Source organism: Onychostruthus taczanowskii, unplaced genomic scaffold, assembly GCF_017590055.1.
Source record: "Onychostruthus taczanowskii isolate IOZ18803 unplaced genomic scaffold, ASM1759005v1 scaffold115, whole genome shotgun sequence".
Taxonomy (NCBI): domain Eukaryota; kingdom Metazoa; phylum Chordata; class Aves; order Passeriformes; family Passeridae; genus Onychostruthus; species Onychostruthus taczanowskii.
Genome location: NW_024498183.1, coordinates 57,278 through 127,465, shown reverse-complemented (window position 1 = coordinate 127,465; position 70,188 = coordinate 57,278). Strand labels below are relative to the sequence as shown.

At 37.0% G+C, this 70,188-nt stretch overlaps 2 protein-coding genes across 12 annotated transcripts; one reads left to right on the top strand and one right to left on the bottom strand.

The window, feature by feature from the left end:
* Positions 1-15,225: 15,225 nt before the first annotated feature.
* TRIP13 (thyroid hormone receptor interactor 13) lies at positions 15,226-27,625 on the bottom strand. Of its 2 annotated transcripts, XM_041427480.1 has the most exons (14): positions 27,548-27,625; positions 27,191-27,293; positions 25,444-25,609; positions 25,007-25,136; positions 23,688-23,743; positions 21,871-21,961; positions 20,571-20,643; positions 19,575-19,638; positions 19,237-19,323; positions 18,340-18,446; positions 17,539-17,692; positions 17,245-17,357; positions 16,021-16,090; positions 15,278-15,454 (listed from the first exon to the last, which is right to left on the bottom strand). In XM_041427480.1, exons 2-14 carry the CDS (start codon positions 27,280-27,282, stop codon positions 15,359-15,361), a joined length of 1,299 nt encoding a protein of 432 aa, XP_041283414.1. In that variant the 5' UTR covers positions 27,283-27,293; positions 27,548-27,625; the 3' UTR covers positions 15,278-15,358. The 2 variants fall into 2 exon arrangements, with proteins under 2 accessions (XP_041283413.1, XP_041283414.1); XM_041427479.1 differs by lacking the exon at positions 27,548-27,625 and having other exon boundaries at positions 15,226-15,454.
* Positions 27,626-27,627: 2 nt separating this feature from the next.
* BRD9 (bromodomain containing 9) lies at positions 27,628-55,114 on the top strand. 10 transcript variants are annotated; one of them, XM_041427471.1, is made up of 18 exons: positions 27,628-27,835; positions 28,760-28,980; positions 30,639-30,771; positions 32,757-32,817; positions 33,729-33,873; positions 35,773-35,883; positions 36,702-36,814; positions 38,848-38,937; positions 39,792-39,924; positions 42,131-42,206; positions 43,520-43,615; positions 44,364-44,496; positions 45,280-45,391; positions 47,402-47,440; positions 48,499-48,570; positions 49,864-49,966; positions 51,725-51,892; positions 52,647-55,114. In XM_041427471.1, exons 1-18 carry the CDS (start codon positions 27,763-27,765, stop codon positions 52,745-52,747), a joined length of 1,980 nt encoding a protein of 659 aa, XP_041283405.1. In that variant the 5' UTR covers positions 27,628-27,762; the 3' UTR covers positions 52,748-55,114. The 10 variants fall into 10 exon arrangements, with proteins under 10 accessions (XP_041283405.1, XP_041283404.1, XP_041283403.1 ...); XM_041427470.1 differs by having other exon boundaries at positions 36,699-36,814; XM_041427469.1 differs by having other exon boundaries at positions 36,639-36,814.
* The last annotated feature ends 15,074 nt before the right edge of the window (positions 55,115-70,188 follow it).

Sequence of the window (70,188 nt, the reverse complement as noted above, 5' to 3'; positions counted from 1 at the left end):
GGGGGGGGGGAGGTAACCATTATTCCCTTTCAGTGTTTTCTTTTTATCAGTTTTGAATTAACATGCTTCAAGTTTCTGCTTGTGTTTGTGTGATAGGACTAAACAGAACACCTGACAGAAGGCCTGAGATACATCTGAGATATACCTGGCAATGTGGTCCTTCTGCCACACTGTGATACCTCCTGCTCTGGTAGAAATTGGATGTTAGTGTTAATGGTGTCAGCCCCTCCTCAAGACATCAAACATTATTCCGTGCCTATACGGATAAGCTAACCTGTTCATATTGTTGCCTAGTCAAAACCTCTTACAACACTTCTGTTTTTACCGTCCCTGATGGATATGTATAGACCTTCTACTTGAGTTTCAGGGTTTTCTTCTAACTGCTTTACCCAGCTGGAGCAGCCACAAAATGCCGATCTTCCTCAATGACTGTGTAAAACCTACTTTTTTGGTGTACTGGTTACACAAAAGCACCAACAAAAGGAAAGGAAGAGCCTTTTGATTGTAGGCATTGCAAAGAGGAAGTCAAAGAAGGAAAAATATATTTTTGCTCACATTACTTTTACGTCAGTCAGGATCATGTATGAGATGCTGCACTGTGCAGCAATAGGGAAAGAGGAGAGGTATTTATTTTTCTCTTCCAAGACTGAAGGTAATCTCAAACTTTTTAAAAATAAAAAGTTTAAAGTGATATATGTAACAATCAATCAATCAAAACAAGGAAAATTTATTTTCAAAAAAAAAAGAGCTGAAGATAATAGTTGTAAGTGAAACAGGGAGAAGTGGCTCTTAGGTTTTGGATTTTCCAAAAATGAAGAATGGCAGTTATTTGTAATTCTGTTTCTTGGAAGAGAACAAAACAAGACGTACAACAAAAGCAGAAGACTTACTTAACAACCACAAACTGCTAGTTTTTCAGACATTCATACTTCTGTCCTCCATGCCCAGCTTCTAAATTTTCTTGAGTATTACCCAAAAAATTTGAGCAGTATCTATCAACCAGCTACACCTGCAAAGGCAATGATAGCAGTGTGGGAAATGCCCAGACTAGAAGTGGGAACTTAAAAAAAGTAGTTAAGAATTTATTTTGAGACAATTTTGATAGCTGGTAATAAAGCAGCAAAGCAAAAATCTTGGTTGGATTTTTTGGCACACAGGTGAACATGCAAGTTGCAGGAAAAGCTACATTTTTAATTTAAAACTGAGTACATTTGGTGAGGTGTGACCAATATGAAAGTGATAGAGAGTCTATGCAGTTTTATGAAGTCCTTACACTGATCAAGGCTTTGTTTTGGTGACAGAGCTTCTGCTCTGTTGCTGAGGAATTTTCTTTCTTTCATTTAGAAGTGCTACAAACAGCAGGAGAGAGGGCCCTCAGTCAGCTGATTCCTGGCTAGGGCAGCTGCTGCTGTGGAGCAGAGGGATCTTCCAAGCAAAGTTTGTGTTTACAGAGGTGACTTGTCAAAAAACACCTGAAGTTTTGCATTGTTTCATTTTTGTAACCAGCCATGATTTTACCATATATTAAAAAGGGATTTTACAAGCACTTGTTTGCACTGATGAAGAAATTTGCTTTTCCCTGGCTCCAAGAAAGCATAAACAAAGGAGAAATGGAAAAAAACAAGTAAGATTAACAGAAGGTTCTTTTAGCACAGACTCATTTTAGCTTTCCTGAAGCAGTATAATCCAATGCAGATGTTCATTTGCCTCATTCTTGGCAACTGTGTTAGATGAACTTCCTCTCCTCAGTAACATTTTCTCAGGGATTTATTGTCCCTTTGTTAGTCTGCCCTTAAATTGCTCATTCCTTTCATGTGACAGTGAAAACCCAAAATGGTGACAAATCAAGCTAAACACATGAAAGAACTACAAGAAAATAGTAACATTATGTAAAAGTAAATGCAATATTTAAGTGATTTAAGTACCAAGTAAAATGACCTCTGCTTTTGTTTTATCATTTCTGATAGTGAAGATGATAGTGGTAATAAGCCATTTATTAAGTCAAAATAAACCAAATAGTTACATAAGAAAATTAGAGAGATGAAGTGACATGGACAAGGTTTACAGTTAGTAACAAATGTATATAAATGTGCTTTCTCAGAATTTTTTTTCAATAGTCTGAAGCGTTAGGTTCTCAGATAAATTATTTTTACTCATGAGTACGCAGCTTCTGATAATATGAGTGTGGAGGAGAAGGCAGTACTGCCAAGTTCTTTAGCATTCAAGTTGTTCTTTTAGTTGAAAACTTTCCTTTTGCTTTGATGCAAAAACGTTACAGATGGTCAAAGTTTTGAGTGAACCAACAAGTATTAATTGTTCTAAGAGCCTCATTAGGGACCTTCACTCTCACTGTACCAGGAGGTCTAGCAAAGATCAGGGGGTTTCAGTCTCTGGGCTGTGGTGCAGATGTAGCTATTTGTGCTCCTATTCCATTTACTACCTTGATTCCATAAAACCTGTGCTATTTTATCACAATTCTATCTCCACTAGTACTAGCTGAGAATGCGTCAAAGAATTTTAAAAATGCGTATGTCAGGATATTTTAGGGAAATGTCTGCTTTGGGGAAATTCTAGTTTAATCAAGCCCTGATTTTATGCAACTCTAAAAGGAAAACATTTTACATTAAGCAATCTTTATATTACTTTTTTCTTTTTTCCTTGAAAATACTAACTGGAGTTCTGAATCTCAGACTCCTATCTCCTCCTTTAAAAGTGACTGAGAAAAAAATCACAGTGTGACCGTTCTGGGAGTTTAATATAATGAATGTGTGTCAGGGGTTGCCAAATCAAGCCCAAGAGAGGCAGAGGAGCCATTTCCCCAGGTCCTGCCTGTGGTGAGGCTGAGCAAGTATTCCCCAGAACTCACAAACATACACGATATCAGAGTACACCTGGCCAGCCACACAGACCAACATGGAAAGAGCACAAAGCACTCCCAAAGAGCACCATCCTATTCCTTCCTGTGACTGATTAGGATGGAAGCCCACCCTAACATGCAGCCTGTCCAGCTGCTGTCCCTTTCATCCTGTGGTCTTTCAGCTGCCTCTCACATAGGGACATACACATGCAAACAATTCTCTCCGACAGCTGGTCCAGCTCTGCGGCCCTGCCAACAACCAATCCCCAGCCCCACCTTCTGCTCACTCCAGGAGCCAACTCACACACCCTCTGGTCTCTCCAGAATCCAGCTCAGACTTAACAGTCTCCGGTCCGGACCTAGACCTCCAGACACTCTCGTCCTCGCTGATTGACTCCATTAACCAGGAGAGAGGCCTGGCCAGGAAAACAGAAGGACCAGATATCTATTTACACATGACTGGTCCCTTTATTCTGCCTTATGCAGCTATTTTCTCATGACTGTTCCTCCCCAAGCTGTTGATTTTGTCCCACCTACCTCTACCCTTAGTTCTTCCCTTTATTAATCCTAATAATTAGTCCCACACAGCTGTTGGGCAGTGACCTCCTCCACTCCAGCTTAAAGCACATTTCATAAGGAATGGTTAACAGGAGTCAAAGGCTAAAAGTATGAGATGGAGGCAGGCAGTGGCATTACATGGCTGTGGCAGAAATTGAGCTTCCTTTGCAGACTATGTCTGCTCCAGGATTCCTGAACTGACACATAGTTTGAATGTAGCATAAGCAGTGCCTGCAGTCACTCAAACTAAAGTATTTTAAAAGTGTGCTTGCAGCTGTCTCAGTTGCAAGCTCATTACACTGTAGAATATAAACCAGACTTAAACAGGTCAAGGAGTGCCTACATAAAGATGTTTATCATTTTAGGAAAAATAATTTTAAAAAACTTCTGGTGTGGAACTAATGAGAATGCTTGTCTAGAGTAAGACTCATTTGTCATTCCAATATTTATGTGTTCCTCCATGCCTTGGCCCTCAACACTAATAGGACATCCTGAGAGGGATGGATGATGCTCTCCATTATGTAGAAATCACTATAAGTACTTCAGTACTTCCTTTTATTTTTTTTTGTTTGTTTGTTTGTTTGTCTCAGTGTGTGTGCATGTGTGTGCGTGTGTGGTTTTGTTCAGTTGGTTGGTTGGATTGTGGGTTTTTTCTTTTGTTTTTGGCTTGGTTTGGGTTTTTTGGGGGGGCAGGGTTGGGTTGTTTTTTAGTTTTGTTTTGTAGTTGTTGTTTTTTTTAAGAAGAACTCAGATTTCTGAACAATTTCTTACCTCTCATGAAACTGTTGTGCTTCAACAACTAGAAACCCATTCTTGTTTAATGTTGAAAATTTACCATTTCTGATCTGAAAAGGGTGACATAAAAACTTAGAAAATCTGCTCTTAGAAAATCCCATGGCACATTCCAAAAACTGAACCTGCAAACAAATTTGTCATGTTAATCGTAACATCGAAAATATACCAGTTATTAATTGCTGGATGAAAATCTATATTCTTTCTTACCTGGGGGAATGCCAGAGTAATAAATCTGGATCTGTTTTGGATTTTTTAACACTTTTATCTGATGCCTAAAGTATTAACCAAATCTTCAGTCTAATTTCCTGTCAGCGGAAGAGAATTCCCCAAAATATATTTGCAGTACAGGATTTTGTAGCAGTTCTAACTGAACCAAAAATAAACTTTGTATTGCTTATTCCACAATCTGATACCCTTTGGCTGTGACTCCCATCTCATCATTTAAAGTTTTGATTCAAATAACCAAAACCATTCTACATTGACTAAAACTAGTGAGCAAACATTTTCCAGGAAAAGTAAGATCTTCACATACAGTTGCCTTGTTATTTCACTGCACAATGTGAAAGATGATCTCTCAGTGTGAGAGCACTGTGAAAGCAAAAGGATGATCCTAGGGTCAGGACTAGGGCCACTGCTGACTAGCATCAGTGAGAGGTATGGGTAGCCCTCGTGACTTTTCTGTTGTGCACAGGATGGCTGTGGAAGAGATCGTGGCTCCAGTGATACCCCATTTTTTCACCTGTTACACAGGAACAGTACACAGACATGTATGAAACATCTGGTTCATGCCTCAGAAGGAGGTATTGAGAACCCTGGTAAAGTTCTTATTTCATTAAAATAAGAGGAGAAGTTAACTTTACAAAGCCTTTTAAATAAACTTTGTGCTGGCAGAGGAATCACTTGCAGGGGATTAATTTGCTTTCCACTGAAAAAGTGGTTGTGTGCTTTTAGTGAACCTTTTATTTTTGATTAAGGAAAGTAAGCGCAAAAATTTTCATAGCATTTATTGAGCACATACAGGGCCGTATCCTGGGAAAAACCAAGCTAGCACACAGTTTCTGCCTCCTGTATTCCAAAATTTCCTGTCCCCTACCACTGCATATATTAGTTACCTCATTGAGATTTAGCTATAGGCCACCGGGAAAATTTCAACATGTGTAGTTTCTCAAAGACTTAAGCAACTGAAGACTAAGCAAGTCCAGAGTCAGTTGGAGGGTAAGGACAGTAATTCACAGCCAGGGGCAGCAGATAGGCAAGCCTATGACAGTCAGCACTGTTTGGTTTCAGTTGCTCTGAAGCAAAAGCCTTAGGTGAAAGCCAAAGCCTAGAAATGAAGTTTCCATCAGTACAAATCTGTCCATGGTCTTTCATCAATTCTCATGCACATGACTCTTCTGTGAGCTTACTCAACTGGCAAAGAGTTATTCTGTTCATTTCTGCTGTGCAAGTAAGAACATTTGGCTTACAGTATGAAAGCTGAGAACCAGGATCAGGAAGAAGAATTTGCATGGATGTACAGCCAGGGGCAGCAGGAGAATGATGGAAAGACCATTTGGTTGCTTTATTTTGACCAGTTTTGAGCACCACAAGAAGCCCATCATGCCAAAAACTCTGCCCACATATGAGACAAAATGAAGAAAACAACAGAAAACTTATTCCAATTCAAGATTCTTCCAAACTAGTACTTCATCTTGCACTACATATTTACAAATTGAATAAGTACAGTAAATTGAGTGAAGAACTATGGATCATTTATTCAGGTCCAGTAAATCTGTAAATAGTTGGAAAAAGTATTTTTGAAAAATGTGACTGGTCCCATCTTCCCAGGTCTCTGTGGAAGTGTATAGTCTATGACAGAAAAAGGAAAGATCTCTGAAAAATCAAACAGGTTACAGCAGATGGACGCACTCCTATTACAATATGTTCTCCCCAAGATCACTTGGAGGCACAGGAGCAAAGCAGTGCGTGAGACTTGCTTGCCTGCAGATAAACAGAAGGTTTCTTTCACTACAGCTAATGCCTCACATTTTCTTGATATGAATATTAAGGATATAGGAATTTACTGGCTCGTCTGAATAAACACCACATGTGCAGCTGTACTAAATATGTCAGCAGTGCACAGAGTAGAGCAGTTTTGTTCACTCAATACTATGTGTTAGCCATGTATAAAATACACACAGTCACTATACCTGTGTATAACTCAATGCATAATTTATTACAATAGTAATATATTTTATTATGTAACTAAGAATTTAAAAGGTTGATCATATTTAAAAATCATAAATAGGCTTTCACCCTCACGTATACCGTGTATTAGTTATTTGTTCTTACAGGTGTTTGTGATCAGAAAAATCCATCAGTCAGAGTCATTCAGTCAAGAAATACAGTGATAATATCACTGGTGCTTGAGATAAAACAAATGTGATTCTTCTAGACTACCTCTTCCTGGGGATCTACAGAAGCAATATCCTATAGCTGTAGTTAGTATAACATCTACTTGTTCTGTCACTTCACAGTGGCTTGATATACTTTCAGGATATAGACTTTCTGAATTTCCAGAACAAACCTCAATAGGAAAAAAGAAAATATTGTTTCTTAATTCAGTAGCAATCTTTGTATTCTTTATATATGAACACAAATCTTCTTGTAATTTTTTGTAAGAATTAAAAAAATATTTCAAAGAGATTGATGTTGTTGAATAAACTCATTATTATCAATAAATATGTTGATTAAGTTGTTAACAATATCTCTCTACCTTTCTGCTGTCATACTCCAGTCAAACAAAAATTTATTACAAGAAAAGAACAAAAACCAAACTAAATTTTAAGAGCTGGATTTCATCTTGAAATTAGTAGTGGTCAAGTATGGGTTTTCTTTGCATAAGGCAGAAAGGGCATTTTAAAGAGCATTAGAAGGCATTACATCTTCCTTCTGCTTCTGTCCAGGCTTACCCTGGAGGAAAACTCTTTCCTGGACTAAGAAAAAGCTCTATAAGAGCACAAGAGTGCACATTCAAAACACATACACAATTGCTTTGAGACAAGTACTTTTCATGAAGAAATGCAGTCAGAAAACAACACAGAAGTCAGAGTGTGCCTAGAAGTAAGTAAGTAAGTAAGTAAGTTAGTTAGTTAGTTAGTTAGTTAGTTAGGCAGCTCAGGTAGTACAGACACAACATAGTAAGGAAGAGTGAAATAAAGCTCCCTGTTTTTCCTTCATGGGGGTGAGTTCAGAATACATCTCCTTATCTTCTTCATGGGCACAAAATCTGCAGGTGATGAGGGCTCACATTCCATTCCTGTGTGTCCACAGTGTGAAATCTTAGCAGTCTCAGCTTTGTAAGGACCTGTGTATTTGAGAACTAATTGCAAGAAGCTGGTTCAGGATTGCTCTTCTGTAGGTATGGGAGTGAGCAAATGCAGTAGGTAGAGGGGCTAATTACTTCAAATCTGCTTTCTTTGGAGATACTCCATAAGCAATCTGACCTAAATTGGTCCTACCTTGGGCAAGGGATTGGACCAGTTGACATGCAGAAGTCTTTTAGAGTATGAATTCGTGGAAGGGTCTGTGATTCCACAGGGGTGTTTGGAGGGGCAGAAGAAGGTATGGGCCCATTCACCACACTGCCAACATGCAGTCCTGAGGTCCATGAGCAGAGAGAACCTCTGAGCAGGAGACCAATACCAAGTCTGCCTTTTACATGTCCTTCAGAAGATGACAATTGGATCAAGAAACTGTCCTTGTAAAGCCCATCCACAACCATAAATAAACTGATATTTTCTGGGAAGTATATGTTGCATGTTTGGAATGAGATAAACACAGAAACCAGGCTGGGATTGTGACAGGCTGGACTGTAACAGGCATCAGCAGATGAGAAGGGGCACTCACATGAATACTGTTGCAGCACTCTTTAGATAAAGATTAAATAAATAGTTCAAAACTATTTAACAGTCAGTAGTAAGGCCAGGCATAGGCAATTATAAAACTAGGAATGATCCAGCTCAAACATATCAATCACATTATTTGATTTTCTTTTTATAAAAATACTTAGTATTATGTTTAATAAAGCTTGAAAAAAAATAATGTAACAAGCCATGTGCAAATATTCACAGCAAACATATAGTTTTATTTGAGTAAGTCAATGAAAAGTATTTCAAATACTATAAAATGCAAATTAGTTAATCACTTCAGTAAATGCTTGCTGAGCACTCCAGCTTCCCAGTTAACAAATGTGGATGATTAAAAAAGGGAACAGTAGCAGAGGATCTCTATACATCATACTATGCTGTTACAAGTACTTAATGCAAACTAAAGAACAGTGACTGAAGTGATAGAAGAAGAATAAAGCTAATAAAGGGAAGAAAAAAAAGTTGTATTTATTTGACAGGATGAACACTCAAAGATGAAACCTGGATCACCTCCCATTTATGTATCTGACTAATTGGCTTCAGAAGGTTTCAAATCTAGCCAAGGATGTGGAAAAGATTGCACATTAGACAAGGATGCAAGTATTTAAACAATTGCAACAGTTGTAGGGCAGGTTTGCAGGCAAACCTATGTTCATTGGAGATCTAAGTTTTTCAAAATGCAGACACCACACTATGAAGGACATTGAGGTGATATTACTCCATTTAGCTGTAAGGGGCTGGTGCCACCAGGCAGGAGTCAGGACTCTGAGTGGTCTAGGATCACCTTAATGGCACAGAGCCCCTGGATGTGGGGCCTTACCCACAGTCCAGGATGGGGGTTCAATCCTGCTACTGGCTGGATGTGTGGACATGCAGCTGCAGGAAGTTTGTTTCTGGCAGCTTGGGACAGCAGGATTTCCCCCAGAAGGAGAGCCAATAATTGTCTATCTTCTAACATACTCCCAACACAGCCCCCACCCCCCTCCCCCCACCAAAAAAAATTAAGGAAAAAAAAGATAAAAATTCGTGCATTGGTGATTGGTGTCTCTGTTTGTGGTGGTTTTCTGTTTAGTTGTTTTTTTTCTGGTTTTGTTTTGTTTTGGTTTGTTTTGTTTTGTTTTCTGTGTGTTGTTTTTTTTTTCTCCCAAGCCAAAGATTGTTGCTCTTGTCTTCTAATTTCTTTGATCAAAGCCTTAGCAAAAAGTTAATGCTTCAAGAAAAATTCACCAATTCTGTTTCTAATTTTTTTTATATTTAGTGAGAAACCTGTTCATAGTTAGTGTCTTAAGAAAGGACTAAGCCTTTATGTGGATAATGAAATTCAGATTTGGAGCATAAAAACTTTAGGATAACTGAATCTGACTCTTGGTTTCCTTGTCAAAGGAGCCATTGGTCAACATGAATTGTCTTTTCCCTTGAGAGCTAGATTACACTCCTCAAAGGTTCAGTGATTTAGCTGTATGAAAACTTGACAGAACTTACTGTTACATTTTAGAAGTGTTGTATTTAATATTGAATCTAGAAATAATTGAAAATTAGAGTAATTGGCAGCAGGTTAATGCAAAAAAGAGGGCTTTCAGAAAAGCAAATGCTGTTCTAGTTCCCATGGCACCATTCCCAATATTTGTTTTATACTCCTGAGAGAAAAGAGGAAAGCAGAACAAATGTTAAACCTCCCACACAAAATTCTCAAAGTACTATTATAATTCCCCCTAAGGCTCCAGACTTGCTGTCAAATTGCTTTTTCTGTCAAGTTTCCAAATTCTTTTATTAAGAAGGGATAATAATTATAATTATCCAAAGTTTAAGTTGGTGAGTTTTTACTAAAATAGTTAAGCTGCAAATTCTCATTGAAAAACCTTGTGGAGTCATTAATTTAATTTGCACGGTATGATTACCACAATGAGAAAGTCTCATATATATATATATATATATATATATATATATGCTTGTGTAAATGCATGTTTTGCCTAATTATCACCTTCATGGGAAAATTACTGGTTTGTATGAGCAATCTCAGTAATTATTTGTAAAAATGATCTCAGAATTTACTGCTTCAAATTATTCACTTGTGCAGATATTCTCTTCTGCACTTTCCAGTGATGTACAGTACAACTTCTGATGTACTGCCACATCATTTTTCTTATCCATTTGGCTGATTGTGCTTTCCATAATTCCTTGGGCTCAACAAGAACCATCCTAGAATGCTCAAGATTTTTTTTTTTTAAGATTTCTGATCAGCCATGTTTATGACTTTTGGGAGAAGAAATGTTATCAAAGTTCCCTTATCATATTTTATTTGTAAATGCGTTTTCAATACTGCAGTCCTTGGTATTCACAGAAATTAAATTTTAATTTGGCACCCAAGTAGTGATGCCACAGATCTTTAAACACTGAAATAAGACCGTGCAATTTATCTGTTGTATGGCATTGTGAGGAGATACACTGAATTATTGAAGAAACAGAAAGCAACAAAAGCAACACAAGTAAGTTAATAGCTGGAAAGACACCAATAGCTTCTTTGTGCATGTGTGACAATTCTTCTGTTGTCGTTTAGTTAGATTCCATTAGAAACTCAATTCTTCCCTGTACTAAGTTCAAGAGAAGCATCCAGAGCAGCTCAGATGAGATGCTTTACAGAGGATGTGTTAAATAGATGGAACAGCTTCTTAAAGAAAATTTGCTGCAAGAAAACTCTTGTAGGCAGTCAGAGTCTTCAGACCAGTGTCCTTTACAAATCCTAACTTTGGCACCAAATGTTAAGCAGAGAAATATCTCCTGCATCCCTGAGGGACTTAGGCAAAGTACTGAAATACTCCAAACAGGTGCTTTTCAGGACTAGAACCTGTCAAGGTTTTCAGAGTGTTCCCATCACCAACCCTTTATTACTTTAAAGCTATTTGCCAGAAGTCTCTAACCCATAGATAGTATTTTACCAGATTTGGGTGTCTCTAACAGCATTCTATAGACAGCTCTTTGCAATTTGAGGAAGATGAATCCACAGGCTCTATGTGAATAAAATTCACATTCTATCTGAATCCTTCAGCTGAAGGACAACCAGTATTCACTAGTATCTTTGATAGTGCAAGTTAGTTACAGATGAGACAGAGTTTAAAGGCAAGATTATTTAAACTATCCTCCAAAAACTCAACCAACCCCCCAGCTTTATACCAATAAAATATATTTATGAAAATAGTTGCTAGAACTGGAAACAGTTGCAAAAAAGTTAAGCAATAATACATCTTACTAAACAGCTAAATATTTGAGTTAGTTTCAAAGTCTGTTCTACATTTCACTCAGCTAGAAGAGCTGTCAGGACAATCTCAGGGCCGTGAAATCTGGGGCCTACTTTCTTAGACAAACTTGGTCCCCTTAGACACTTTTTTTCCAAGTGGGAAATATCAGCTGGGAATTGTTGCCTTTTTGGTGCACTTCTATTTATGACAGGTCCCAGAAATTGTGTATGTGCAATAAGTATGTCTTAGAATGAGTTTTATCAAAATGTTTAACAAAGTAATTTGATGACTTCCCAGTCCTCTAAAGAAAGGCTGCTCTTCCAGGGTTAGTCTTTACTCTGAAATCAAAAGAAGGACCTAAGCCTCACAGTGATATTCAGAGTCTTCCAATCAGACTGGAGAACCACAGAATAGTTTGGGTTGGAAGGGGCTGCAAAGGTCATTTAGCCCAACTCCCCCAACATGAGCAGTGACAACATTGATTGGCACTTCTCACCATCTTTTATAAGAATTTTTTTATTATTATTTTTCACCCTATTTTATAAGAATATCCTAACCTTTGAAGTATGCAGGGAAATGGATTAATAGTTATTGTAGTCAGTAAGCCTTTAATAGTCTGAAAGACACATAAAGTTCAGAGCTACTGTAGTTGATTTATTTGCATCGATCTGTAATTATAAGCTCAGTTTTACATGAAAATATACCAAACTCCTGTCTCTATGTGATGTCAAGATGTTTGAAAAAATGGGGTTCTGCAGTTTGGTTGATAGCAGATGGTCAAAACCAGACAGCCCTTGTAACAGAGTGGTCTCAAATGGTAGTTTGCTTTGCATTGCTCTCAGTCCTCCCCAGGCTGTGGAGCCCAAATCTTGGTTTGACACCAGGGCCACGTATTTAAGATGATGCTGAGCTCTGTTAGAATGAGAAAGCGCCAGCCCACAGTCCCTCAAGCAGCATTTGCTGGAGTGATCCTAAGCCAGGGTGACATCCAGGAGCGTCATTCTCCAGCCTCTTTTGAATGGAAGCGGAGCTGCGTAGTTTTAGAATGAGGGAGTTCCCTGTGAGCAGTGATTTTTGCTTCATATCTGGATTGCTTAGGAGGCTGAGCACCAGCCTAGTGTTATTTCTCAAAGATTATTAACTGGAGTAAGGCAAATTCCCTATTTAATGATCAATGATTACCTCACATGGATTAATTTGATTATCATTGTCTCTAGCAGCAAAAATCCTTCAAGATATTTCCATGACAGCTCTTCACTTCTTCCCCAGAGCTGGAACTCCAGAGCAAACTACTGTACAAATATTTCTACAGTTCTAATGATTACAACTTACTTCTGTACCATAACAAAAGAAATCTCAGAGAAAGAAAATTTTCTTGGAAAACAGCATCTCTCAGTCTAGCTTGCTGTATATTGCTGAGTGCAATACCAAGCCTCTGTTGATTTCCAAAAGTTTGCTTTAAAATCATCCTGTTGTTCTCAGTGGCCTCAGAGAGGCCTTGCCTCTCCTACCCTGGGCTCTCATCCTTTTCTGAACTGAGAATTAAAAGGTGCAATGCTGCACCAATACAGACTCATGAAAGTAGGATCATTGGAAAATAGTATTTATGCAGGTTTAAAGTTTCAGAGAGTTCGTTAACCTTTAAAATAAATTTTTAAAATCAGAAAAATCACTGTCTTTGCATAATTTCCAGTGAATAAATCAGGCAATAAAATCCTTCTGTCTTCAACCTCCTCTACTCCAATTTTTGAAATCATGTCATAGGATCTGGATCAGAAATGAACAATTTTTGCTGCTTGGAAAAACATTAGTCATGGAAACAGCTCATAAAAATAAGCTGTGCTTAGCTTATTTTCTTAGTCTATATTTGCTTTTTCCAAGAAAAAGAAAAAAAATTTTTCTTTTCTATTTCAGGATTACTTAACTCTTCTAAAATCCCACACTTTAATGTGCTTATGCTGAAAGTCTTTGCATTCAACAGGCTCAATATTTCATCATCTATGCTTATAGTGTTCTAGATCCCAGACATTTTTCTAAACCCACCAGCCAGTGGACGAGATGGAAAAAGTACACTACAAAGTAACTTCTGCTGCAGCACAGAGAACTCACTGCTTTTCATCTTTGGATCAAATTCTGCAAGTTTCCTTTTAGTAGGCAAAACATTTTAAATTCCAGAATTTTTCTGTAAGGCCAAGCAGAGCAATTCTATAGTGCTACATTACATTACAGCTGACTTTACATCTTGAAGAGAGATTTCCACTACAGCAAAGTCTTGCTTATTAGGGCTTTTGAAACTTTCAGTCAGCATTTCCATTCTCACATGACTTGCTAAATCTCAAGGATTCGTTTTTGCCATCTAGTGGTTTTGAACAGAATTAAAAGAAATTTGCTAACGACAAAGTTGAAAATTATTGTTTGTGATAAAAGATGGCAGTTTTAGTTTATGGTTATATTTGAAAAAAATATTTATACCTGGAAAAGAGGACTATTCCCTCCACGTAACCATTAAATGAGCACTGAAAGAAAACAGGATTAATATGTGGCCACTGAGACTTTGTAAAGAACAGCTGAGGTTACTGCATTGGAGTTTGGGATGGAGTAGCACTGACTGCGGGGAGGAGGTTAGGACGCCTCATATCCAACGTGTCTTTTCTTACAGTAATCCTGGAAATTCATAGACAGTCCAAGCAGATCTCTCTTCTGCTGCCCACCTCCCTTCTATTTTTGTGGGGTGGATACAAATAATATTTAACAAGTTATTTCAAAAAGTAGTATAATGAACAGACACTTGGGCTTAACAGAGAGGCTCTTTTTACATACAAATAGATGCCATAATAAAAAATTAATAGAACTCCGCAAGTTCCATTCAAGTTTTTAACCCACAGTGTTAACTGTGGGTTTTAACCCACAGTTTAATAACTGTAACTCAGGATAAAATACTTCTTTTTATGAATGTATAATACAACATTGATTTAAAAGATATAAATAAAGAAGCAATAAAATACTAAAGTATTTCAATACCAACAGCTAGGAGGCATCTCTGAATTCGATACCACCAACTTGAATCTCTCAATTTTTTCTTAAAAAAAACTATTCTGGAAAACTCCCTTAACATTCAGAAATATAGAATGGTTTGGGTTGGGACCTTAAAGATCATCTAATTCCAACTTTCACCACTCCCATGGGCAGGACCCTTCCCATTAGTACAGCTTCTTTAAAGTCCCATTCACCCTGGCCTTAAACACTTCCAGGGATCAAGCATCCACAGTTTCTCTGGGCAACAGTGCCAGGGCCTCACCACCCCACACCAAAAAATTCCTTTCAAATATCTAATCTAAACCAACACTCTTTTAGTTCAAAATTGCTCCCCCTTGTTCTATCACTACACACTCCTGTAAAAAAGTCCCTGCTTCTCTTTTTTATAAAACAAAACCAAAATATATTTGCATTTAAAGATAAAACATTGTAGTTATACTTCTTAGAGAAAACATGATCCACTGTTGTTCACATCCTTTCAAAAACATAAAAAACCCTCCAAATGTTACAAAATACAATTATGTGATCTCCTGATTTTAAACTTTTGAATCTGATGTAATTAAAACCCATAATACTTTATATTAAATTTCAAGATAAAGAAATGTCAGTATGAAAGATCTGGTCTGTCACTGAGCATTTTGAATTCTTCCCAGTTTCATGCCTTTTATTTCAGATGCATGGATAGAAAGTTAGTGATTAAAAACATGGAACAGAAGCCTGCCCACTTTTAGTAATGGCAAAAGATGGAAACTGATTTAAAACAAAAATCTTTTACAATACTTTTATGGACATTTAAAATAAAGGTTTCAAAAAATATGCTGTGAACTTCCTTAGTTGTTTATTAATGAATATTTTGAAAAACCAGATGAGGCATTCCAGGTTTTTAAGGTGCATTTTATTTTATAAATGCATAAAAGTAGCATAACTTGTATAAAAAATATAACAATACAGTCAACTACAAAACAGTATCACACACAGTCTGCAAGATTCTTTTTTTCTTCAAATTGTTTGTCTACTGCAAGGGAAAGGGCCTGAAGAAAAGTTGTCATTGTGACACTGGGGGACTGAAAATAAGAGAACATTTTGTTAGACACACCACAGCAATAGGCAGACATAGTATTTTACATACAAATCACAGTATTTAAAACAGAAATATTTTAATTTCATGTTAGAAAAATTGCAAAATGCTATAAACCAAACTGCAAGTTTATTTAAAATCAGCTAGCACAGCAAAGTCAAAGTCAACCTGTGCAAGTCTTCAGTCACAATACTGTATATTTGCTTAGAAAAAGGTTTGTAACAAATTATTATTCATAAAGTGGTAGAGGTTTGGGTATTTTTTTTCCAGCAAGAAATTATAAGAGCACCAATATTATTAAATGTTCATTTATTTAATTAAAAGTAGAATGCTTTTGGGTAGATCAATCCCACCTGTCTTCTTCAATCCCATTCTAAATTATGGACAGCACATAATTGTTTCAAAGCTGCAGAAACAAGTGCAGTTTAGATTAAAAGGGAGGTTTGGACCAATCTTTCACATCAGGCAGTGTTCAGATGTTTTCCTGCCTGTCTCAAACTCAACCCAAAATATAATGAACAGAATAAACTCACTTGAAGATAATAAACTTACTTGAATATAAAGTGCGTGTGCTAGGAAAGGAAGCTTTCTCAGGACCCGGCCACCAAGACCTTCACTTTTTCTATGGTAAAACAGACAAGTGCTGCTTAAATGCTAAATATCCACTCTTAAAAGGAGGCCTTTCCTTTTTCTGTGTTTCTCCATTAAGTTGCTCTAAAAGAACTTCATATGACAATTCAACAGGTCACCTGCAGCTCTTTTAGCAGAAGCAGGGAGTGAACAGACAAATTCTGCTTGTGGGAGGCTACACAGCATAGTACACAGTACCAACACAGGCACAGCGGCCTGCCAATGTTTACCTCAGGCCCTTCACATTGTTGTGCCAATCTCATGGATTTGGGGGATGTCTACCACAGCGTGGTATGGACACAACCACTTTTGGAAGGACTGGGAAAAAAACTGAATGCTGGACCTTATGGGTACTGCCTGTCTCTTTCTACCTACCATTTACAGTTTTCTTCACCTCATTCACTTCGTATATGTTAGCATCTTCTCCAAGCACTGCTCTGTGTACATAAAATGCAAACCTCTGTGCCTGGAAAAACTCACTCACTTTTACTTCACTCCTCACTGGTTAAGACTGCATACTTCAGGAACAGAAAAAAACCCACACTTTGCAGACTTTATGAATATTATTTTGTTCCATAGGGACCACCACTTTGGAAAAAAAAAAGAGTTTGATATTGTGAATATAATTTTTATTGTTTCAAGAATTGTTATGCTGCAGTGAAAGACCATTTTCTCTACCAGCATACTCAGCAAACCACAACACTGTCTATTTACACTTTACTCCTTTCCCCCTTATTTCTGTCCACTTATATCTCCATGCTAAATACTGATCTAGCAGATGGCAAGGCATTTCAAAACACTTTCTTAGCAGGACCTAAGGCACACGCTATTTCTGCCAAAGTGCATTACAATTCCCATCATCCACTGAAAACTAAGGCTAATCCAGCCAGCAACTTTGTCAAGAAGACTTCAAATGGCAGAGCACAAACCAGAAGCAGTACTAGACCAAACCAGATCTGGGACTAAGAAATGTTAGCAAATGGCAATTGCTTCCACATTTTGTCCCCTGAAGGTTTTTGCACTATCCCAAACAGAAAAAAATTGCGTTGTTTCAGATCTCCAGTTGTTAGGAAGTTTGGCTACTTTTACACTTCATTCCATAATTCAGTATATATGCGTGAAAAAAGTAGAGTTTCAGAATCTTACCTTGAGATTTCTTTCAGTACAAGGCTTAACCTTGACACATTATTTTCTATGAAGCCGATCATCTCAAGTTCTCTGAGTGTCAGAAGCTGCTGTCGAGGATATATTATTTGACACTAGAAACGAGAGTTACACACTGTTGTATGAAAAATAAATGCATTAAAAATTAAATTTTACAGTAAGAGTGGAAATACAGAAAAGGAATGAAATTTATGTATTTTTGTTACTTAGGAAGTATGATTAAAACGCAAAATTTACTAAAATATGGCATTTTACAGTTTTGCTTTCAAGTATTACCTTCATCAGTTCTTCCAGACAAGAAAGATATATTCTAAATATTGCTGCAGTAGATGGAGGTCCAATGTATTGTTTTATGTCAGCCCTGTCTACAAAGGCCATGTCAATTTTCTCTGTAATATTTGAAGTAGTCAGGATAACTACATTGGGATACCTTCAAGACAAAAACAGATTTTTAGGTCACATGTAAAAGATTTGTCTCCTTCTGTGACTGGCAAGTTGATACCTTCCTTCCTATGATTCAAACAATTTTATGCAATAAGCTGTCACATCATTCTTGTCAATCAGGAATTACATTAAATGATCTGAAGGTCTTGGCCAGGTGTCACCAGACTATTTCAATGCATAGTCTCTTTCCTTCAGCTATGCCTCAAGTGTCCACAGTTCCTCTAATTCTATTTCAGAAGTGATATATAGTAACTACCTAGAACCTACTGGCATAGCTTCTGACACACACAAAAAAGATTATGAAAAGAATTACAAATGTGAACCTTTAATCAATGTTTTACATTTCAATTTTGACGTCTGTTCTCCAAGCAGACATCATGATCATCTGTCCTTTTTCTCTCCCTGTCTTTAGGGGAAGCATACTGTCCACAGATTTGATTGTCCACCCAGGTACATGTAAAATATTCTGCTGGATTACTCCTATTTCTTTTCCAGATTAGCATAATGAACAAAGAATAACTATTCACTAATTAATCTGGTTTAGTATTCCAAGTAGGAATTGAAATTTAGCAGGAATAGGAATACTGAAACTGTCAATTACCTTTTGCTGTTGCAATAATATGCAAACAATACCTTTTAATCTGGTCTATTTGTGTCAGTACAGCATTGACCACACGAATAGCATCTGAAGGCTCTGTACCTGCCTTGAAAGCATTGCGGGCTGCTGTGAGGCTTTCCACCTACAAAAAACCAAAACAATCAACCAAAACAACAAAAACAAAATCACCAAACACCAAAAAAACGCAAAAAGATTGCACTTTTGGAATCCTGGCAGCAAACAGGTAACCCATGCAACACACCTTTGGATTCCTGTGCCTGCTGTCTAAAACTTCTTCAAAATCTTTTGTTACCTAGGAATTCCCAGGGAGAAAGGAAGGCATATCAAGGAACCAAGTGTAGTGAGGGAAATTCCTTTTAAGACAGCAGAATGAAGGCTGGTTTGCATTTTAAATTTTGGAGGTGGAAGAATTGGACACCACCAGAATAATGAATAGGCTGGATTTAGAGTGAGCTTCCCCATAGAAACTCCAATATGGCAAAGCTAATAAGGTACATACTTACTAAGTTGCTTCTACATGCAAGTTTGAAGAAAATCTAATGACAATAAATTGAACGATATTCACATTTTTTAGAGCTTTACAAAAAATGTAAATAATATAAATCTGGGCTACTTTGAAGTTTAAAACAATATTCCACTTGTAAACATGTAGCAGCAAGGGAAATTCCACTAAGAAAGGTTTCATTTCATTTTCATCTGGAATTTGCCTGCTAAGTCACACTAAGTTCCTTCCAAACCTCTCAAATCTGCAGCAGTCAAGACTAAAGTTCACTTATCTGCACCATCATATAGCTTACGAAATAGCATAAATGTGTTTTTATTGTTCTTTTTGAATGAGCACTATTGCAGCTCCTTCCCATCAATTTCCTTTCTGCTATATTTTATGTACAACAGTGCTATTGGAATCATACCTCATCAATCAGTACAAATACAAGAGCATCTCTGTCATCAACTAACTCTTGGATCTTCTGGAACATCTTGGTTACAAGCTTGCCACTCTAGAAAGACACCATATGCATATGTTAACTATTTCCTTACCACAAAACTTTCTGGGGCTTATCATATTTAAAGGTGTAAATGCCTGGTTTTAAAACAACTTTCTAATAAAACTTCTCTTTAAACATTTTCAAACATATTAATTGTTGTGAACAATCTTTGGTGCACATATTTAGGAAACAAGCTAAACAGAATAATTACAGTGTAATTTCTAAAATACATAGTTTATTTTATTACGTACATCAATACATACCTCAGAAAACCATTTAGAGAAAAGGCTATGGCTGTTTATCTCAATTAACTGTCCATACCTATACCTAAAGTATGAAGAGAAAAAGAAGTATCAACTCCATTCGAAATAAAAATCAGAGATATCATTAACTTCTGTAAGTCTCATTCCTGACATTCTGACCCTGGAATTCTGTGAATTAGTACTTTAAATTACTCACCTTTCAAAATATAATACATGTTTTACCGATATTATTTTTGTTGCTGGAACGTGCCACATTGCTGAAAATGTAACTAGAATTCTTATATTAAATTGCTATTAGAATTTCTTCATTAGAACAGGGTAAGTAACTCTTTACCACAACAACTGCCTCATTCTTATCTTTGTGTAAGATTTTCTTCAGTATAGCAAAAAGTGACAAAGTATCTCAACCACACATTATACAGCTTGTGATTTTCATACATTCATTTTGGGATAGAGTCAGATCATGCCAATAATTACACATTATTTATGCTACACCTTTTATTTTATATAACTTTTTTTAATATAGATTTGTTAAGTTGCTATGAATTTTTAGGCTATTTCTTATGACTTGTCTGATATACAAACTGACCTCTGCAGATTGCAACATTCAGACAATCCAAGTACAAAAGAAATTAGTTTAAAAAATCACTACCTATTAAAACCAGGCTCTATCAAAGAGTATGGAGATACAAAAACCAAAATACTCCTTGATCCTTTGCCCTTTAATACTTATTGATGTACAAAGTGAGCAAAAATACTGTAATGCCACTGGAATGTCTTTTACACACCTGGGACAAATAATTGCACAATATACAATGCCTTAAAATATCCTAATCAGTCTAGCAGATCAATTTTATCGCTAGCCTGGTGCACTACAAAAAAGAAAACACGTTAGCACTAAGTTACTTGAAATTAAATATGAGATATACTTGGGCTAGTGAAAAAGAACAACTAAGTATAGTAAGCTAAAGTGAAAAATTTCCAAAAAAATATCACCTGTATGACAGTCGAATTGTCAGCTTCTGAGCCAATGCTTTACAGAGAGAAGTTTTTCCAGTTCCAGGAGGGCCTGATTTGAAATCAGATCCATGTATTACACAGAGTCTGCATTAGATTGTTAATGACATCTAACAGATTTTTAACAACTTTATTTCATTACAGCACTAATTGTAGAGTAAAATCACAGCAGATAATGATTATGTACACCAGAGTATTTTGAGAAAATTACTTCTTTGACTACAATCCTAGAGCTAATGCTGGATTTTATATGTATGCAGACACCATAAAGCTAAAACACTCAACAGCAAAGAGTATCACCCCTGCAGGGCTAATCCTCATCAGCATTCTCTATAATCAGTGCTATGCTCAAACTTCTTCCTGAAACATACTCTTCTAACATGGAAAACAGAAACATATCATGATCAGTTTGATCAGCTGTCCACTTCCCCAGAAATTCCTTCCTTGGGGAAACCCAGATCATCTTGGGAACTATACTCTGAGACAAACTTTTTGGATCTGATTTAATATCCCATAGGAGAGCCAGAAAGACTTGTTCCAAAGAGGCAAGTACAAGCACAGTTACCAGAGAATGAGTCTGAAATAAAGTCTTTCAAACAAAAAACAGCTAAACCAGAAGCTTCTAAATTGACAGTTGTAACTTAAGTACAACCAACAAATATTTCCACTATGACCTTTTATTATTGAATACCAGTCTTGATGACAAAATCAATGCAAGATGCACTTTGCAAGAAAATTGATTCAGTTGATGCTAATCTTGTTTGTGGTATAACCTCAACAGTAAGCTAGGACTGACTGAAGATTACAGCTTCACTAAAATAACAGTAACTAAACTAGCAAGAGCTAGTTACAGAGCAACAGAACACAGATTCAACAACACAACACAGATTCCCTTTCCAGTTTCCCCACAGTTTTTAAAAAGCTATAACTAACAAAATATTTAGCACTGCAATAGAAGTTTAACTAATATATGTCTCCTAATATCTTCAGTACCTGCATTATTTTTGCTCATTATGTAAAAACACAACAATATCACTTAAAATTAAGAAATCCACAGTTGTCACTGCACTGTAAATTTTAGAATTTAAATTAATGCAAAACAGAATATGTGAACATTGATTTGACTCTGACATTACGTTTCATCCAAATTTGTACTATTGAGGTGCTGTTTTCATATCACCTCGTTTCACTACACAGGACTGCAGTACAAGTCTTTCCAGAAGGAAAGTATAAACAGACGGCCAATGAATCTACTTGGTTTAAAACAGATCATTTTTACCATGTAGCAAAACAACTCTGTTCCATGATATCAGGTTGCTGTCAACATTTCTGTCGGAAAATAATAATGTTGTCGTCACATAATCAAGTAACTAAATGAAGAGGATAGATAGAAAGACAAAAATTAGAGCCATAACAGCAAATAAAACCACAAATAGACTCAATCTCTAATGATGTCTATTGTGTACTCATATTAACGACAAAAAAAAGAGCTCATCTCTTTTAGGCACAGGCAAATTTATTTCTGCAAAGGATGGGAATTCATTTCTGTCCTGCCCTGCCCTCAAGAATAAGAATAGCATGTACTTGACACAAATGGAGTTCTGGAACTTTTAAAATGAATAAATTAAATGCTTCAAGGAAAGGAAATTGATTTCATTTTTCATTGTCCCACGTACTATGTGTCTATAAAACACAAGATGCCTAAGCACAGAGAATCAAAGACTCAGAATCTGGGTCCTGTTTAGATGTTGCAGAGCTATATATTTGTACAGTTTGTTGTAGTCAGCCCACCAAACAAAGCATTTCCTGTCATATTTATTTCTTTTTTACTGAAGCATTTGTATCAGCTGCTACAAGGAATTCATAGATTAATTCATTCCTCCAAATAACGGAAGTTGCATTTCCTGGAATGCTTGCCTCTAAAAATACTGCAGTTTCATTTTAGAATTATCTAGAATTAGGAAGTAGAGAACTCTTTCAATAAAATCAATATGAACTTCAGGTGTCAATCTATAATGACTTTCACCTATAATAACACCTGATACCACATTATCTTCTGTTGCTCTTACCTGCAACTAGCTTTAGATGCCTGTGTGTTGATGGGACAATACAGTGGTGCTCCTGCAACATCGTATGCTTGAGATGGAGCAATCACACAACAGCAAAACCAACTGAACTTAATCCACATATATGTCAAAATTCTATTGATATTGTGCTATTTTGAAAATTCACTATTTTCACTACTAAAATTCAGCAACTATTCAGAGGCCATAGAACCCAAACATGCTCAGGCATTCTCATGGTTTAAAGAAGGAAGATTTATCACGATTTTACAGTAATAGTAGTAGTAGTACTGGTAGTAGTTCAAATTTTAGCCATTAAAAGCAACCACTTCTTTCTACCCATACACACACTCAACAGTGATCAGCTTGCTGTTATTCAGTAGACTAGCAAGTCTAATTAAATAGTCTTGTCATTTCACAGGTGACTTTGAAAGCTGTTCCATAAATTACACAAATGTGGATGTATTAATTGGTATTTACCTTATAAATTAAGAAGTACAATCACTGGAATGTTTTGCTTTTCTGTATTTGGTTATAAAGACATAAGTGAGAATACTGTATCTATGGTATTACAAATAAGCTAATGAATTAATTATTTGTGTCCAAGAACTTCAGTTAGAAGCTGAATTGAATTATTTGTGTGTTTTATTTGCATCACAATTACTAAATTTCAGATTACAGTACTAGTGTTCTACATGCTCTGGCAGTTATCATCACAACCTCTGATGAATGCACAGGATCTTCAAGCTAGACCCCATGGAAGTGTTTTGTTTCTTTCCAATATCTTGCCAGCATTCAAGTGGCTTTGGTCAAATCACTGATTAAGTATTTGCATGAACAGTAACAGCACTTGCCGACATTACTGCCAAGCTCATTAACTGTTTAGCTGCTGCCAGAAACAAAGTTAAACTTCCATTCCCCTCTGCCCAGCCTGCTCCCATATCTCCATAGGATGCAGCAAACTTCAAACAGGCTTAATTTCAGCTCTTACTTCTCCTCAAGCAAGTTTAATTTTTATTCATTTCCAACTTACATTTGATTTTACTTCAGTGTCATAGACAAGACTTTCCCAAAGGCCATGGAATTCAGCTGCGAAAGCAATATATTATATACCTGTTTAGGATAAATCAATCTGGAAACCTGTAACTCATCATTGCAGCACAAAACAGTTTTCAAATTATGCTCAACTAAAATGAAGAATTAAGAACACATATATGAAAGCAAGTAAAGCATCTGTGGGGGAAAAAAAAAAGACATTTTTCTCAAAATGCAAATATCACTTTCTAACAGACAAATTCAGCAGTTTCCCAGCTTCTATTTCCTTCAATAACTGTGACAAGAAATTGATGTTAATTTCTTAACATGAAATGAAAAATATTGTTCCTTCCACTCTCAGTAGAGGATGAACTTACACTTTACCAAGGGAGCAATGAAAACTTCTGGTAGGAGGATTCTAAGGAAAATTTTATCATTCAACTTTGTTTTGTTTTTTTTTTTTTAACATCAAGATGTAGAGGACCAAAAAAACCATGTAGCTGAATAACGCATAAAAAACTAAAGTTGTCATTTGAGTATCAATCATTCCTAGTTGTTGGCTTCTAACTTTCAGCAAAGAAAAGCAAAAAAGACTGAACAAGTGTAAACCACAAAACTGTGGCAGTACTGTCAGTGTATCAGATTTAATTCTTCCTGAAAACTAATGTAATGGATAATTCGGCGTTTCACAACATGGAAAGAGTAGGAAATGTTTCAAAATTGTCTCTCTGAGCTAAAGCTCACACCTGTGCTTTTCCTTTCAGGCAGAGAATCCAATTTCCCCAAGCACAAGGCAGTAACAGGCAGGTCTGGCTCTATCACAGAGGAAAGCCTGATTTTTCCTCTCCAGAAGACAAGGACTAAATGTCTTTATTTTGTTTGTCTGTTTCATGTATAAGAGCAGTACTGTCATGGGGGCTGGAAGCCAGCAGTGGGCTCTGGAAAATGAATATTTAAAGTGATAAGCTTCTTGTGGGTCTTCAAGTTAAATAAAACTTGGAATGCAACCACCAGTGTTAAAAACTTGCATGCTTCTGCTTATGACTATATGTTTTAGACCACAATACCAGTTATTTCCACACATCCACAAGCATTACAGAAATAAAGGATGTGTTTTGGAATCACCTGCAGCAGTTCAGTCAAAACCACAAAGGAAAATGTCCAAATATATTTGTTGCATAAAGAAACAAGTCAAAACATATTTGTTCTATAGACATTAAATACAAATAGTACCTTTAATACATAACTATAAACACTTTTAGCCTTTGCAATATTTTCTTTATTGCTCTAGAGCTCCCAGAAATGCCACACAGGTACCTGCTGGTAGCAGCCAGTGGTGAGCTGCAGTGATATCCTCATTCTCTTCTTCCAGGTTTTCAGAGGTTGGTCCTTCTTCAGTCAGATGAAAAATATGAAGAGAAAGACTGCTTGTGCTCAGGTCAATCGGCTAGAATTAACATAAAAAGATTTGTTACCTGTCATATTTCTCATTCAAAGCTAGATGAACAAAAGAAAGTTACAGTTCTCAGCTGGCATTTATCTCTGAAGCCTACTACCTCTGTTTCAGACCTTAATAAGCTGTAAAAGAAAGTTAGCCACTTTTTCCTAGTAATACTAGGCAGCCTAAGAAGAGATACTATATCATCAGCCTATAGACCTTGTCTTGCTTCTGCCCTTAGGGTACCACAAGTCCACCTACAACTAGTTCAGGGGCACACAAACAGAGGTGCACAGGTATTCTTGACCAGGAATACCTGTCTGTCCTTCAGTTTTAGCTCTGTGTCCACAATTGCCACAGACTGCACATTGTTGTTAAGGAAAGGGTCGTCAAACTCCGTCCACTTGTAATCACCAAACACAATGTTGTGTCTGTTCAACAGCTTTAAGACACTCATCCTAATATCTTCTTTCTTGGCCACACTAACAAGAAAGAAACATCATTACTTTATGGCATTGACATTTATAAAGCAATTTGAATTAGTGTTGGAAAGCATTATTTCATACATGAGGATTTCATGGAAAACAGCTTCCATCTCACACACACAAAAAAAACTCAACCAACCAACCAACCAAACCCCCAATCCTAAAAAAACAACACACAAAAGAACCCCAAACCCACTCAATCCTCCTCCAACATTCTACAGGAAAAAAGAACCTGTCAGATTCAGTTTGTCTGCAAAAGCAACAAGCTTGATCGCAGTTTTTAATGTGTGCATTAAAAGACATAATCCAAATAATACCATTTGCTCTGCTTGAGGACATAACAGGGGATACTGAAAGAGACAGCTAGAAGATTTCAAGAATGGAAAGCAGTTATGCAATCTGTGTTTCAGCAGGAAACCCAGAAAGACTCAGGGCCAAGCTACAGACTGAATTTGGTAAGCTTAACTTGGAAGCTCCATTATACTTTCAGCACAGTTGAAACATCAGGATGGGGACATAACATGGGGAGAATTCCAGAAGAGACAAAAACTACAGGAAAAGGAACACCATTTGAAGATTCAACTTAATTTTGCAATTTCAATGATCTAGAACCAATGCAAATTCTCAGTTCTCTGTTAAGCCTGGCAAAAATAGCACAGTGTATATTTTACACCCTGATTTTTCTAACACCTCGGACATGTTCTCCCATATCCTTCAGACATCCAAAGTGGTAAGACAAGAACTGGATAAATGGACAGGGAGGGTTGGACTGTCCACCTCAGAGTGCTGGGATTAGTACAAAGATTAAGCTGAGCTGTCAATAACTTGGGTGGGGAAAGGCAGTGTGGTGCCGTTAGCTTTGGGACCAGCACTGTTTTTGCATCCTTGACAATGGGATGTAAAGTGACTGCAACAAGGTTATGGATATCACCAAAGCAGGGAGAACTTGCAGTATTCTGAAAGAATACTTGCAGTATTCTGAACAGGGCTGCTGTTCAGAGGGACCTCTGCAGGTTGGCAATACAGTTTGACTGGAAGCTTTTGACGTTCAGCAAAGGTAAACATGAAATCTTAGCTCTCCATCCACTGCCCAGATAACAAAACAGATCAGAGGCCAACTGGATTACATGCAATTTTGCAGAAAAGGGCCCGTGGGTACTGGTGGACAAGTTGGCAGTAAGTCAAGTGTGCCCCTGGTACAAATGAAGAAAACCTTATTTGAGGCTGTGCTACCAAGACTGCAGATGTTAGGGGAAGCAAGTGTTTATCCACTGGCTTTGTAAGACCACATCTGGAGTACTGTGAGCAGTTGTGAGCACCAACACAAAAGACACAAGGATAAACTGGGGCAAATCCAGAACGTGGCCAACAACCTCAATATGAGACGGCACGACACGACCCACAAGGTGAAACTGAGAGAAGTGCATTTGTTCAATCTTAGGAAGAGACACAGGTGAGGAGACTCCCGGGAGAGCACAGAGAAGGCAGAGCTGGGTCCTGCGGGCTCTCGGAGGCACGCAGAACGAGGCCGAGAGGAAACAAGCACAAATGGCAGAAAGCAACGCTCTGATCAGAGACCTGCTCGACTTCTGGTGAACTTCCACATGGATCTGAACGCTGTCACACACGTTTGGGAGCGCTTGCTTCAAATCTCCAGCAGCGTCTTCCATCTTTCTAGCTCCTAGGAGAAAAGGGATAGCAAAGAGAAGCGACTTCCAGCGACCGCTACACGCCCACGGCACGGATGGCCCTTTCCAGGAGCCCCCTCCAGGTGCACACCGCCACCCGCAAAGACCGAGTACGCGATCGGCACCAGGATCAGAATCGGCACTTCCCTCCCTCAGAAGATGGCGACGACAGGCTCGGGACACGCCGCGAGCGCGGTCGCGCGGACAAGCGGCTGCTCCCGCCTCAGCGCTGGGGACAGGGAACCACCTCAGGCAGGCACGGCCTCGGGAGCGACGCGCCGGAGCGACGGGGACGGCGAGCGCGGGCGAGCCTAAGGCACCAAGCACCCACTGCGGCAGCCGCTGTTTGTAAAAGGCGCGCTGGGCGAGGCAGGGCCGGCCCCTCACCCGGATCTTCCTCCGCGGCGGTCGGGGGGGTCCGGCCGCCCCAGCGCTTCCGGCGGGGCCGGCTGCGGCTCCGCCATGGGGAAGAAGCACAAGAAGCACAAAACCGAGAAGGCAGAATGGCGCTCGACCTCCGCCACCGCCTACAGCGGTAAGGGCCAGGGGTGCCACTTTGTACCCGGGACGCGCCCTTCCCTTCCCCCGACGCGGCTGTCGGCGGGCCCGGCGTCCCTGCGCGGGGTGGGGGGCCTGGGCAGCGAGAGCCCTCGCTCCGAGTGCCGGAGCTGCCGGCGGCGGGGGCGGCCCGAGGAACGCGGGGCGGGCGGTGGGGTGTGAGCCGGAGCGTCTCCGTGCTTCCCACGGCCGCTCCTGAGAGGATCCGGTCACTGCGGTGCTTGAGTGATGTTTAATTTCACCTTGCTCTGCAAGGACCTTGCGACTTTTTTAGGGGAGGCCGAAGAGCTGGTTTCTTATGTCTTGCAGGTTTGTGGAACATCACAACGTAAGACGTGCAGAACGACTGTTCGTTAGCTTGGATTTGTTAGCCTTAGCTATTGTTTTTCTTTCCAAATGTATGATGTATATTTTTGATTTGCAACGAATTCTTATAAACAGTAGTTCTAGAAGAAGGTTTGGAGTTGGGGTTGTTTATCCTGGAGAAAAGGAGGCTCAGGGGGGACCACCGTCACTCTGCAGCTGCCTGAAAAGAGGCTGCAGAGGCTCTAGCCAGGTGGGGTTCGGTCTCTTCTCCCAGGCAACCAGCGACAGGACGAGAGGACATGGCCTCAAGATGCACTAGGGGAACTTCAGGTTGGACATTGGGAATTTCTTTACAAAAAAGGTGATTATGTATTAGAATGGGCTGCGCAGGGAGGTGCTTGAGTTACTGTCCCTAGAGGTGCTTAGGAAAAGACTGAATGTGACACTCAGTGCCATGGTGTAGTTGACAGGTAGTGTTTGGTCATAGATTGGACTTGATCTCAGTGTCTTTTCTGACCTAATTGAGACTGATTCTGTAATTGTTGTGTGCTGTTAGCTCCTTGTGCATTTTTTTTTTTTTTTTTTTTAAATTTAGATTATGTGGACAAGCCTTTGGAAAAACCCTTAAAGCTGGTTCTTAAAGTTGGAGGCAGTGAAGTCACTGAACTCTCTGGGTCAGGGCATGACTCTAGTTACTACGATGATAGATCAGATCATGAGCGAGAACGACATAAAGAAAAGAAGAAAAAAAAGAAGAAAAAGTCAGAGAAGGAAAAAGAAAAGCATCTTGATGATGAGGAAAGAAGAAAGAGAAAGGTAAGCTGTGATTTTTAGAATTCAGACACACCAGCCTTCATGCTGGCTTATCAGGTCTGAAATCTGGTGCAGAACTTTGTTTAAATCACTGTTACAAGAAGCTTGTTGTTTAAATCACTGTTACAAGAAGCTTGTTGTCTGGAGATAGCACTTCAGAAATGTAGAAAACCCTTGTGTGTGAGTTGGTGTACTTCTGCCATTTACAGGAGATACCTTTTGTGATGATTCTATGAAAAAAGTAAAAGCTTCCTTCTTAGAACTTTTTATTTTCTTTATTTATTTGCCTTGAATGAATGTTTCTGTTTTTCAGTTGGATCTTTTGTGTTTTAGTCTGGCGACAAACATGCTGTCGTTTTAGGGAGGGTATTTTCAGCTTTTCAAATCCAGGCTGTGTTTATATTTTGGAGATCTGCCAGGTTACTACAGGTTACAGGTTACTGGAAATTGATATGTTTACTCAAAACAGCTTCTGAACTCTTAAATACTGTGGTACATTACATCATTAGCTCTTTGAATAACCTGTGTGCTGGGCTTTGTGACTTTGTTAGTAGCAAGTAGGGTGGTCACCTTTGTTGTGTGTGTTGAATATTGGGGAGAGTTTGTTTAAAATCAGCACTGAGGCACTGACAGCACAATTACTTGTACAATTAAATTTTAAGAGTATTTGTTTTGTGTAATAATGGTTCTCTGACCTTTCTGCTTTTTTAATTCTCTCCTGTCATGCAGTTTTACTATTCTTGTGTGACAGGCTTTTTTGTGCTACTTTGTGTGCATTTGTGGCTAACATCTATCAGTTCCAAGGAATACAAGCCTAACAAAAAAAATCATCAGGAAGCAATAGATCTCATAGGATTGTTCAGAAGCTCTTAAATACAGCACAGAAAGTGCACAGTTTTCTTAGAACTGACGTTTCAGGCTGGGACTTGAAATGTAGCAAAACCAGCTGTCCTTCATACAAGATTTTGCAGTATCAATTTACTGAGTTGTGGGATGGGGGTTGTTTGGATTTTTTTTTTTCACAGAACTTCATGATTAATACATTGAAAATAAGCTAATGGATAGATAAGTAATGAAACCATAGTCTAAGGAAGGTTAATGAAAGTATGCTTTTCTGTGCAAATGGGGATAACGATTGTGGGAATTCAGGAATGACTTAGCTGTGCCTTTGCTTTGAAACTCAGGATGAGATCATTAATTGCCACCGCTGTTTTTTGTGGTTCTTTTGTTGGCTGAGTTGTCATATATTTTACTCATTTCTGTTTAATGTGGCAAACAACAAAAATACATTGATGAGAGTGGAGCCACAGATTGATCTTTACCCAATAGTAAGTTAACTTTCTTTGCTCTCTGCTGTAGCTTATTATCATGCAGTTTTACATATAAATAGCTTCAGAATTTGTCTTTTCAATAAACATGCAGGAATGATAGAACAATACTGTATCAAATACAAAGTAGCAAAAGATTAACAGTTTTAATTGGAGAAAAAAATTGAAAAAGTGGTAGTGAAAATATACGCAGTATTGTTTAAGCTGTATTATGACTTGGATATTGAATGAATATTCCAAATTAAAAACATCACTGTTTCTTACCTTTTGATGTGTGGGATTGCGCATTCCAAGTACATCCCTCTAAAATATGTCTTCTCTCTGCTGTCCTAGGAAGAGAAAAAGAGGAAGAGGGAGAAGGAACAGTGTGACACTGAAGGAGAAACTGATGACTTTGATCCTGGGAAAAAGGTGGAGGTTGAACCTCCTCCAGATCGTCCTGTCAGAGCATGCAGAACTCAGCCAGGTGAACAGTGTGAAAGATTAAATTATTTTGGTTCTTTTTAAAAGCACACAAAGCTTTTGTCAAAGGTAAAATTTTCATGAAGATTTACTGAAATATAGGAACTTTACTTTTTCCAACATGCAGAACTTTCTGCTGTCTGAAAAGTCAATATTCCTCTTGATGCTTCCATGTTTTAGTAGGTTTGTTTTCAGGTGACAGATGTTGCCAAGGACATCTGTCTCTGACCTCTGTTTGTTGGCAGGATAAACCTCATTATAAAAGTATTATTGCATGTAGTGCTCCCCTAATTCTTCTCCTTAGCATTTAAACCATAGTGATCAGAATGTCTGAAACTAGGTTTCATTTAGTTCAAGGGAAAAAACTCTCGTGGAGACTTCTTAGGTGTTGTTTTTGTCTTTTTTTGTTTTCTAACCTGTCGCCTTGATTTTGTAAGATTTTGTTAAGCCTTCTGATGTTTGCATTCTTTCAACAAACTTTCTCACACACAGTTCTGTAAATAACCTATGTTTTGCATTCTTTCATGGAGGTGGAGAGAATTGATGGACCCTTGGTCTGTCCAGTGGCATTGGAGAGGTGGCACTGTCGCCCTCCAATCCACTGTCACCTTTGGAAAACTATAAATGTTGGAGTCAGAAAATAAAGTTCTTCTTCTTCTTCCTTTTTGTTCCCCTCGAGAGCAGCAGTGTCTGTGTCATCATTTTGTGCCGTATCACAACACTAACCTATGTGGAGTTTTAGTATCTCTATTTGCTTGGGAAGGAAGTTGTGATAGTGTATCTCTAAAGACTGTAGACACCACATACCAGCCCTGTTTTTCATTTACAAATCTTCTTTAATTCTTATCACCAGCCAAAATATTTGTCAGTTGTGTGTTGCAACTTCTGCATGTTTGATCCTTTCAGATTTTGCCTTGCTTTTTCTACCTGTAGCCATTGCTTGATAATTAAAATTCAGTATTGCTCAGTGGAAACCATTACTTTAGAGAATTTTCAATTACATCATGATCTCAGTTATGCATAAGCCTGAAAATGGAACCTAGTAGCAAAAAATTGTGCCATTAGGAATATTGTGAGTCTTATCTTTGAAATACTGCCCTTTGACTAGTCAAGTAATCCTGAGGAATTTTATAATTGTGATCACACATTAAATTGAGGAATAGTGACCATCAGCTGTCAAGGTAACTGAAATTTTCAGGTTAGAGTTTTTTAGGTCTCTGGGTAGTCAGGAGCCTTAAAAACTGACAAGATGAAAACTATTCCCATTATTATTCTCTTTTCATCTGGTTGTAAAATGGTATTGGAAAGCATATAAATTACCTGACCCAATCTGCTTAAGGAAGTGTCTTTTCTCTATCATGGAGAGTTGGATTTTCAATTCTTGATGCTTCATTAGTATTTCAAATGTCACTTAAAGCCAGTCTCTCTGAAGTAACAGGTCATTAACATGTAGTGTTTCTTGTATGATCTGTACAGGAAGTGAAATTGTAATTGTTACCTCTCTTGCCAGTAAATCTGCATCTGTTTGTCACTCTGTGATTGAAAGGCTTATAGAATTGCATGGGGTTTATGGTCAAGAGACCATGAAAATTGCACGGTGAACATGTTGTAAGAATACGGATTTCCCAACTACAGTATTTGAGCAACCAAGTTTCACTTTTTCTGCAGAAATATATAATGTAATTATTTTAATCTTATTAATGCATATTCTTAGAGCTGCTAAACGTAGCACTACATCTGACTTAATGGGTACTAGTTTTTAACGTGATAAGAAAAAAAGCTCAAAAAATAAAGGAAGAAGAAATAGGTACTGTGTGCTTAGGTATCTGATGTGCTTCTGCTTTGAGATCCATGTTCATACATTTGGCTTCAGATCAGTACGAGCTGTACTTGCAGTAGTATTTCCTCTGGTACTTACATTTTTAAACAAAAAAATACATGCATATGTGGTTTCATTGCACTTATCTGGGTTTTCATCTCAAAATGCAGCTGAAAATGAGAGCACACCAATCCAGCAATTACTGGAACACTTCCTTCGCCAGCTTCAAAGGTAGTTAATGTTTTTGTATCTTCAGCTTCAGTGTTGGCCGTGTCTGGTGCATATGTGTTACTTGGCAACTTCTTATGCTGGTTTTCTGTTTGAAAGTAGTGTCTGGTGACTGACTGTAAGATATTTGTTAACCTTTGCAACCATGTCAAACCTGTTTGTTTTTAAAGATAAGTTGAGGATAATTATTACCAAGTTTGCAGTTCTAGCATTGGGCAGGGAAATAAGTGTTTTGGGCAAATTATACATTGCCATTATAAATTTATTAAATATTAATGACTTAGTTTTAGGATTAAAAGCCAGTTATAACTCTACATTACTTAAAAAGATTGGACCGTTTTAGTTAAATTTTGTTTTATTCAGTGTCCACTGTCAGATACAAAGCAAATTTAGACCTGGTTACTTGTTAATCTTCTAAATTGAGACAGGCTTTTTATTTTATTGTTTTCTTAAACCTGCACCTCATGTTTTAAAAAAAACATTAATTTTTTTATTTTATAGCAATAAGCTGAATCTGGAACTAATTTAAAAAATTAAGCATTGTAGACTTTAGGAACAAGAAGGATTGAGCTTTTTTCCTCAGTGAAGCCAGAAGACCAAGTTGAAGTGTAGAGACATACAAGAATTAATTAAGAAATACAAGAACAAGCTTGAATTGATCATTTGTTCATTGGATTAAATTGAAAGACATTTTTAATGGAAATTTTCAAGAATTTCTTTTTGAATTAAGTCTACATATGTGAAATCACAATGCTCTCCTTTACCAGGAAATTTTTCTAACATGCATCTGTTTTATGAGAATGTTTTTAGTGGGTTTTGTTTTTTTAGTAGTACTATTGTGTTATTAATGTGATGCAAAAGTAAAGATTGTCGTGTTTGCTGCTGTAAATTAAATTTATTGGTTTTATTTTTAGGAAAGATCCTCATGGGTTTTTTGCTTTTCCTGTAACGGATGCCATTGCTCCTGGATATTCCATGATAATAAAACACCCTATGGATTTTGGTACGATGAAGGAAAAAATTGCAGCAAATGAATACAAATCAGTCACTGAATTCAAGGTGAATTAATAAAGATTTAGATATTTCACAACTAGTAAGAAACTGAAGATTCTTTTTAACTGTAGAAGCCTTTGTTACATTAATTAATGCTAATTTTTTTCAGAACTGAGCACTTTTGCGTAATCAGTGTGTTATAAATAATCTGTCAGATTCTACTACAATCTTCTATAAATTACTATGGAAACCAAGAACATCTTCTAAAGTTCTGTGGAATTTATGCTTCTAAACTTCAACAGGAGTAAGATTATCACAAAGACTTAAACCACTGAGCTCTTTTTTTTTTGGTCCTTTTTTTAATCTAGACCTTGTTAGATTGATTTAAATGTAATTTGGACCCGTCTGCAAGAAACCTTTAGATATACTGGAGCATCTTGTATACGAGTAAATAGCAACATATTTTTTATCTTTAATTATTCTGATTTTCATATAACTTCATTTGAAATTGTCTTGTGACAGAAACTTACTTGGCAAGTTTATTTGCATCTTAAGTTAGTTATTAATCATATTGTTATTGCTGTAAAAATTTATTAGTTATATTGTGGTTTTGCAGACAGTGCAGTAAGAAATGTTTTCATAGTATTGCTAGTATCCTGAAGGAGAAGAGTTTTCCTTAACTGATTTGTGAAGGTCATGAATTATTAGCAGCTTTTGGAATTGCTTTTTCCTAGACTGATGTTGATATGACGGTAGCCTCAGCAAGAGAGCATTGGCTTGTTTCTCAGGGTTAATCTCTTTTTTTGAAAGGTCTGACAAGGTGAGCAAAGAAGGTTTACATTGCTTACAGATGCTTTGACAAAGATTATTACTCTGTTTTGTTAAATAAGCCATAGAGATTTATAGGAAATAGTGAGAAAGATTTCATGATAGCATTGCCATCAGCAATGCCTTCAGGTCTCTAAATTCTGTCTTGCTGTATTGTCTTATTCAACAGCTTAAAAGTGAAGTTTGGGTGGGAGTTCTGTCACTGTTAAGTAACAGGCAAGGTTGCAGTATTGAAACTGGTGGGATAGGAGCCTGAAAAAAATTGCAGTATTTTTAGACTGACATTCTTTTTTCCTCAAGGACTTAGCTTCTGCTGATAGTTGGAAGAATGATAAAAGTTTGCTTAAAGTCTGCCCATGTTAGAGCGAAAAAGGAATGGACTCCCTTTCTAGATACATGAGGGTACCTAATTACACTGAGCTACAGAACCATAACCTTAATACAGAAATGAAGTTTGTAGGTTTTTAACCTCTGAAACAAAGTCTGCTCAAAAGGTTACCTGTCTGATATAACTAGCTGAGGCTAGTCACAAGACAATAAATAATCTAAGAGTAGAGTCTGAAAGAACTCTGTCTTGCATTTAAAAGAGGGACAGTTTCTGCAGAACACTCATTTGTTTTGCTTCAGAAAAAAAAGGGTCTGCTTCAAAGTTGGGCAAGCAGAAGACGGGCTGTTTCTACAGCACTTGCAAGGCCATCACTGGAAGTGTAGCTTACATGCACTTATTTGTCTGCTTCCTGGCCCATAGTTTGCTCATCCATGTCACCTTCTCAATTTCTGTCTTTGCGATGGTCTTGGTAATTGTAGGCAGAGGGCTTGTAATGCTATAAAAAGTCACCTTGGTAGCTCGGTACAGTGTTTGGTCCACTTAGTCCATTTGGTCCGCTTGGTTAAGAAGAAGATGTTATATTTGGCATTCAGGAAAGAGAGTGTTTTTTATAACCAAAAGCCAGTTCCAAAGGAAACTGAGCATCTTGGCAGAGGCTCAGACCTTTTCAATTCTGTTTTTGGCTTGTGTTCATGAGCCTGCTCCTAGAATATTACTATGTTCTTCAAAGAGATGCCAAGAGGGATATCTTCCAGTCATTTAACAAAGGACCTGAAATGTTTACAGTTCTTTTGTTTTGTATTTTACAGGCCGATTTTAAACTGATGTGTGATAATGCAATGACTTACAACAGACCAGATACTGTTTACTACAAGCTAGCCAAGAAGATACTGCACACAGGCTTTAAGATGATGAGCAAAGTAAGAGACCTATTAAAAACAAAAAGCAGAAACTTTGGGGGTTTTTATGTTACCATACTTAAAAGGAACAAAATAACAATGGTAAATGTTGTTTCATCCATCTGTGATGAATTACAGCAATGCCAGTTAGTGCTGCTGTATTTAAGGGCTTGATGGCATTTTTGTTATAACCCAGTAATTTTTATTTATTTCTCCACATTACCTGCACTACTGAAGTGTTTAAGAGCTTCTTTCAGTGGAAGCAGTTAGAATTCACATATATTGGACTCTACTGAAAAATCCTACTTCTGGCTGAAACTTTGGAAGCAAGATCTCATTTAAGTTTTATTTCTGTGTAAACAAGAAAGCACTACTTTTTGAAGGTGTTGGCTGTCGGGGAGTTTTCAGAGGTGTCACAAATATTTTTTATTCAGATACAGTTGTTGGCTTGTCAAATTAAAGTTTTTTGTGAGCTGCTCTGTGTGTGCACGTGTGTGTGTGTGCGCGCATGCGTTACAGCGATGGTAAGTTTTGTGTAAAATAGTTGTTTTTGCATATGCAGTTTGTTTGTTTGTTTGTTCTCTCTTGATAGTTGGGCTGCAGAAATTCTGATGCCATGCTACCATGACCAAATCATGTTGCATCGCCATTGGAAACGAGACATTAAGAACAAAATAAGGCCATGGCCATTCCCATCCCATCCCATCCCATTATCATAGCATCTTGGCTATGAGGGAAAGGTTAAGTCCCTGCCGCTCTGTCCTTTCTGATTCTAGGAACGGCTGTTAGCTTTGAAGCGCAGCATGTCGTTTATGCAGGACATGGATTTTTCTCAGCAGGCAGCTCTTTTGGGTGATGAAGACACAGCAGTTGAAGAACCTGTTCCTGAAGTTGTTCCTGTACAAGCAGAGACTACCAAGAAATCAAAAAAGCAAAATAAAGAAGTTATTAGGTAAAGGTTTTAATGGGCATGCTTACTCGTTTGTTGCGGCTTTTGTAGTTTTACACAGCAGGAAAGAACTGAGGAAAAAATCTCAGCATTTTTCCTTGAGGTCCATAGCATAAATGGGCAATTTTATTGTATTTTATTTGGTTTTTTATACAACTTGCTTAATAACCCGGTGATTCCTAACTTGAAGCAAACAATTCAAAAGATGACTGCATATTCTTTCAGACACTTAAAATTAATATCTATAGAGATATTTTCATTCTTCATTATATCTATATTAAATAATGAGTGGTTTCTTCTCATGATGGTTTAAAATGTTATTTTGGATATAGCTACAAATACCTTTTGCATTTTGTCCCTTTTTTTCCTTTCCTAAAGTAGTCTCATCAAAATGTAAGATGTTCTTCCCAGGAGGGCAAAATGGCCCCAGATCAGTGAGTAATTTTATTTAACTTTAACTTGTCTGGCAGGTTATGGATATTATTACAGGAGATTACTTCCTTCAACAATTTCTGGAGCAGATGATGACATCTCCACAGTGAAATGTTATTAAGCTTCTTGGTAAAATACATTGCTAGTGCAATAGTAATCCTCCAGCTAATAGGTACCCCATGTCACAAATTCATATTTTTATAACTAAAATCTAATATTAATAATTTTTTTAAATCTGAATTTAGTCAATTTATTTTATGAGATTTTAGCAGAAACCATGATATACAAGCAACTTATATTATTCAGTGTTCTTGCATAGGCGTCCAAAGAGACTATGAATTTAAATTGTAAAGCATTAGATCAGCTGGAATTTTATGGGAAAAAATATTGCAACAGAGCATCACTAGTCATATTGTAAATAGTCTGATCATGTAGATATGTTCTGCAGGTTTCTTTTTAAATCTTCAAAGTAAAAAAAGTGAAATATACCTTGTTTCATGGTTTTTTAAAAGTGAGCTTTAGAGTTCTCATCAGCCACTTTTCATTTTTTACACTTCCAGCATTTTTGTAATCCTTACTGCTGACGGAAGAAGTAGTATTCTAATTTAGGGGTTTTTTGGAAATAGAAGACTGCAACATATATCTTCATAAATAATTTTAAACAGTAATTATCTGTGGTGGAAGCTATTCTAATTACAACACAAAGAAACTAATCTGTTCCTGTATCATAGAGAATTGAGAAGGTATAATTTGTCCTTTGTTTAATGAGTTGTGGATAAAAATCAACTGAAAACACCTTTTTGTAAACAAGTCTTGAGAGGGAGGTGCTTTGGTTTTTTATTTTCCTGTTTTTTTAGAAGATGCAATAATTTGGTTTGTGTGGTGTCCAGCATTAATTCTTGCATAAACTCTGCCACAGGAGTAACTTTGTTCTTTGTCACAGAACAAGAAATTGAGACTGCCATCTACATCTAACATACAGATCAGACAAGTAAAAATTATGACCTTTAGTTTTATCCAGTTTATCAGCAATCAGATGTAGCATAAATCTACTTTTCTGTTCTTCTCAATGTCTATGTAATTTTAGTAGTTGAAATTAGGTTTTTACTAAGTAACGTGAACTTTTAAATACTTGTATTTTTGCATCTGTAGGATTGATACTGTATTTTTTGATGGACAATAAGACCTTTAGAGGGGAAAATCAAACCTAATAGCAGATATTTTTGCCTTCATATTTCATGTTTACAAACAGAGAAGGAGTTGAAGTCAGTGTTTGCAAAGTGTTAAAGCAGCTTAGACCTCTATATAGAGGAAAAAGTGACTTGATCACTTGAACATCCTAATGTTTAAATGGTTTTTGAAAATTTTTTTTAGGATGTTACAGTCTTCTGAATGTTCTTTCAAAATTCTTGTCCTTCAAGTATTCTGTAGTGTGTGATAGAAGGTGCCAGTTGAGGAGTTTCCTGCTGTGTACACCCTTTCTTAACGTTTCAATGAAACAAAATAGTATAACACGTTTGTCTCGTAATAGTATGATCCTGTGATGTTTTTATTGTCTTTAATAGCAAAACTTACTTGTGTATCGGATCTGAATCTCTATACAGAGAGAAATTCTTAGCTAAGCAAATGGAAGAAGATAACCCAGGAGAGAGAAATGGATTTGGTGTGAGGAGATGCTCTACCCAGTACCTAAGGTGTTTGGCCCTAGTGTTTAATGTCCATATAATGCCCTGAAATACTTTGATGTACAACATTTATTTTATGTATGAAATATAATGAAGACTGCCATATTCTATGATATCTTCACACTTCTCTTTATGGTATTACCTTTTTCTGATTTTATGTGATAGCTATGTCTTGTTCAGTCCTTGGGTATGCTTATTCGCTACGATTTTATTGGTTTGGAGCTCTAATGAAAACGGATCTGCTGAAAGATAAATGTTAAATTCTGTAATTTCAGTTACAAGCAGTTTTGTGATTGATACAGATTAGGAATGATAATTGCCAATACTAAAAACATAGAAATTAAAGGACTCCCTTTTAGACTGGGAGTTGTGTCCTACTTCTGCAAGCAGCTATATGACATAATCATCATAAATGCAGGCTCTTGGGTTTTTTCTCTGATAAGCAACAGTTTCTCTCATTACATAATTTATTTTCTGCGTCTTCCTGTTTGTAATTTTTGAAAATATTGTATATGTGCATGTGGGAGACTAAGGATGCATACCGCATTCACCTTGTATTAATGACAGCTTTACTCCCAGTCTCTGTTTTGTGCTTCATTTTATACTTAATTTTTCATCAGGATACAGAAACAATTAAATTTTTGAAGTTAGTAGTTTGGTAGTTCACAGCTTCTGCTGCAAAACTTCATAATATGATTATAATGATTATATGATTACAGTGATTATAATTCTACTTAAATGCTGAAGTAGACAGACACTGGGAGAAGAGTGGGACTGATTGTTCTGTTAAGCAAAGCCAGAATTCAGCCCTTTGTTTTGTTTTAGCTTTTAATTGCTACAACTCCTCTTCTTCTCTTTTTTAGCTGCATTTTTGAACCTGAGGGGAATGCATGCAGCCTGACAGACAGCACTGCTGAAGAACATGTCCTCGCACTAGTGGAACATGCAGCAGATGAAGCTCGGGATAGGATCAATCGATATCTACCCAACAGCAAGGTCTGCTGCACATGACAGTTTGCAGTTCCAGTTTGTGCCTGACTGTTGAATGCTTTGTTTCATGTTAGGAAACAGGCTTTACTGTTAGGCTGCCTGGGACTGGAGCATCTGGGATGTATGTTCTGTGTGGCATACTGATACTGCTGTTGTCTATCTTTAGTTGCCGCTGAAAGCCACAGTAGGGGGTTCTAAGTGGATCTCAGGTTCTGTCTTTGGAAATTCACTTGCAGGAAACTATGAAATGGTGTTCCATCTTGAATTGTTGCCCTTAGCATTGAAAGTGATTAAAATAACATCATACTTCTCTTACTGTTGCAACCTCAAGAAAGCAAACTACAGCATAGGTTGAAGGGCTATTAGGATTCCCCTTCCCTTCCCTCCCTTCCCCTCCAGGAATTAACATTTTTAGTGTTAAATTACTGTTTTTAATGAGGAGAGTCTGTAAACTTGTAGTTTTGTATTTACAAGTAGTAGCTGTCAACTGTAGCATGAGTACTAAATATACAGATCTTTCATTGACTAGGTTTAGATAGCAAGTTTTACAGTTCTGAATGTGATGCTGATGTTATTCCATGTATTTGGGTTTTGTGCTCTTCCAAGGACAAGCTTGCTGATGCTCTTGGTGCAGTTTTCTCTGAAGAATCAATTTTTTTAGCTGTGGGTTTTTCAGCTCTGTGATGATAGTGGTGGATTCCTTAATTTCCTTGTGCTAGGATTGGAGTGAATGCCCCAGGCATTTGCTACAGATCTGTACTGAGATACATTTACTCTCTTTCCCTTGAATTTTATGGAGTCTTATTCCCACCTTTGCTGCCATTTCACATCTTTCACTCTGGTGGTCTCTGCAGTTGCGAAAAGAATCAGGATGTGTCCACATCTTGCGTTTTCCACCGCTTTAAAAATTATTGCAGAAGAAACTTTACTTTGAAGTAAAAGTGGTGTTGTGTCTTCAAACTTAAATGTCCATTTCTTGGGCAGTGTCCCTGATTATGCAGTCAATTTAGGCTCAACTGGATTATGAAATGAAACTGCAAAGAGTAGTGGGTGAAGGCCTAGTTTCAATGTATTTCTGTTTCTTTGGATAATGAGAAGACTTGCTAGAATTGAAGTCTATTTGAAACCTCCAGAGTAAGAGTGGCTTTTTAAATCTCTTCAAAGCAATACTATTGACTGATGCAGTCAGTTTTGCACTGTTCAAGGAAGTTTCTCAAGGTGTGTAGCTCTTAGTTGCTAAGGCTGTTAAGTCAGCTTGACAGCCCCACTGCATGTCCCACTGAATCTAGGTAGCACTGGCATGTTCTTGGAATTCAGCCATTGCTGACTTGTACCATCACTTCAAGATATTGTTCTTGTTCACTCTCTTTCCAGCACCTCTGTTTTTATTGTATGCCAGTATTAGCTTTGGCCTCCTGTACGGAGTGAGTTTTAAGCTTTTTCAGATGGGGGGATATAAAACAAAATTGGAGAGATTTGTTGTTAATTTCCTCAGAAGCATTTACTAATATTTTTGTAGGGAGACAACAGTTTTCATTTTCCCTTTATATTGAGAGGTTACAGTGGTTTTTTTCTCAATTAATGTGTAGTTGGTTTCTGACATTAGCTTTGCTTGTTGCATCAGATCTGGCTCTTAACTTTTTAGACCCTGGTGTGCTCTGTTGTCTTTCACATCTGTCTTTAGCATTGTGCTTGTCTGCTTCAGTAGGTCTGTCACAGCACTTCTTCCTCTTGAAGAATTTGGTAGTGTGTTAATAAAAGTACTTCTAATTAGAGAAAGTTGTGGGTGAGACATGAAAGCAAACAGTTCAATCTGTATTTGAAAATAAGCAGTGACTTTTTTTGTGGATAACTGCTTCTAAAAAGAATGTGTGTTCTGGACTTCGCAGTCAGAAAGGCTGGTTCCGTGCTAATGACAATGGAATTGGGTTTGTCTTGGTTGAAAACTTTACATCTCACTTAGAAAGATTAATAGGGCATTGTATATATGATGTGTGAACTTCTCCTCCTAAGTCTTCTGTTCTGAAACACTTGCTAAGTGGTGTTGAATCATTGTGACCCAAGGTTCTGTGTATGAAAAAGGGAATATCAAAGTGCAGTACAATACAGCTAAAAATGCTTTTTATAGTTTTCTCTGTAAATGGGCAGCTCCTTCTTTGAGTGTGACCAGTTTTGAATGATTCCTCCTGTATCTCTCTGGTTCTGTTCACAGATTGGTTATCTGAAAAAAAATGGAGATGGAACTTTATTATTTAGTGTAGTAAATTCATCTGATCCAGAAGCAGAAGGTAAAAGCCACACTTTTTCAAGCAAGCATTTCTTGTCTTGAATGTTCTAACAGATTTTGAAATCTTAACTTTAGATACAGATCCTGTGTAGTATAGATGAGTTTTAAAATTGTTTTTAATTTTTCCAAAATTTTTATTCTTTTCATTAATTATTTCCCAAACCATTTTCCCAAACACCCCAAAGGTATTTCTGTTTGCCTTCTTTTCGCTCTTCATTTGCTTTGTTTTACTGTTGCCAATAGTGAGAAGATAAAATAATATCTCCTTATAAGCACTTGCACATTGCTACAACTTTATAAAGAGCTTGGAAGACAAGCTTTTACTGCAAGTACACTGTAGTATTAATACCTAATGACAAAAGATGAATGAAGATGCTGCAATACTGTGTAAATGTGCAATGCACAGATGCAAATGTAGAATAATCTTTTCCCTCTTTATTACGTAATTTCAATCATTAGCTAAATTTCAGTTTTAAGTTTGTGAGATTTTGTTCAATTTTTTTTCTTTAGTTCCTTGATATTTTCTTTTTTTTTTTTTTTTGTTCTGTTACTATTATGTTATTTATATTGTTTTATTGTTTTATGCTTTCCCTTTGCTTTAATTTCAAGCTCAAGATGCTGAAGTATTGAAAATTCGTAATGAATAAAATGCCATAATTTTTTGGAGTGTCATGTTGACTTAGCACTTCCTTCTCTGCACCTTAAGAGATTAGATTTTTTTCACAGCTTTCCTCTTGTTTCACTGATGAATATATGAATGATTCTGACATTAATCACATTGAGAGACGCAAGCCTGCTAAATTCTTTTTCATCTGGTAGTAAATTTTTCTGGAATGAAATTGAGCATTTTGGCTGCTATCATGCCTATAACCTATTTCTAAAAAAAAATATTATTTAATGCCTCTGAAATTATGCCATTGAAAATTTAAAGAGTGATGGTAATGGATTTCTATAAACAAACAACTACTTAGTGAACATAAAGAGAGTGCAAAAGACTGCTTTTATCACTTTAGTAGTATCTGGAAGGTTTGTGAATCAGCTACTAAAATAATTACAGATTCTGCTGTATACTTTAAAGGTGAAATAACTTAAGTAAGCCATAGATCTTGTGAATATGACATGGAAGCATATTTATAGCTTGTGGTTGAAATTTAAAGGAGAACCTGAATTAGTGTACCTACCCTTAATGTATAGTTTAAAAAAACATTTAGTCTTTATGTTAATTACAGCTCTAAAACAGCAAATTCTAATTATTTGTCATAAATTGTAAACATGAAATGCTTTTCTAAGCCTTCTTTTAAATCACATTATTAGAGGAAGAAACTCATCCAGTGGATCTGAGTTCACTGTCAAGCAAATTATTACCTGGCTTCACTACACTGGGCTTCAAAGATGAACGAAGAAATAAAGGTAATTACCAAAGACCATGCTTTAACTTTGTGTTTATTAAATGTTCAAGCAATTACTTGATATAAAATAATTTCAGTTTATACTGTGAAAGTTCACTTGGCTATTTTTATAATATAATAATTCCATTAATAGCAGAATGCAGCTTATATTAAATGGAATATTTTTCTTATTAAACGTATATTAATTAGTAGTTTATGTATTAATATTTTACTGTAGTATTATAGCCACACTAGAAGATTTCCAATAATGGTAGCCCATTTTCTCTGGGGGAAATAGTTTTTCATAGTAATTGCACTTACGGTTGAAAAACAGCTTCCAGTCATGTGCATTTTGCAACATATGAAAAGACTTTGCAGACTGTGGATTTTTTTTTCCTGGTATTATTGACAGTTTTTGATAGTTTCTAATATCCTGTCCAGAAACTGGCTGGCAACTAACATGTAGATGGACACAAAATGTAGAAATATAAAAGGGAATGTGACTGTAAACCTTTTTCTTCTCGGAGTGGGGTGGATAACTTAATTCTTGATTTTTCAGTAGTATAAGTATGTTTGTTTATATGGTTAAAATAGTGCTGATTCTAGAGTCTGGAAGTATCCTTGAGACACTGCTCTTGCTTTCAGTTGGAGGAAAAAATACATGGCACTTTCTGTATCTGTTTCAGAAAGTACAATCTTTTTTTTTTTTTTTCCCCCAAGTGATCTTTGACACTTGTGTTAATCATTTGTTGTGTCTTTTATCTGTGTAGTAACCTTTCTTACCAGTGCCAATACAGCACCTTCCTTGCAAAACAACTCTATATTTCATGATTTGAAACCAGATGAGATGGAGCTCCTATACTCAGCATATGGTGACGAAACTGGGATCCAGTGTGCCTTAAGGTAAGTTCTTCCTTATTAGGAAGGTTAACTTCTCATAGCAATTTTTTGCAAAGCAATTTAAGCTAGATCCCAACTAAAAGCCTCCAAATCCTGACTTTTTTCTAATTTTTCTTATTTTTAAAATAAATCACTATAAAATTTGAAGCTAGTTTTCATCCTTCTTGGTTTGGTGGGTTTTTTTGGTTGTTTGTTTGCTTTTGGATTTTTAGATGTGGGGAAAGTTTTAGGGGCTTTTCCCATTTGACCTTTTAAGCTATTCTATTTTATTACAGGGTTGTTATGGATCTTGTTATTGGGGTCTTCAACCATAGTACATTATAGGTTGCCACACATTTAGTGTTACCCAGCAGTAAATAATTTCAAAGGAAAGTAATATATTTCAGTGGCTTTAAAACAATGATGTTTTTCAGTGGGTTTCAAAAGGGTTAATGCTACTTGAAAATAAAAATGCCATTTATCATTAAATTGTTGATCTTGGAGGGAAGGAAATAGTCTCAAGCTTTTTATCTTTTGTGTTTTGTTTTTAACCCACTACCCTACCATCAATGATAGTTCAGGACAAAATTTGCTGGTACTTGTGAAAAATAAATTATAAATCTACTACTGAAGTAAAAGAAAAAGCTCTATGTCCTGATGACCTTAACTGCTTTCCTGTAAGCAATAAAGCGTTAAAGGAAAAAGAAAATGCCAGTGTAACTCAGTATATTTGGGAAAACATTTTCAGTTGAAGTAGTTTTTATGAAAGTAAATGCTTTCTGTAATGCTTATCTCCATTCCCGCTAGCTTACAAGAATTTGTGAAGGATGCTGGAAGTTACAGCAAGAAAATAGTTGATGATCTTCTGGACCAGATCACTAGTGGGGACCATTCCAAAACTATTTATCAGCTAAAGCAGGTGTGTCCTGGGTGCACTGAAGTGTCACAAATTTATCAGAATAAGAATGAACCTATTGGCTTTTTAATACTGTGTGAGATGCTTTGTTTTCCACTGCCAGTTTAAGCCATGCAAACCTAGCTGTTCAAGCAACCATAAATCAAATTAGAGACTGAATTAATCAATGAAGGAGGAATCCTTTTCTCTGGCTAGGTCAGTTCTCCAATGTGGTTCACTATGTGACTGTAGAAAGGAAGAGACAGGAGATGCAGCATAGCAGGGTCCAACCAACAGGATGGAGTTTGGGCAGCCTTGTCACTCAATGTCATGACTTACATACAGACTTCCGAGTTATATTGCACTCCTTTTGTTAAAGTTTTGGGATTTTTCTTAATTGAAAAGCAAAATATATTTCTCATGTGTTGAGGACTCCTCATGTGTGGAGACACGAGGCTTGATTTCATGCTTGTCAGAAGGTTGGTTTATTATTTTATGATATTTTATGATATTAAAATACTACATTAAAGCTATACTAAAAGAAGAGAGAGAAAAATATCATCAGAAGGCTTGAAAGAACAAGAATAGAATGCATAACAAAATCTTGTGACTGCTCACAGCCTCGACCCACGTGGCTGTGATTAGTCATCAATTGAAAACAATCCACATGGACTAATGGAAGATGCACCTGTTGCATTCCACAGCAGCAGATAGTTATTGTTTACATTTCTCTCCTGAGGCTCTCAGCTCTTTCAGGAGGGAAAAATCCTAGCAAAGTATTTTTCATAAAATATCATAGCTACACTTATGGAAGGATTAGTTATTTGGAACATGGAAGTAAAGTTTAAAAATAGAGTAATTACCACTGTACCAGGTGTCTGTTACCCCCCAGTGCTAAATTTTACATTCATTCATGTAGTGTGTCTACAGGGAAAGCTTTTAACTTATTTCCAAAAGCACTTTCCTGAAGAGATGCATACTAAGATTGGAGAAGAGAGTTTTCTCAGAAATGTGTATGGTTCTAGTGAGAATGTTTGCATTCCCAAGACAAAATAAATTAAAAAAATTGCAAATTTTCTGAAGATAAATTTCATGTTATCTTCACTTTGAAAGACAGTCTTAGGTTGAAATAATTGTCTGCTATTTAAAATGCTAACACTCTGAAAGACTGAAGAATAAAGAAAGGGAGGCAGGGTGTGAAGATGGAAGGTACTTAGGCTTCCTGACATGGTGGAAATGAGATTATGCTACATCTTTGCAGAGTTAGAAGTGGAGTAGGGTGGGTGGTGTTTGGAAATAAGGAGACAATGGAGTGAAAAACACTGACGGTCCTTTAGAATTTTCTGGGTGTTTTTTCCCTACGGAAAAAGATGGTACATAGAACAGGAAGAAATGTAAAGGATTAGTTTCAAAAGTTAAAACCCAATATTTTGAATACTCTTCTTCATATAGACATGTGTGTATGCAACATAGTCAACTTAGCATTAAAGTAAAATGTGCCTTTGCCTTTTACCATGTTTTTCTATGAATGTCATTCCAGTTGAGAATTTCTGAGGACCTTCTGAGTGGTCAATGGCTATTTGCACTTGAAAATGCTGTTTAGTTGTGACATATATGGATATACACTGCTTTTACACAATTACATGTGTTTCAGTGATCATACACATAGTGTTCTATGCTTAAGCATTTTGTACTACTGCATTTGAATAAGAATTAGTATCTCTGGAAGTACAACCTCTAAGGATTTGTGATCAGAAGTTACTGAAGTAATGACGAACATACTGCATTTGAATATAAAGTTTATGAGCAGAAGAAATAGTATAAGGGAACTCAAAGATTAGTTAAAATGCATAATATTAAAATATTTAAGAATGGCAACTGTTGCATTCTAATTATGTTACAGATATCTGAAAAAGTTAGCTGCCTCTAGCCTCCTTTTGTGTGTGGTTTGAATATACTTAAGATTAATAGCTTAAGAAAGATGTCTTTCTCATGTGTTCAATATAAGCAGTTATTGGTATTCTTTCATTCCAGAGGCGAAACATCCCAGTAAAACCACTGGATGAAGTTAAAGTAAGTTATGCTAATACTCTGTTTGTTTGGGGTTTTTAACAGGGAAAAGTGTTTTGGCATTTAAAGTAGAGAAAGTTACATTCTCTGAGCTTGCAATATTCCAGTGCCTTTGTTCTGTATGGTAATTCAGAAAAGATTGATAAATGGAGTATATGAAAAAGGAGAGGCTTTAGGTTATTCCTGGAGAGGCTGTCCTGGTTAGTTACAAATTGTTGGCATGACTACATATGATTGCCCTAGAGAAGAGCTGGTCTTTAGTTTTTTGTGAAGGTTCTACTCAAAACATCACAGGATGGCCCAGAACCTCATTGTGGAAAACCAGTCAATTACACAAATATTCTCAGGGAACATCCTTAGTAAATATAAGTATTGGTTTTTAACAATATTACTGAATGGGACGTGCCTTGGCTTGTCTGGCCCCTGCTGCTGGCTGAACCAAATAGCAACTGTGGTGTTTTTACCCCACAGAGACACTCTGGCTAGCTATGAGTCACATAGGGCACATTGGGACAAGTCCGGGCATGCCCAAGCTCTGGTGGCGGTGGGATAGAGCGTCCTGTCTCATAGGGTCTGTTCCCCAGCTTTCCCTGATGGAGAAGCTTTAAGGCGAATAGTGAAGGAAGGAATTGGTCCTGATGGAGGGTTTTAATCCAGGGTTTTTATTCTGAGCTGCATGGCCTCTGAATGTAGCAACAGCTCCACCAGGACTCTCAGCTGCGTGGTGTCCCGTCCTTTTACCGTGGGGAGAGGGGGAGGGGGGGGGAACCCAAGGACCACCAATCCGGTATGGGGGGAGGGGGTCTCAGGTGAGAAGGACACCTGGATGAGCCAATGGCCCCCCAGGGGGTGGAGAGCATCCTTTGAATCTGCCAATCACTTCATACCCTTCTGGAATTTCTGGGTTGATGGACAGTATTTGGCTGAGGTCAGGGAGGGGGAAAGGAGAGGTGATTGACACACTTGGGGAAAGACGGGGGTAACTGAGGCGAGTCATGACATCACACCGCAACATATAAGCTATGAAATGCTAAGATGTAAAGTATTTCTTTGTTATTTAGGTTCTGCCAGTTCTTATAAAAGAAGAACACAAGTTGCGCAATACCTGTCTGGATTCTTCCAAACAGATTATGGTAAAATGGCTGGAGGATAGGGGAGGGAAACAACAGGGAAAAAAACAGAAAGAGAAAAGTAGTATTGAGACATTATTTCATTTCAGTGCACAATCTGAGGTAGAATATTAAAATTACATTATCTGGAATAAGGTTGCAGTACTGAAAATGAATTCTCTGATATTTAGTCTGTTTCTATTTGTGGCTTTATTGTTCTTCAGCTTATTTCAGCATGCATAACTAAGTCTCAGAGGCAGAAAGATCACATAGGACTCTGAAAAATATACTTGATCTGCTGATCGATATTTGAGGTTCAGCCTACTGTAAAATTGGAAAACACCCCATTAATATTAATCAGTTTTATCATATCCATTGAAAATGTCTGTTAGAAAGTATGGGTAAATAATGCATATCTTATGCTTTTACAGCTACTAACAAATCTTTCTTTAAGTGGTACTGTTTTTATCTTGCAAATTATTTGTGACAACAGAAGAGATGCGCTACATTCCATGCAATTCACAATTTGCAATTCACATAAAAATTATGTGGATCACATTATAGCAGCTAAAAAAATTAATCATAGTTCTATAAGTATTCCTTATGTTTTGTGGGAAGGTGTGGATTTCTCTAGAAGGTGATTGGTTATTTCATATAAGTGCTAGGTTTCATTTTCATATTTCTAAAAGATAATATCTGGTTGTATGTTTACCTGAGTGTCTCATTTCTCCTGCTGGATCAGGCATCCTCAGAGATTTCCCTTAGAACAGGTTTTGATGCTTAGTGATTCTGATTTCTTCCTTTGTGCCGTTACATTAGCAATATTGTAGTGCGTGTGGAAAGAAAGGGAGTTGCAGAGTGTAGGCTGTATTTCATTATCCAGATATATAGGAAAAATACTAGAGTGGCAAGTTCCAGCTGATACTGTGAAGAAGGAGGCACACTGTATGAAAAATTTCCATAAATCCAATGTTCACATATGGAGAAGATGAGGGACACTGGCATTACTTCCACCTGCTAGGGTTCTGCCATGAGACATGGATGAGTTGAGTGTGTAATTGAGTTTCAGCAGTCCTGGATCATGAGATAAAAGACTTGGACTACTGTGCACATCCCTAGCCATTCATGTAACTAGTCTGTCCAGGAATCTTTTTGAGCTGTCTCTGAATTTCAGGTTAGCCAAGATGGTTATGGATGCTCCAGTCTCAGATGCTGAGATAACACTTCTGAGAGAATGGATTTGTGCATTAAAATTTATGAAGTTAACATCATAGCTTGTCACTCTTGCTAATCTTTCTGTTTCTTGTATTTTAATAGGTTGGAGAATCTGCTGGAGACAGTAACACTTCTGACTTGGACTTTCTCTCTATGAAGCCGTATTCAGATGTATCTCTTGATATTTCTATGCTAAGTTCGTTAGGTAAGTAGCTAAATATACAAGACATCAGTTATGATTTAGTTGTACCATTTAGAGCAAATGATAGCAGGGTTTGCTAAGACTAAAAAAAAGGGTTTGAAAAGTAGTAATAATTATACATTTGACTGTGGTAAAAGTCTAGGGCTGATAAATGGAACCTTGCTCTGTTTTTCCTTTGAGACATCCATGTGTTATACAAGCTAACTTTTCCTGTACAACTGAAAAAAAACAAAGTATTTGTACCTCACTATTTTGATAGCTTTGCTTGTGTTTCTTGTGTTCATAGTAATATAGATTTTAAGAACCAGTGTGAAGCTTTCACTCAGAAATTATGTTGCTTCATATAATGTCTTTTAAAATAACTTGGGAATTAGGTAAGTATGTGAAACCTGATCATACTGCTACTTGGAATATCCCAAAACAAAAGTGGGAAGAAACTTCTGGGGCTGGATAGACTTTATCTTCAGTTGTGTGAAAGAATTTGGATACTGTTTCAAATTCATGCCTTTGATAGTTATCCTGTAATTACCACAACAAATATTGTTACCATTTCTGCAGGCAGCTGAGCTAGTCAAATGTCTTCAAAAATGTCATCCAAGCAAACAACTTGCTTATGTTTTAAGGTACTTTTAGTTCTGAATGTGAAGTAGGTCAAGCCATCTATTATAAAACACAACCAAACTAATTGAAGGCTTAAAGGGAAAAAAGATTTCTACAAATTTCTCACATAGGTGCAGTTTGAAAAACAATTGTAAGCTCTGATTATGTTGTCTTACTTTAATTTTATTGCAGTTCAGTAAAAATGAATAAATATCCATTTTATAGATCATGTTTAGACATATCAGTCTTACTATAAATTTCATGCACTACTGAAAGCTGCTTATATTTTCTTCTTTGGCCTTTCTGTAAATAATCATACTGCTAGATTAGTTGGCTTCCAGAGAGAGTTTATTAAATTGCTTCCTATCATAATTTTTGCAAAATTAACATTTAAGAAAGAGAAGGGAAGAAGTTTATCTTTCTGTTTAAAGTTGGGGGAATTTTTTTAGGTCTTCATATGAAAGAATAGCATATATTGGCCCATACGTCCAGTTTTTTCCAATTTCACAATTTAATTTGACTTACTAGAAAATCAATGTAGCTGGAGAAGATACAGAACCTTAGAACCTTCTGTGATGGGGATATCTTTGCCTCCATAGATTTCATGTTCTGTTTTAACTGTATTTTGAGTTAGATATTTAAATGAACTGCTTGCTGACTGTTTTGCCACAAACTAAATGTGTTATTTTCTGTGAGGATGGTGAGGCACTGACACAGTTGTGTCAGTTGTGCGTTCCCCATCCCTGGAAGTGCTCAAGGTCAGGTTGAATGGGGCTTTGAGCAGCCTGGCCTGGTGAAAAGTGTCTCTGCCCATGGCAGGGGGGGTGGACTGAGATGGCCTTTAAGGTCCCTTCCAACCCAGGCCAGTCTGTCCATATCTGGCATTTCTCAGCTAAGGGAGACAAATTAAACTCTTAATTGTTTAGATACTGAGTGTCAGTTCAGTTTCAGTCATATCCTTGTGGCACTTTCCTTTATCTTGCAGTACTGCACAGGTCTGCAGCTGTTGCTTTTTAGAAGTGCGAGGAAAATGCAAGATTGAGGTAATTTGGGTATAGACAATGCTTGTGTTAATTACGTTTAGAACTTTTTTATAGTGTCTTGGTAATTCATGGGTCAATGTACATGTGCTAATTACGGGTTTTGATTGGTGGCTTTTAGGAAAAGTGAAGAAGGAGCTTGATCATGATGATAACCATCTACATCTAGACGAAACAACTAAACTGCTTCAGGACCTTCATGAAGCTCAGGCTGACAGAGTGGGATCCCAGCCATCATCCAATTTGAGCTCCCTCTCCAATACCTCTGAAAGAGACCAACATCATCTTGGTAAAGTTAGCTGTGTCACACAAGTTCCAGTACTAGTGCTCTATTTGAAATTGATTTAAACTTACATTGTAATTTATATAAATCTTGTGGGAAACTACTCTGATAAAACGGTTTGCTGACTGATCATGTTTTAATTTTTAAATATGCCTGGCAGAGATAACTAACAAGACATTCTTTGAACCTCCAAAACTAAGACCACTAATTGTAATTTTCTATTTTTTGATTAGATGTGATTGAGGTAATTGTGAAGTAAATTGATAATTCAATGGCAAATTCCTATAGGCACTTGCATTTGATGCCGTCAGGTACACTAAGAAGTATATAATGATTATTTTACTTCAGCGTAGTTGTGTGCAGCAAATAACGAGTGGGATTCTACAACAGCATTTCATTGTCAACTCTAAAATTCAGTGATAAGATGGGATGATAGCATAATATACTGCTTAATTTGGTGCCATTTCTGAGAAGGCAGAAGATGTTGGATGCATGATACTCAGTTGCATTTTGTATAATTAACTCAGAATAATCAACTCAGTAATAGCATAATAATTACTATTCCAAAAATTATCTAAATTACTAAGAATCTTTGGATTTCTTTTTCATAATCTCCTGTTTAAATATCATTTAGATGTCTGTCTTACTTTAACAGTCTAAAAGAAACATGTGAAATAACCATCCTGTTTATGTGTATAAATATCTCTTAATTTTTTTCTGTACTTTTAAAGTTTTTATTTTTTTTCCCCACGTTTAACAGGAAGCCCCTCTCATCTGAGTGTTGGAGAACAGCAAGACATGGTTCATGATCCCTATGAATTTCTTCAGTCTCCAGAAACCTCAACTGCTACTAGTAACTAATCTGACATGTACTATATTTATTTTGTATTTTAATTGTATTATGTTTTTATAAAGCTTTTGTCCATGACAGAAACTGCATTTTTGTCCTCTTTTCTATGAGGATTGCTGTATAATATTATCATGTATACAGGATTAAACAAGCAAACATATAAAAACCCCAACCCCAAACTAATTAGTGCATCAAGTTGTTAGCAATGTACCAAGAACTGCTTTCATTTTGTTTGTTAAGGGAGGGTGTTATTTACTGGTGTGTGAATCTTGACTGAAAAGCAGCAAATAATGTGTTAGAAAAATTTATATTTTATAGACACTGAAAAGTGATAATTTTCCCAGAATCATGGCAACAGTCATTAACTATTTGCAGTACAATTATCAACTAGTTCTGTAGATAATTGTTCTGTTATCTGCTGTTCAGGTTAAGACCTGAACATCTCCAAGGAAGATCAAAGAACTGCATGAACTGGGATCATTATTGTGTTTTCTATCTCCAAATGCTAATAATCTGTAGAAATTGTTTTAAACATTTCCCCGTATTTTAAAATGGTTTTTTTTAATCACTGCAGAGAGCATTTAATTGAGAGTAACAGTACTTGGTAGTTCCAGTAGAATGCTCATTTACTAAACTTCGATCCTGAATTTGAAAAAGATGAATGTTTTTGTGATCTCTTGTATCTTGGAACACAAAAAAAAGATAATACTTGTATTTTTTAATATGATGTGTATATCTCATAGGGTGAAAAAATACTATATAAGGTGTGCTTTTCAATAATTCCCAAATAAAACTTTTATAATACATCAATACTGAAACTGGGTTTTGTACTATTGCTGTTTGCAAGCAGACAAATGTTATTAATTTACCTTATTTTGTAAATATTAATAAAAATAGAAAAGCAGTTTTGATGTATAGCAAATCTGTTGTTCTTGCCAGGGAGAAGTTTGCTTCCTTATACTAAGTCTGAAATACTAAAGAGTTTTGGGTTGAATTCATGTGCTGCTTTCAAAGATTAATTTCATCATGCCACATGTAGCTATAAACCCTTTTAGTTTTAGTAACCTCAGTTTTTAGGAACATGAGGGAAGTCAGATAATTGGTAGTAAAGTCTTGATAAAGTCTAAATAGGAAGATCGTTTCGTTCCAAGTGGGAGTGCTGAAGAAAGAACATGGCAAGGTTTTTCTGTCTGGGAGTTGTTAGGAATGTGTGTGGCACTGTGCTTGGGCTCCTTTGCTGCTCCTGCATTCTGATGCATCATGACTGTCGGTTCTGGGAAGTGACATGGATGATCTGCTGCCCTGTGGCAGTGTTCTTGGCAAGGATTTGCACAGATACACAGCTTTGTGTCGGTTTGCACCTTCCCAAAATTATTTCAATTGAAAATGTCTTTAAAAGTAACATGCTTTTGATCTCTCGTAAGTCTGATTTCTCATACAGTAAATATAAATTGATTCCTGTAACAGACTCTAAATTTTAGTTACAGTTGGTGAGGAAATCTTTATTGAAACACTAGCTGTTAAATTGCCTGCCTTAGCTCTTGAATAAAATTCCACAGGAGAATGTTTAAAATCTCTCTCGAGGAATGTGCTGTTTTTTTCTGGTTTTTGTTTGAACTGCAGTGTTTACTACTGAAAACTGAAATAATGTGCAGTATTTTATTTGATACCTTCACCTTGGATTTCAGGCAGAATGCATTCAAACTCTGTGAAATTCTGTAGATCAGCCTTTATGAGCTCCATGAGCTGATTGTATAAAAAGCTGGATGTTGTTTGCATCATTACTGTACCAGAGAGCACTTTGTGCCTGAGGAAGGTTTGCTTATTTATTCAGCCTATCTGGCCCTTAAGCAATGTTAGTTATGCACAGCAATCTCCAACTGCTGTTCCAGGGGTGCTGGACAATCCCTTCACTAGGCCTACTGCCTGCATTCCCCACGGGAAAAAATGCTTTTAGGACAAAACTTCTTCCTAGAAGCAAATATAAATGTTTTTGCCGTGGTGCCTTCTCAAAAGTGGCAGACATTGACTTGTAAGCTGTTTGCTGAATGTACTGAGACCCATGATTAGGTTCACTAAATGCCACAAGAAAGTTTTCATGTTTCTTTGAGAAATCTCATTCTTCTAAATTTTATGCAAAGATTGGACTCTTCAGTTTGCAGTCTCTGGTAAAAAAATGCTAAATTTTAAAGTAAGTGGTTGAAGCAATGTCTTTCGCTCACTTGTTTGTCACAGTGCATTTTTACTGATTCTTGTGCTAAAACAGAATCTCTTGCTCCTCTTCGTTGTTGGTGTATGTGCCTATGCTTGTACCAGTGGTACACTGTTGCATCTTCCAAATTATTCTGGTTTATTTGAAAAAAAGCCTTAAGAATAAATCTGCCTGTCCTTTCCTTAAGTGAAGGGTAAAAAAATCCCTAAGGCGTGTCTTATTTGCTCTTGTCTCTGCAGGTGGTAAGTTCACATACACAGAAAAGCTTTGAACGAACCAGTAAAGGTCTCTAATCTTATGGTCCTATTTAAATACTAAGACTTTTAAAAACTTGGTTTAGTTCTTTAAGTTTATATAACACATATCATTATTTATTTAATCCAAGATAAACACCATTCCTTTCTAGGTGTTTGATAGATATTTCCTGTTTGGTTCATTTGGGAGACAACTCTGTGTCTGTGGCACCCTGTTCAACTCTGTAATACATAACATGTAACATGTTCTAGCTAGGTGGCACCATATGTCAGTAAAGTTTGAGTTCCCATTGGTTGGAATATGCTGCCGTTGGAATAGAGGGGAAATTCCTAGGTTGTTTTGTAAAATCAATCCAGGGTTTCTATAAAAATTGAGAAAATTAAATGCATTTTTTCAATTTTTCCCTCTAGTAACTGTTATATGAAAAAGTGTATTGTGCTAAGGATGTAAGCAATGTTAAAAAAAAATCTTAGATCTGTTCTTCCACAATGTAGAAATATATCAATGAAAATGTAAAATGGTCTAAATAATTGTGATTATTCTTTTCTCTTTTGTATGTCTATCATCAAGCTCTGGTTTTAGCAGTCATCTTCAGTGGCAGCAAAGGGAATGTTGAGACTGTATTGCACATGTAGCAAACATCTTTGTAAACAAGGATTCAACATGGAGCAACTTTATTCCACTCTCAGAGATACACAAGTACAGGGACAGAATTTACCTGACAGAATTTTCACCTAAAATATTAGGTGAAAAATAAAAAAATCTTTCTAATGTTCCTCCCTTGCTCTTTTATTAAAAAATAAAAAAGAAAAAGCACAAGGACATTTTTAGAGCCATGTCACTCTTTTGCTTTCTGGCAGATGCATTGCTACTATGAGATATTTATGCAGATGGGACCTGAACATCTGACCAGCAGACGAAAACTGATTTCTCCACCCCTACATTCCAGACTGAAGGGCTGGTTCTTACCATGCCACTCATTTTTGTGTTTGTTGCTTTGCTGTTGTTTATCTACCTGGCCACAGTAGGATTTGGAGTCTGCACACCATTACTTCCATATGGATGGAAATCTGCTGCTTTTTCTGGTTTGGTTTCTTCTGCCCTTCTACCATCCTTCTTGGAATATGTGTTATTATAAATGCTGATCTCTGTGTGCTCATGAGCATTTATAATGATGGGGAGGGGAGAAGAAGCCCATCTACCTCACAAGGAACGCTAGGGTATCTCCAAGGGATGGCATTTATCCTAGTGCATTTAAACTTTCACTCTGTTGCAGAGCTCAGTTTATGTAGATGAGTTGGGTTTGTGTTGCAGGAGGGTATGTGTGTATGGAACTGTAAGTGTGAATTGTGTGTTTAATGACGCTTTAAGTGGTGGCTGCAAGTAAAGAGGCAGGGGGTGGGAGAGTGAGAAGTCACAAATATTTGGAAATCACAAATGTTTTGTAGTTGAATGATTTTCCGCAGAATGATCAGAAATTACTATAAATCTCAGAAAGTAAGACTGGATGCTGCTTCTGCAACAAAAGACCCCTCAGAAACAGCCCTGTGAGAAGCAGAATGCCCAGCTCTCCATTCGCTTATGGGGCATTCAGTCCATCATTGCAGGATTAAAACTTGGTGAATCTCACATGGAATTACGAACTTACACTAGCTTTATTTTCAGAAGGGTCAATTTGGATAACATGAAATACCTTGCTTTATGTTAGTTTGCTTCCTTGGCAGTTCATTACATTACAGAGCACAGTCTGAAGTTCTGCATAATGTCCAAATAAGACTCTTTTCATTTTATGTGGGAGAGGGAGAAAGGTTTAACAGCATAATGAGAAAGAAAACACTGATAGGCATTATTTCATTTGCTTTTTTATGTACAAAACATAGATTGTTGCTAGGAAATGGTACGGTGTCATTGGAGCACTCTTATGACAGCACTGTAGTTCTTGTTGAAACAGAGGTTGAGCAGTCAGCACAGCTGTAGATCTAATGCTTAAGGTCTTTTGCAATGTGTTTAAGAAAACAGTCTTAACCTTGTGCCTGCTTTTGCTTCTTTTGAACATACCCTAGAAAAAACCAGGTTGCTGATGATTATCATGCCTTTATAGATGAGTAACAGCACTGCTGAAGCTCTGTTGTGCCTGCAGTTGTGTTTTTTTGTATCATTTGCATTCTCTGTATTATCAGCTGAGGACATGTGTGTCAGCTGTTTTGTGTCCCATAACCATTTACAGTGCTGGAGAGATTGAGGAAAAGAGGATAGAGACCTGTAAATCCAGCAACATTCTGCATTTCTTGCTCAGGAATTCTTGGAAGAGATGACAGATGATGTTATTGCATTCAGAGGTCTTCCCCTATATCTCTTTTTCTGGAGGAGGAGATAGGTCTAAGCTAGAAAGACATGAAGAATCCTACCAACTGCTATGAAGTTTCCTTCTCATGCTATTTTCAAAATATAATTGGTCTATACCAGCTGTAGAATGTAGTAAGAGGTTTCGATTCCAGCACTGACAAAGGCATAAAAGGCAGCCAAAACAGGCATTTCTTACCTATTTGCCACAGTGTTTCTATGTTCTAGCTGATAGAGGATTTAAATACAAGAAATATTGAGACTTTTTTTCCTTAAATTTCTGCATCTTTTAGCAAATATTTGAAGAGGAAAAATTCTAAAACTTCTGTATCTCTACACTGGTCCTTTCTGAATTAGATTTTTTTTTTCCTTCAGCTTAGCTGTGGTTGTTTCTGATGAATAATAACTTTGCCTAGACATCATAGGAAATAATTGCATTTGGGCACACAATGAGACTTCCTGGACTGGTGAAGAAAACACACCTTCCCATTGTCCTTGTGTTGTGTGAGTGAGCAGTCATTCTCATCAAATATTGGTAATTGCTGTCATGGTAACAAAACAAAAACATGGTGTAGCAACTGTTTTCAGCTTTGCACGTGTGTTATCTCTCCTGGCTGTAAAACACTTCAGTTTTTAATCAGGACAAAAGATGTCCTCTAGTTTAAGCCTGGCGTGGATCTTTTTTTTTTTTTTTTCTGATCAATGGTCCAGGTGTGTGTGTGTGTGTGTGTGTTTTGTTTTGTTTTGTTATGTTGATTTTTTTTCAGGCAAATGGGCTTAGAGGTAGGAGGGGAATTAGAGGACAATCATTGCAGAGTGATCAGCTTATTACTAGTAGCTGTTTGCACTACTTGTGAAAGCCCCTGCAGCTAGGATGGGGTTGGCAATGGAATTCTGGGGACTCTGGCAGTACCAGCCCTTGTGTTCTTTAGCACAAGACGATCCAAGCTAAAGTGATCAAGGAGCTTCACAGGAAGCTGTGGTCATGCTGCAACTTCCAGGGAAAAAAGGTTCCTCAGATGGCTGCAGCAAACGGCCAAGAAAACAATGGGAAGGAGGGCGAGATAAGCTGGCAGTGAGGGAACGCTTTTGGAGGAATTGGGGCAAATTATGAACCAAGAGTGCACAGATTTCATGTGTAACTTTTTTCTTGGGCTTTTGCAGTAACAATTTATTGCAAACGTGTAATGCATTTCAAGCATCTTTTCTTCTTCTCTGCATTTGCACCAGCTAACAACTTGTAAGAATTGTAAAGAGCACCCAGAAATTGCCAACCCTGAGGAAGGCTTCTGAATATTCATCTACTTCTGAATATTAGGGAGCATTTAATAGTAAATGATTCTCTTAGGATGTAATTCTACTGAGTTGGGGAAGAAAATGGAGCATGAGGGATATTTTTAGAATGTAGATTTACTTTCTGTTTTGAGGAAGTCATGCTGACCTAACCACATTTGGGTTTGGTCCCAGGGAGGAAGATCCAAAAATGTGGAAGAAAGAAGATTGTAATGGAGGATTAGTTCATTCCAAATACTAATAATTTCATTTTCAACCCATGCAGTTCTGTGGCATGTCACAGGCTACCTAAAATTTGAGAAAGCATAGAGAGTGGTATTTAGCTTTCAGTCAATATGCATTAAAAATTTTGAAAAAAATATTCTCCCTTCTTAATATTGAAAATCTACTCTTGCCAGTGAGAGGGAACGGCAAAATTAACATAGGTGTAACTTGCACAAGAGGAAGACAGGCTATGCTGGATATTTTTTTTCATTTTCTCTTACTATACTGAAGCTCTTACCAATAAAAAAAAAAAAAAAAAAGCATTTTAAGTAATTTGATACGGAACTATGTTAGAAGGAACATATACTTGATCACAGTTTCTTCTCCTTTGAGTAATTTTTTCATTAATACACTTGATGCTTTCTTAACTTTTTTTAGCACATCCCTGGTCTTCCAGTCATCACCTTATTTTCTCAGCCTGCTGCTGCTACAATTTACCCATCAGTAAAAAATGTACTAAGAAAAACTTGAATTATTCTGCTCCAGTCTTTGACAGAAATAAACATGAACCTGTCATCAGGAATCAACTCTTATCTTTGCAAAGACAATCTATAAATTATTAGACTAAGCAAACAAGTTCCAGGTTTTAGGGATATTCTTTTTTTTTAAATTCATTTTTTGGCCATATTAATGAAACTTTATAATCATTCTAATTGTTCATACATGTACTATCATTATATATAAAAAAATCCATATCTTTTATTAAAGCAACCTTTTGCTAGAATTTGTATACTCAAAAGCAGAGAGAAGACATTCTGCTCTTAAATGTTTAGAAGTGCTTTTCTAAAAACAATGTTGCTGCTTCAAGGTACAAAATTGGCTAAAACACTGCTTCTATCTGTTTTATGGATCTCTACAAAATTTTTTTAGAAGTCTGCCACACTCTCTTATGTGTAGAATTAGGCCATTGCAGTATCAGTGGTTGCCTTGAAACTGACTCAAATTTAGTAATGTTTTTATCATACTTGTTAAACTAAGGCCAAATTCACAAGTGGTTTTTTTTTCAGTAGTTTATAAAGAAATCAGCTTTGAAATTTTCACTTGCCTTCTACATAAACTTAAGGAATTTCCATCTCTTACTGTGCTTCCAGTTTGTTTGTAGTCTCTCTGTAAATATCTTTAAGCTTGGTACCAATGGATTTGATTTGTTCTACAATCAAATTGGGATTTGGGGTTAATTGTTCTGAAAAGCAGGGACCACAGAAATGACTTGAAAGTACAAGAAAGGTGATCTGATGGAATTGGTTTTCTGAGGTAAGTGTTTAATTCAAAACCTTGTCTTTTCCCTGGTCCTCCTAGTCCTGCAAGTGGGAAGACGCTTTGTATTTCTATCTAGCAGGGGTTCACATTTACCCTGCTAAGCAGAGCTCGATGCCTTGTGAAAACACCTGGACTAACACAAACTCTGCTGGGTTTGTGCTCCAGGAGGTCACAGTCATCCTACCCCAGTTCTGAGCAGTGTGGTTTAGTCACAATGGTATGAAATGTATCAAGTAGGCACATGTTGGGACATATCTTCTTCACTCACTCAGCATTTTTCCTGCACTATACAATATTTGTTCTGTCTCATTTTCTCGAACATATATGGAAGTATTTTTGAACTAATAATAGTAATAATAATAATAGCACTCCTCGAGCCATGCAAATCTTCAAGAATAATTTTTTTACTTGCCTTTCAATCTTGCCTTTAGCACAGTTGCAGAGGAAAAATGACATTTGAACTTCTAAGGTTAGGTTACCTGCATGTTGAATGTATGTAATGAAACAAAGCTAAAACTGACTGCCTGTAACTTCATGTGCATATTTGGTTTATATGGAGAAAACTGGAAAATTTTCTGTATTCTACACTGATAGTAAGCATGATATTGGATCTAAAAATTTCTGCTTACAGGACTCATTCTTTAAAATATGAATCTGATTCAAATATCTGTTATATATCTTGTGCAAATATTTTTTTTGAAGAGCCATATTTGTCTTTTTTCCACTCCACTGAAGGATGCTAATGTAATACAGAAAAAATACAATATTCTGTGAAATGTCCACAGGCAAGATTTTTATGAACAGCAAAACAGTTGAAAATGGTATCTTATGTATTCTGTACCTTGTTAGATCTTTTTTTCTGTAAGAACATGGTGGACAAAATCTTGATCACAGTGAAGATGATTTGACTTAAGTGAAGGAAAAATTTGCTGCAGGTATCTAGAATGTTCTATCTATTGCCAAACTATGAACACTATGAGGAAGCTGGTCAGAAGAATTTGAAAATATCTATGAGAGAGAGGAGGAAAAGATGCTGTATTAGGAACTTCTGATATGGAAAACAGGGTGGGATATGCCTTGGTCTTCTCTTCAGAATAACCAGATGGTGCTAAGGAGAGCAGCAGTTGCCTAAAGTAATACAAATCTCTAGGTTGGCCATTATTTAAAGGATTGATATTTGAAAAATCAAACAGAGTAAAACTGTTGAAAGCAATTCATGCTGTTATAAAAAATGTAGGAAGGAGGGAGAGAGAAGAGAAAAGAGTAAGTATTTGGTAAAATAACAGTGAACAGTCACCCTTTTGTGCCATGTTGTGCAAAGGCAGAATTGAAATAATTTTATTGGAATTTGCATTTTGACACCTGGAAGGGAAATGATAACTCCTCAAATTTGTTTCAGATCACGTGGATTTGTATATTTCCTTGGCCAAGTTTGGACCTCTACCCTTTGGATGTGTGCCTTTTGCTGCATATATACATTTAGCCAAGCTGAGTGGGCACCACTGAGGGTAGAGAAACCTGGTTCCAGGTCACCTGTTTGTTTGTCAGTTTGGTTAATCCAGGTAAATAACTCCAAAGTTAAACATCCGCACCCTTAATTGGGAATATGTACAGTTGCATTTTGAAATCTCTGAACAAAAACCACTGCACTCTGTTTATCAGGCAGAAAGTCCTACCTTTTGAAAGTAGTGGCAGATTTTCCAAACAATACTTTCCCATACCATTATATACTAAATGAAGCTCTAACAAAGGTTCTTTTGTGCTTTGAGAACAATCCTTTTGAAGCTTTTCATATTTTTGAAGGTTTTTGCGTTGTTGTTCTTTTCAATTTTCTTGTTCTTTTACTGCTGCCTCAGAGCCAGAGTTCTGAGGGTTTTGTTCTCATCTCCTGGTCATTAAACTACAGTGTGAGACCTGTCCCACTGATCTCACACAACGCAGGTCAATCTATGCTTCTGACATAAGACATACAGAAAACTTGTAACACCATTTCTGATGGATGAAATTACTGATTAACTTTGGGAGAACTAACATTTCACTTCTACCTTTAAAACAAAGTCAAAATCCTCTGGGTGATGACAATGAATGAATTGAACAGTAAATGTGTGCACAGCCTTTCTTTAGCAGTAATGTGGAGTTTCTGTTTCAAATTATTTGTATCTCTAGGTCCTCTGTTTTAAGGTGCTTCCTTTGTCTTAGGGTTTGGCCAATGTTAATAAAATATTTATATATTTATTATACTGCCCTTTGAATTGTTAACTGACTCAAGCAATAGCTTAGCAACTGAGATAACAGAGGAGGTTATCTCTAGCATTCTGTTCTTATCATGCTATTTTGCTGCCAGAAGTACTATGAAAGGCTTCAGAAAAAATCATCTTGTGGCCAATGGTGCACAGGGACTACAACATTTTTTAAGTTTCCTACTAAACAAACTGGCTTGCAGTGACTCGTGGTGTTGTGCAGTAGTATTCCTGTTGTGATTCAGGATAGCCATGTAACTTGATTTAAGAATGAAACAAACTGATAGAGCTATAACACTGTGGGTGTGATGAGCACAGAAAGGTTTGTTGATGTTTGCACTAAACCATAAAGCTGCAGACATAATTTTCTCACAGACTGAGTTAGTGGATCTTCATGCTTTAAATGAAACCCTGCAATGTACGAGTGTGTGTCTTATGCCAGTATACATGTCAGTATATGTGTGTGGACTTCAGGCAAAGAATAGTGCAAATTATTCTCCATTTTCAGAAGATTTGGTTAGTTTTTTGGGGTTTTGGGGTTTGGTTTTTTTTTTAGTTTGGTTTGGTTTGGTTTTAAGAAATTAAGTGTGTCTATAATTTCATAGAATTGTAGAATGCTAGAAAGGCTTTGGAAGAGACTTTAAAAGATAGTCTCATTCCAAACCCCCTGCCATGGGCAGAGACACTTCCCACTAGACCAGGTTGCTCAGAGCTCCATCTAACCTGGCCTTGAACACTTGCCAGAGATGGGGTGTCCACATCTTCTCTGAGCAACCTGTTACAGTGCCTCACCACCCCCACAGTAAAGAACCTAAACCTACTCACTTTCACTTTTAAGCCATTCCCCCTTTTCCATCACTACCTGGCCTTGTAAAAAGTATCTCTCCATCTTTCTTGCAGGCTCCCTTTAGGTACTAGAAAGCCCCAGTTAGACGTCCCTGTAGCCTTCTCCAGGCTGGACAATCTGAACTCTCTCAGCCTTTCCTCATAGGAGAGGTGCTCCATCCCTATAGTTGTCTTGATGGCCTCCTCTGGATTCACCCCAACAGCTCCATGTCCTTCCCATGCTGGAGACACCAGAGCTGGATACAATGCACAAGATGGAATCTCATGAGAGAGGAGTAGAGGTGTATTCCATTAATGCTTTTTTAGTTGATGGCAAAATATCGGCATACTTTCTTTTTTACAGCTTACAGATAAATCAGAGAAACGTTCTGTTTTCTAAAAAGCTCACAAGATTTTTTTTTTTTACCCCTATGCCTAGGAGGTAGGTATCAGTATCTTGGTAAACTTGAGCTGTGTTTTGTAGAGTATTAGCTGTGAATCCCCCTTAACAACTAAACACCACTTGCATTTATTTAAAATTGTTTTGCACTGTTACACAATCAAGCAATATCTAGGGCACTAAAAAACCCTACAGCTGTAGCAGTTGTGGAAAAACACATTATTGTGGTTAGCTGGAGATTTATTTCATTTACAATATCTAGTTCTGAAGGAAAATTTGTGACACCTCTTTTTTTCTGAATTATATGATGGGTTGTAGTTTGCTGCTAAAGATTTCCTAGAATAATTCTCAGAGGAAGTCAGCACAAAAATGTGCTTGCAGAATAGTAAGTAAGCAAATTACAAGTATGGTAGAGTTTGATTAATACTACTCTAGAATGAAAACTTTTTTCTTTATTCCTCTCTAGAAGTGGGTTGGCACTTCTGTAGTCAGACTGTAGCACTGATTAAATTTTCTGCTCTATCCATTTATAAGGCGAAGGAAAGGAAGGGTAGAGTAACAACACAAGCCTCCTAGTGCTGGACCTTTTTACACCTCGTAGTATGTAATTATTGTCTGTTTACTTCAGGTACTTCAGAGGCCCAGCTGCTTTGGTCTTTGCAAATTGCCAAGCAGCCTCATGTTACTGCCCTTGGCTGGTACTGCTGGTCCTTTGAATATCTGAAAATTAACAAGACTAGTGCAGTTTCTGAACTAGATTTCAGTTTATTCTTTGCAGCTCCAATTTAGGAACTCTATCAGTGTTCTGGTAAATATTACACGATTTTTTCTCATGTTGCCATATTTAACGTTTCCTAGCCCTGCAAATGTTATCAGTTAGTTTCTCTTAAGAGTATGACCTCTACAATGTGGGTCATGGTGGTTGCAGTAAAGCAAACAGACGAATGTCCAGTCTACCTGCAGACTAGAGCCCCTAAAATCATCATTAAAAAAATCAAGAAAGGCTGTTGTGTGCTTCAAAGCCATTTACTCACTCTTGGGCTGTGACATGTCATAAATTAATTGCCTGTGCAAATAGCATGTTCATTACTATACTGGGACCACTCCTCACTCAAAAAATAATACTATTATGGTGCTTTCTATGTAAAAATATTGTCCACCTAGAAATGCAATCTTGTAGCCTTAAGTGGAAAGCTGAGGGAAACCAATGTGCCATTAGGGGTATTGTCTGAAATCAGGTTGAAATGAGATGTTTCTTGAAAATTTCTAATGTTTAAAGATTGAGCCAGTTCCAAATAAAAGATCAGTGTCAGCTGTACCAAAATTTCAGAAATGTCATTACTTGCTTTACTGGTTTCTCTCCACGTTCTCAGGTTATTCACTCAGCAATATTTGTATGCAGGGTTGCTGCATTTTATTAAAAATTTCTTATGAGATGAAATTGAAGTTCTTCAGCTCTGAGCTTTATTAAGCTAAGAACAAGCCTGCACTACAAGTGAATTTTTGGCTTTCAATTAAAATTGCTAATTTTCTGCAATAATTCAGGATACCTTTGCTCACCTTCTCTTTCACATAATATCACATGATATCCTTGTAGACAAACTGACATGGTATGGACAAAGGAAGTGAACACCAAGGTCTTGAAGGGCTGGAACCACGCACAGGGTTTTGGTCAGTGGCACAAAGTCCACCTGGAGGCATGTTGCTAGTGGTGCACCCCAGGGATCAATACTGGGTCCAGTCCTGCTTAATATCTCCATTAAAGGTCTGGAGAAGCTCAGGAGAGCTGCAGATAATACATAGCTCTGAGGAGTACCAGCTGGATGTGCTGCAAATCAGAGGGATCTTGGCAGGCAGGAGAACTGGGCAGACAGGAACCTTCAGCAAGGTTCAGCAAGGGGAAATCCTGCAACCTGGCAAGGAATGATCCCAAGCACCAGTGCATGCTGGAAACCCACTGGATGGAAAGCAGCTCTGCAGAGAGGACACTGGCATCCTTAGTGGACTACAAGTTGCCCATAAGCTAGCAATACACCCTCATGTCTAAATCAGCCATCCATCTTCTGGGCTGCATAAAACATCTTTGTCAGTATTGGTGAAACACATCTGGAATGCCGCGTCCACTTCTGGTCTCCCCATGTACAAGTGAGATATGGACTTCCAGGAGCAATTCTAGCACAGGCTGACAAGGATGGTGAGGAGATAGGAGCACCTCTCATATAAGAAGAGGTTGGAAGAGATGGGATTCTTTGGTCTGGAGAAGGTTTATCAAAAAGCCTTGTGTGCAAATATCTGACAGGAGGGAGTTCAGAAGAGGGACCCTGATTCTTCTCACACTACTGACAGGACAAGAGAAAATGGGCACAAATTAAATTATATTTTATCACTTGTTCAGGTTTTATACTTCCTGTTGAACCATGTACCCACTTTCCCAGTGCTGGTCTGGCTGCCGCAGAAGGCTTTTCTCTCCACTAGTCACCTCACAGCATGTAACCCGATGACCCACTCATGTGTCCTCACAAAGAATATCTTTCAGCGCCCTTTGTGCTGAGATATGGGCTTTTTTGTTTTGTTTTTTTGGGGGGTTGAAGGTCAGAGAAGCTAAACAGCAAGGAAGAATAGTTGGTCACTATGTAAAATGTAAAGGGCTTGAAGACAGATAAGATAATTTTCATTAATATTAAGTCAAGTAAAATGCTTCAACCTGCAGATATGTGTCTTGAAAGCTGCAGCTGCAGACTGTCATATATTGCTCATCTTTCCTGTGCAATTTTGCTACTTTACTACAAGATTTCTTTTGCCATATTCTGAGTAATTTATGCTCCTCAGTATTTTATTTTAAATTTTTATCCTAATTTACTAACTTCTAAGATGTCTTAATGGGCTCTGTAGTTTTATGGTCTTGAATAGTCCAAATAGGAGGAAAAATATTTTATTTGAAAATATGGAACAAATGTATTTTAGACACGGGATATGGGGATGTTTGAAACTAACTAAGCACTGCTAATATTTTCCCCAAATAGATAAATTCATTGGCTGACTATTGGATTACATAAGTTGATATCAATTTCCATTTTATAGCAAACAGAACCCAATTAATTTAATTTGTTCAATACTTGATCTATGAACATGAAGTAAGAAGTTTCAGTTTAGACAATGCTTATTTTTTTGAGGAAGTGAGGTGGTAATAGGGTATAGGTTGTGGCAAGAGAGTAAGAAGAAGATATAAATTAAATTATTTAACATGAGATTTATATATGTCCCACACACTTGTATGAAAACTCAGCAGAAAACAAGACTTTTTTTTACATTTTTTAATCAAATCAGAACTAAACCAAACTTTTTGTAGTAAAGTGTTCAGTTGAGGAGATGAAGAAAGCAAACCATGAAACCGTAAAAGGATGATTTTTGACTATGAGAATTTGTTTTCCAAGTTTAACTTATTAGTATTAAATGATCTCTTTTAACCTAATTGTTATGACTTTCACTGTATCATTGTGACATTGAGGATTTCATGTAATCAGTTTGAGATTATTATGTCATTAAATAATAATTTTTAAAATTCCCTGTCATTTTGCTTTTCCTTCTAGAAATCAGAGTTTTAGAGCTCTTGAGTGCTGATACATCCTAATTTTGTTGATTTTGAGGTACAGGAGCATTGAAGGCTCTTTAAGGCTTCCTTGCTGAACTGCTATCTAAATCTGGGGCTGGTATGACAAATTTTCAGGAAAATCTTCAGCATGTGGCAAAACTCTAAAACTCAACACTGAAACTTGGTAGGAAAAGCCAAGATGTAAGCTAAGAATTCCGAATAAATATGTGGCTAAAACAGCATATAAATATGTGGTTTAAAATAGAATTTTAAAGTTAAAAATATATATGAAAATATATTAACAAAATGTTATTTTTAACTTATTAGTGTTTCATTAATCTTCATTAATTAGAACAAGGAGAATTTTTGAAATTTCAAACTGGAAAGGAATGGAGTTTAGGGTGTTTTTATTTTATGTTGTTAGTTTTTATTTTTTATGGGAAGAGGAAAAAGCAAGATCTTAGATTAACTCTAAATTGACATTGCTGTTATTTGATGCAAACAAAATTATTTACTTTTCGGTTATATAATGTTAAGGTTTTATGTTGATATAGGTAAATTTAAAGCAAAGTTGCAGTCGTATGAATTGATCTGGTACTCTCTTTTCCATTAAAGATAATGAATGAAATTTCACTCTTAAAAGTAAATATACTCCCTTACATCCCTTTCAATTTTCTGTTGTCCAAAGGTTTAACTTTGTTAAAACCTGAAAGCAAAGATAAGGAAAATATTGCTTTTCTTGATAGGGATGGTAGAATTTTTTGTAAGTTATGATTTTTTAAATTTCCAGAGTCAAGCACTCTGTTTTTGTAAATACAGTTTATAGTAGGCTTGAGGAAGAAATTAACTGTTTTCAACACTTGACAAAATTATGAAGCTCAGCTTTTTTTTTGCTCTCAAATATGTGCTACAGGAAAACCTTACATGGCATAGAGAAATAACCAATCTGTATTTTCTTTGCTTAAACTGATGCAGCATTTTGAAATTAAACTAGTAGGAAACATGCATGATCTCATTATAACTTAATGATCATTGCACAAAACAATAACACAATGAATATTTTTAATAAGACCAGAAACCTTAATTGCTTTAAGGTTTTATTTCTGTTGCTATAGTGATTCTGAGAAAACTCTAATGCAACAAATGAATCAACTTCCTGCCATGGAAGCAATCCAAAAATCAGAACAAAAGCCTTCTACCGACTGGACGTGATGTCCTGGATTGTTATCATTCAGCATACATGTCTTAGGAAAGCAGCAGCCTTGCCTAGTCCTAGTTCTAGAATGATGCAGCTTCTTGTCCACTGGGGAGACACCAGGTAAATGTATTCTGGAGGGAAAGTGTCCAGATCTTCCACTGAATCTTTTATATTTACAACAGATTTAGTGGGAAACTGTTTTTGACAAAAGGACATTACACTCTTCTTCAACAGTTTAATCTTAAAGAAAAATGCACTGTACTTCTCTGAATATCTTCTTGTAAAGAGCATTACTGACCTTATTTCCATTTTTTCTCTCTTCTGGTCTTCGGGGATATGTCCTTTGGCTGCTGCTGAGAGAACAGCTGAGATGAATGGCACAGGAATACAACATGGCAAGGAAAGGGTAAGGGAAGAGCAAGTTGTTGCCAGCTGTCCTAGTATCCTTGTCCCCCAAAAACTAAACCAAGCATCCCGGGTCTCAGCCACATGTTTGCCCCATATTACACCATCTCCTTTTGCTGTTTGCTGGAGCAATTGAGATCCATTCTGCTCATCCTTAGAACAGCTGCCTTCAATCTCGCCTGGGCCATTGAGAAATCTCAAGCCAGTATGGAGGCAATTTAACGAGGACACAATAACAGAATTGAAATAATGGATAGGCAGTTTTTATGTTACTGGTTCTCTGGTAAACTGAGAATTATTTTATTTTTATGAGAGACATACCCATATTTTGGTGAAAAGAACAGATTTTCTTTTCAAAATTTAGGTGTCGGCTGAAAAATAATTTCTAGAGGTCTACAGCTACAAAGGAAAATAGCAGACAAAATGTCTAGTCATTTTCTGTGTTAAAAAACAGGTTTGAAACTGTCAAACTATACTCATATCTTCAATTAAATACCCTCAATAGAGGGTAAGAGAAGCATGGAAAATCACCTGAGTATTAACAGAAGTGTTAAGAAAGTGTTAAATCCATCTTTAGAGAACTTAAAGCTAAATATATCAGTCACAAAATGAAGTGACATAAGTCTGCTGGGGCTTTTTTGCCCCTGTACCTACAGTACCAAGATGGTTTGACAGAGGCATAGATATTCTTCTTGGCTGCCTTGATGCTGAACACTGGCCTTGTGGGTGGCAATGCTTAGAAAGATGTTAGTCCCAGTAACTGCAGTGCAGGAGGAAGAGAGCAAAATGTGAAAGCATTCTTGCATCCTGAGATGATGGGATGATGTTCCCAAAAGAGAATGGGAACAAAATTCAGGAAGTGTGTTTAAAATTTAGATTGTTTCATGTTATTCTTACTAGAAAAAAATAGTAGCAGCACTGCAGGGGAAATAATATATATTTAGTGGTGTTACAGAAAAGATTTAGACAATCCTTGAGTTCAGCACAGCCTGGAAACACTTTTTAACCTATGCAAGAGATTTCAGTTGCCCTTTCAGCCTAAAGGAATCACTTCATACCACAGAAAGTGAAAGGTATTGATAAGCTCTGGCAATCAACTCAACTACAGCACTATTTTCCAAAACACTGTTCTTAGATCTGCTGTGACTGTTCCATGACAAAGGTA

Bases quoted from the DNA above. Each gene is read 5' to 3' on its own strand.
- TRIP13 (XM_041427480.1), bottom strand. From the start codon at position 27,282: ATGGAAGACGCTGCTGGAGATTTGAAGCAAGCGCTCCCAAACGTGTGT. The intron at 20,644-21,870 runs GTAAAAATGATC...ATTTCAAATCAG, and splicing joins CAGAGTTGTTTTGCTACATG to GCCCTCCTGGAACTGGAAAA. The intron at 19,639-20,570 runs GTGATATTTTTT...TTCATACTTTAG, and splicing joins ACAATTCGACTGTCATACAG to GTATAGGTATGGACAGTTAA.
- BRD9 (XM_041427469.1), top strand. From the start codon at position 27,763: ATGGGGAAGAAGCACAAGAAGCACAAAACCGAGAAGGCAGAATGGCGC. The intron at 36,815-38,847 runs GTAAAGGTTTTA...ATCTCTATACAG, and splicing joins CAAAATAAAGAAGTTATTAG to AGAGAAATTCTTAGCTAAGC. The intron at 51,893-52,646 runs GTAAAGTTAGCT...CACGTTTAACAG, and splicing joins AAGAGACCAACATCATCTTG to GAAGCCCCTCTCATCTGAGT.